This window comes from Cupressus sempervirens, chromosome 9 (genome assembly GCF_028749045.1).
Source record: "Cupressus sempervirens isolate cs-2001-9-10 chromosome 9, ASM2874904v1, whole genome shotgun sequence".
In the NCBI taxonomy this organism is placed as follows: Eukaryota; Viridiplantae; Streptophyta; class Pinopsida; order Cupressales; family Cupressaceae; genus Cupressus; species Cupressus sempervirens.
Genome location: NC_143126.1, coordinates 536,898,502 through 536,970,590, shown reverse-complemented (window position 1 = coordinate 536,970,590; position 72,089 = coordinate 536,898,502).

Here is a 72,089-nt window from a genome sequence, read left to right as displayed (position 1 = left end):
TTTGTCTTACCTAGCTAAGAGGGAGTGTTAAAGCATGTAGCTTCGGTCTGACAATAACTGTGCTCTGGATCTATATATACATATGTATATCAATATGATAGTACATACGGTTATATATATATATATATATATATATATATATATATAATGGTAGTATATGTAATTTTGCATATGGTCCATAAAGTTGAAACTGATGAACATATATATATTATCTGAGATCACACCTTGGACATGATCGAAACTTATTATGATTCCTTTGATTAGAGATCATTATCGATCTATATATTGGGCTGCATATGAATCGAGTTCATTATGATCAGTTAAACATGTTTAAGACTTGTGTTAAGTCTAATTAAAATCGGATATGATAAACAAACAGTGGATCGATTTTATGGTGAATGGTCATGTCTCCATTCGGAGACATGCCCATTCACCCTTGCACCTCTCCGTTTTATATGTATATTCAATCTGCCCGACATAACAAGGCATCGAAATCAATTAATGCAAGCAAATCAAAGGATTGATTAACATTTCAAGTTCAAGAACATTTTATTATCTCTGTTATTTCTGTACTAACATATACAGATTCTGGAGCAAATCTATTCTTTGACATCAGTGTTCATACCTGCAATCAAAAGTTGTGCATCAGTCAGCCTCATATTTGAAATCTGGTAAGAAATTTTATAGTTTTAACTTACAATTTTTCTTTCTTTGTTCAATACAAACATATTCTGAGTATTGGCATATTTCTTGATTATAAACTGGGTAACAATAGTTGACTGAAGTTATCCATTTCTGCTCCAAATGATCATCCATGAGCTTCCTCAATGAAAACATGGGTTTGATCACCTGTTACATCTCTTAAGAAATGACAGATTATGCTGAATTTCCAATCATGTGCATCATAACTGTCATTTCTTCCATAGTGAATATTTGTAACCAAGGGCCCACACATGATCCAATAATACTCGGTAATTGTACTCTGTTTTCAAACTGATAGCTACCTGGGACTTATTTCTGTAAAAATCTTTGTGTGTAGTGTATGCTGAATGAACTCCCATACTATCCATACATGCATCCCTGATGCTATTGCTACTATTGCTGTTATGAAATGAATCAATTACATGCTTTTCTCTGTTTAATGTTCTACTAGTGGCTCTATTGAGGATTTGATTTATAAAAAGAAGCTACCTCTTGCTGTTTGACTTTCATATGCTGGAAATATTACATGTCAGTAGTCTTTAAATCTGAACTTCATGCTATTCCATTTAATAGTTATTAGTTCACAAAGCACATACACTGATATTCTTGTGTTACAAATCAGTATCTAGTGGATATATCTTTGCTTCAAATCTCCAATGCTCTGTTTGTAGTCTTTTGCTGATTACATTACCACTGCTGTGATATTTTATGACTGCATAAATGAAGAAATCTATTTTGCTGAGTACTTGAGAATTACTGGCTATGTTACTTTCTCTGCATATTTCTTATGTAACTTAATTTGAAACTAAAACCTTAAATGATAATATGAACATGCTGAAGCTTTATGCACAACTGTAATCCCTTATTCATGCTGAATCTACTTATGCTTGAAATCTGAAATCCTTCTCAACTTTCCTGTTAGAGTTTTGAATTATATGTTACCATTCACTGCATACAGGGAGAAATGCTAGCTTCTTCATGTATTGATCCGCGTCCGATGGATTCTTTTTTCACTGAATAGAAATGCATCAAGATGGAATTTGTTCATTCTTTTAGAAAAACATTGTTTCTCCTTGTGTTGCAGAGAATGATGAAACAGAATTATTTAGTTCCAATGGGACTTTTAGAAAAAAGTTTTCTATGCCACCATTAAGGAAACTTTTCAGACTTACCGCCATTGTTAATACACAATTTTATTTCTGTTTTCAAGCAAGTTGCATTGGCACACTCACTCATAGTTGCCCGAGTTCACGAAATATAGCTTGAATCAAAATAGACTGTATTACTATTCATAATGGCAGCAAGTCTGGAAGTCCTTAAGATCATTAAATACCTTCTTGTTTGAAATCTGCAACCTGTATGCAAGAAAGATTTCACAACGAAAGTTGTGTCCTTTCAACAGCCTCATGTTTCATGTGTCCATGATTTGATTGAAAGGTTTCATAACTGTAATGAATGCATGTCCCTTTAACAATCTTCTCAAACCTTCAATCTTTGCCCCTTCCTGATTTGACCAGACGATTCCACACTTGCAATTTATGTATGCCCCTTCTATGATCTTCTCAGTTTCTTCAATCAGCTACTTTGGTTCAACCAAAGGGTCTCATACTTGTAACTCATGCATGCCCCCTCAATAGTCTCCCTAGAATCTTCATACCTGTATCTACACATGAAATGAACCCATTAGTATTAAACTTGTTTTATTTTTTGTATCTTTCCTTTCTGCATATGATTGATGCACATTGTTTTTTGTTCTTTTATAAACAATTGATAACATTGATTGGTAGGTCTCCTGTTTCCCGAGTTCAATCGTTTCTTATGACTAATATATTTCTTCTTCTTCTCTACAAGTCTGGCAGCAAGGATGCAGGAACTCAAGGACTCCATCAAGTTCAACATGGCTGCCTCCATAAGAGGCAATGACATCACCATTGATCTCTTTCAATGTTCTCTATTCTTTATTGAATGATCAATGCACATTGTTCATATGTAGACTTTGAATTTTCATAAGAATGTTTTCAAAAGGATTTTAGGGTTTAAACAAAACTTGTTTGTTTTTTAATAGTTACCATGGCTCCTATGGACTTAATACTATGTAGTTTCCTTTTATGTAATAAAATATCTTTTGTACACGTATTTTCCTGATTTTTCTGCAATCTTTAAAACTTTTGAATATTTGAAACCATGTTCAAAGTTTCAAAGTAACAAGAATCGGAATCCAATCGGAGTCAGCAAGGTCGAATCAAATCGTGAATCGGCCATGAATCAGGATCGAATTGTCCAGGAATCGGCAAATTTAAAAAACCCTTGAAATTTAGGGAGCAACTTGTTTCGTAAACCCTTTATCGCTGATTCAATTCACTGATTAACAAAAAATCGTTTGGCTTGAACCGAATCGTGTGAATCTCATGAATCGCCGTAATTCTTAGAACTATGGTTCAAACACAACTTAATGATTCAACTCAGCTTGCAACCATGTTATTTCATAATCTGTTATGCTTAACCAGCAATGAATGTGTACTCAACTGAACTTATTTTCACATAGGCAATAAGATTAGGCAATGAAAAATTGTCATCTTACCTTGTTTTCAGTTGTCCACAAGCTTTTGCCTAGCCTTTGCAAGTACCTTTATCACAAAAATGAATTTTAAAACATGGAATGCATGTCAAAAGCTTTTTTGCTATCCTCATTGTATATGCATTATTTTTGGCTACTGGGTTCAGTTTCTTGTATTGTGGGTGCGGGTTTATTTTCAATATGTTGTTTCTATCATTTACTTCAATACAACATATATCTTTCAAAACCAAAACACCTTCTCTAAAACAATGGTCAAGATTTCTTCTTGTCTAGCTCCTCTAAACCCACATAACTATCACACATGAGCAGTTGCCATGACACGGTTACGTTGTTCCAAGGGTTTGTGGTCTTGTTTGGATGAGGATCATCCTCTATTTCACAGTGCATTTTAGACATATTAGCATAGAAATAAGATGGATGAAGCCATGGGTCTTATCTCCCTCAGTATTGCAGACAGCTTACAGTTTCATCTTGATGAGTGTACTACTCCTCAAGAAATGTGGCTCAAGTTCAAAAACTTGTTTGGTACAATCAATGAGTTCAAAGCACTTCAGCTTGAGGCCGAGCTCACATCAGTTGTACTTGATTCTTTCCCCACCATTGAGGACTTTCTAATGAAGTTCAAGCAATAGAGATCGTTGTTACAGGGTTGTGGCAAGAAAAAGACAGATAATGAATGCATTTTCTTGATATTGTCAAGCTTTGGGGAAATTTTCAGATTTTCTCCTCTACTTTTCACTCCACTATGGATGCCTTGGGTACTAATTTCACCATGCCCACATTTGAGGAATTTTGTGATCGTTTGACTAGAATCTTTCCCAATTGGATTCTCTATCAGGATCAAAGACCACTTCATTGGTTGCACAATCATCTACTATGAAGAAGTAGACATTGAAGCCCAAGAGAGATTTAGTTGGCCATGAGCGTTCCTCCAAGCCATCTACACAGTCTCCTTCCAAACCACAAGCCAACCCTAAGAAGGGTAATTCTTCTAAGTTTGGAGAGTCTTCCTCCAAGACTAAGAAGTCCACAGGTGATCCTTGCAGTTTTTGTGGCAAGGAAGGACATCCAATTTCTAGGTGTTGGAAACAATTAAAGGCTTTAGAGAAATCCATGCAACAGCATCACATCTCCTCTCCTCATCCATCTTCCTTGTCTACGGGGAAGGGTCATGCTCTTCATGTTGTCGCCAGCAAGCTAGGGACCACCCGTCACCCACCACAGCATCATCCGGCCCCATCGCCACCGACCACTGTCCAACAGTGTCGATGTCGCCACTCAATGGTCCCACCATCACCAGTAATAAAGTTGCCTGTGTCCACCAGATCTTTTTCAATCGAGCGGCTCTGCCCCTTGTGGCCACCTAACCTCTACAGACACGTGGCCCATATTTGTAGCTGACACATGGCACCCGTGTGTTAGGCCTCTACCACGTTAGCTCAGCCACATGGCCTCTGTCTACCACATCAGCGTGACACGTGGCAATGACATCCATGCCACATCAGCAGGTCTTTTACTATTCTAGGACTGCCAAACAGCCATCAAATTTGATGGCGTGAAGTGCTTACATCAGCACTGCATCAGCACTTTGGATGTCCTTCTAGGCCATTAGGGAAAATGTTCAATTTTTGGCTTATAACTTAAGCATCCTAACTCCGTTTTTGAAAAACGAAGTATCATTAGAAAGTTGGTTCCAAGCTCGTCACGATGGTACAAGTTTCATCAGATTTGTATGCATTTTAGGTGCTTGTTTGCACTATCAAAGGCCGAACTTTTTTTCACTCTAGGTGCCATATTTTTTGCCTCTGAGTTCCATTTTTGGCTAACGAAAAAGCATTGGAAAGCTTATGCAATGCTCTATTTAGATCTACTATCTTCTTCATCAAAATCTTTCAAAGGTACATAAGTCGCTCATCCAAAACTTTTTTGAAATCCTCATTGTATACACATTATTTTTAGCTATTGGGTTTGGTTTCTTGTATTGTGGGGGGTGTTTTCAATACGTTGTTTGTATCATTTACTTTAGTACAACATATATCTTTCAAAACCAAAACACCTTCTCTAAAACAATGGTCGAGATCTCTTCTTCTCTAGCTCCTCCAAACCCACATAACTATCACACATGGACAGTTGCCATGACATGGTTACTTATTTCCAAGGGTTTGTGGTCTTGTTTGGATGAGGATTTCCCTCTATTTCAGAGTCCATTTCAGACCTATCAGCACATAAATAAGATGGATGAAGTCATGGGTCTTATCTCCCTCAGTATTGCAGACAGCTTACAGTTTCATCTTGATGAGTGTACTACTCCTCAAGAAATGTGGCTCAAGTTCAAAAACTTGTTTGGTACAGTCAATGAGTTAAGAGCACTTTAGCTTGAGGTTGATCTCACATCACTTGTACTTGATTCTTTCCCCACCATTAAGGACTTTCTGATGAAGTTCAAGCAACAGAGATCGTTGTTACAAGGTTGTGGCAAGACAAAGATAGATAAAGAATGCATTTTCTTGATATTGTCAAAGCTTCGGGGAAATTTTCAAATTTTCTTCTCTACTTTCCACTCCACTATGGATGTCTTGGGTACTAATTTCACCATGCCCACATTTGAGGATTTTTGTGATCGTTTGACTAGAGAACAAGCCAAGCTTTCCTAGTTGGATTTTCTATTAGGACCATAGACCACGACATTGGTTGCATAATCATCTACTACGAAGAAGAAGTAGACACCAAGCCCAAGAGAGGTTCAATTGGCCATGAGCATCCCTCCAAGCCATCTACACAGTCTCCTTCCAAACCACAATCCAACCCTAAGAAGGGTAATTCTTCTAAGTTTGGAGAGTCTTCCTCCAAGACTAAGAAGTCCATAGGTGATCCTTGCAATTTTTGTGGCAAGGAAGGACATCCAATTTCCAGGCATTGGAAACGGTTGGAGGCTTTAGAGGAAGCCATACAACAGCATCACATCTCCTCTCCTCAACCATCTTCCTCATCTACAGGGAAGGGTCATGCTCTTCATGCATGAGCCTTGTCTTCAAGATCATCTTGGATCATTCGTTTTGTTGCTTCGCACCATATGACTCAGTCACAGGATTTAGTCACCACACTTGTTCATAGTGCCACTTCACATATTGCAGTTGGTGACTCTACACAGCTCCTAGTTCTTAGTTCAGGTTCAGTTTTGTGAGGCCTCACCCTGACCCTTCGTAGCCTTAGATGTTACCTTATCATTTTGTTACTCATGACTTGAGATGTCGAGACATTATCAGATATTTGAACATATCATATTATTTCATGTTGTGTGATGTTATTTTCAGATATTTGATGTTTGTCATTTAATGTTTTATGTGTACGTATGTTGATGAATTAAGTAAAATGTAGGATTAACACATTAATTTTGGAATCTTTATGATGAAGGATAGAAGTAGGATGCAAGAAACCCTGATTTATGTATATTTCAATTTATGTGAATTTCTGATACGTATATATGTGCATGTGATTTTCGGGACTACTAATGTGTGCAATGAGTGTGCAGATAATTTTAGCCGAGGAAATCGACGAAAGAACAGAACTGATCTCTATGTGTTAATTTTGAAAACCTTGTTGTTCGTAATTCAAGTATTGTATTGAGAGATGTATGTATGTATCTCTCTATGTTCAATAAATGTTAATGTTTGTAACTATGTTCTTTTAGTGTCGCTTGACACTTGTGAATTGTTTGTGCTCTTTAAAGTGTTGATTAGGGTTAGTTGTGTACCCTTTGGACCTTAGTTAGTTTAAGTGAGTGTTAGTTTGCTAATTTGATTCTTAATCGAGTTTGGTCATCCCTAATCCAAATTAGTGCTTAATCTGCATTGTTAGAGTTGTTAGATGATCTTATTTTATTCCTAAATTTTGTTTGGCTCTAAACCTTTTTCCTAAGGCTTAAAACATGAAATTATTATACCCAAAAGGTATGGGTATGAGTTAGGGGTCTTTTCCAACCCCTAAGCCCCTTTTATTGACTTTTGAGGCCACTCAAAAAGTCTCATTTTTCCTTTGTGCAAAAATTGCAAGTGGTTATCTTGAGTCACCTCACTTTACCTCCACTTAGTGTTTAACCATAGTGTGGGTTGAGTTAGGAGTTTCTAGAATTGTTAGTGGGTGGTAGTAGTTATTGCTCCTTTTGGTGGTTGAGTTTGAGACTTATTTAAAGGCCCTTCTTGGAATTGTGGAGGTTGTTACCCAATCTCTACATTTAGAGAGGAGTTCTTGAAGATTGAAGCAAGGAAAGGGAAGCTCTACCCAAACTTGTTCATTGTCATTACCTCCTTGTGAAGGTTGGAATTCTCATCTCCCTTGTTCAAATTTTATTCTTGTTTCATGCTTATGCTACCTTGTTGTTGTTTCAATGTTTGTATGTTTGTGGGTATGTTGGGAAGCTTTGAAAACCATGTTATTTTTTGATGATCTCCTTTCATGTTTATGTTCGCAATTTTGAGATTTTTCTTGCATGGGTGTTTTGGTATTACTCACCCTTGGAGAGGGCAGAAGTGACCAATTTTGGAAAAGGTTTGTTTAGTCGGACTCCAACCAGTGTAGAGTCTCTTCTTAGGATGAGAAGAGGGAGAAAGGGTAGGGTGTTATGGGCCCGTACCTGTCAGCACAAACCTTGTATGATTATGGTATGTTGAAATGGAAGAACGGAAGTTCTTGGTTTATAGCTCCGGTTGGGCATCTGTTGGTGTTGTGCTTGACTTCTCCTGGTTGGAAGAATCCACCTTTCCCTAGTGTTGATTCATTGTGAATCATATTGTGTAAACCATGTATGAATACGCATGTTTGGTTGTCTCTTGGTTATGCTTGGTTGTCACCCAATCAGATTTTTGTTCTCTCCATGGTTCTAGAAATGTGTTGCAGAATTGGATATAGAACCCTTGTTGAGGATCATGAAAGAAATTTCATTTAAGTGTTGTAATTCAGGATTGAAATTCGATGTAATTTGTATCTCAAAACTTTGTTGGATTGGCAACGAAGCCGGGTTTTCTTCCTGATTCTTTCCCGACTGAGCCTTTGAATCAGGTTGGCCAATAAAATTGGTGTTGAGTATATTTTCTTGTCATGTGATTTAATCGTAAATTTTAAATTGGATGGATGCACATCAAAATAGGATGGAAATAATGTCGATTTAACTAAGCAAATTTCAAGTTTACTTCTATGTTGGAAACGAAAATTATATCATGGATGTAGATTCAGTTGATTGAGCAAATTGTTAAGTTTTTCCTTATATGAAAAATATGAAAATTTATGTTAAGGAAAGAAAGATGATTATAGTTAATAGTTCTTTTCAGGATGTTTAGGAGATAAAATTTAATCATGTATTCACAAGACATTAAATATTGTATCAATGTTTAAAGCTATTCAAAAAAAAAAAAAACATATACCTTAAAAAATATATATATACATGATTTTGAAATCTATACTTAGAAATTTTTGTAAAAAAAATAAATAAATGCTCGAAGAGAGTAAAAACTCTCTGGTTTTTGTATGAGAACAAATTTTATTTTTTTCCTTTGGTGACAGAGAATCTTTTGAGATTCTTTTATATTTTAAATATCATCAAAGAATTATTATCATTCAAAATTTATATATTTATAATTTAATCATTATATAAAATACTATATAGCCTAAAATGCTAAATATCCCAAAGCTACCTATATAACTTTATGTAGTTAATGTTATTTCCTTTTCACTTTTTTTTTGGGCGCAACTCTTTGTTTGGGGCTTGATAAGACTTTTGTTTTAAAATAATAATAATATATAAATGTCAAAGGTAATCATGTTGGGTGATGTCACACTGTCACCATTTCAGCCTTGTGCAAGGAGAAGCTTTCTTGGAAAGCGATGGTATTTGTGTTTGGTTTTGCAATTAAGTTTTCAAACATCTTTTCTTCCTTTCCCTCCATTTCTTTTTCTCTTGACTGCCACCTTAGGATAAGTCTGCACATGTTGGACAGAGCGTTGTCCTTGATGGCAGCACTTGGGAAGCGCAGATGGGGGAATGAGGGGGTCAATTTGACAAGGAAGGGAGTTAGGAACCGCACCAAGCTTGGTTGGGAGGAGAGTTGTGGGGGGGGGTCATGTCAGCATGGCTAGTGGTCTAGTGGGGGTGGTTAGGTATGTTGTTGGGTTAGAAATAAGTTAAGGGAGTAGGGTAGGATGTGAGGGAGAGTTAGTATAGGTTAGATGTTAGGTGTTAGTAAGGGTAGTTAGTATAGGGGTTAGTGTTAGTAGTTAGTTTAAAACTTATTTAAATAGTTAATTAGTTTAGGATATGAAAGTTTTTTTAGCTTTTCTATTGTTGGTTTTGTAAGTATAGTTTATATTAGTTTAAAGAATTAAAGTTTTTAAGTTAGTCTAATTCAAGTTAAATTAATTTCTTAATTTCTTTTTTTTAGTTAGTCTTAACTTTTGCAAAGTCTTTTGTTTAAGTTTTAATATATATATTTAATTTAGTAATATTCATTTTAGTATTAGTTATTAAAGTTAGTTGTTATTTTAATCTAGTTTTGTTTAACTTTGTAAAGGTAAATTTAGTTATTTTATATCAAATTAAGTTAGTATCAAATTAATATTAAATGTAATATAGTTTAGGTTTTAATTAGTTAGTATTTTTAAATAGATATATATTTTATTATAGTTTAGTAGCAATTATAGTTTTAATTTGGCGTTAATAGAATGGTGATCTTATTAGAATTAAAAGGATAAGTTTAATTTTGTTATAAATTATGTATCGTGCTAAATTATAGGTTCTATCATCATTTAACTTGTGGAACTATAGTTCTCTTCTAATGTTTTTTTTTTAACTAGTTTTAATTATTATTGATTTATATTTAGTTAGTATGTATTAGATTTAGTTAGTTGTTAGTAAATGAAATTTAAATTTAGTAAGATTAGATGGTTAATTTTTATGTTAAGATAGTTGAAATGTTTAAAGTTAATAAATTTTAGATATATATATTCAGTTTCAGTTTTAGTTAATTGTTTTTCTTAAAAGTGACCTTACAATATCGGTTAGATTATCAGTCAATATTTGTCAAAGAGATTTATAGTTTTTTTTTTTTTAGATATCTTTCAATTAATCTAAATTTCGAATACATTTATATTCTCATTTAAATATTGTTTCATATTGTTGTAAGCTAATAAAATAACGTATCTTATGATCGATATCAATCTTAACGATGTATTCTTCCACTAGAGTTTTAAACTTAAGATGAATTGTAGTGAACCTTTACTTCTCTTGCAGGAATCAGATTAAAACTTTGAGCACTCTAATTATTATAATTTTAAAAAAAAAAAAGAAATTGTGTGTGTTTTTGCCCTCGTAGTTTGGGCATGACAAGTTTCATTGGATGGTGGTTCTCTTCGAGATGTTCTTCTAGTTCCTAACATTTCTATGAACCTTCTTTCAGTTTATCATATTTGCCTTTCTAGCTTTGGTAAGATAGTTAAGTTTTCACCATATGATGTGGTTATTTAAGATCTCCTTGATTGTGATTTAATTTTTGCTACTGGCAGTGTGGATCCCCAGTCTCACTTATACCAATTTGATGGCTTTGAGAGTTCAAAAAGTGTGGGTTCTTCTCTTGTTGCACATGCAATCTCTGTGAGCAAGCTTTGGCATGAGCATTTTGAACATGTCAACTATTGCTATTTATAGCAGATGAGTACACAGGAACTTATTTATGGGCTACCACAGATCTCTTGCACTAATGGTGTTTGTCGTGGATGTGTTCTCATTGAGATCCCTTTCCTTCAGGAATAGCCACTCGTGCTAAGGCACCCTTGGAGTTGGTCCACAATGATCTTATGTACTTGGATATTGAGCATACGAAAAAAGAAAAATTATGAATTTTCCATAGATCATAGTTATAATGATTCTAACGACATGTCATTCATCATTTTTATTTCAACTATTGCTCAAGCTAGATGATCAAAATTGGCATGTCTGGTTCTTTCGGGGGATAGATTCATTCATAAAAATCTTTGTTCTTGTTAATTGAATTGATTACTTTCCTTATTCTATAAAAAAAGGAGCCATATGAGGTGAAATTCTCATGTATGGTTTTGAAGCAAAGATCATGCTCGCTACGTGCTCACATTCATTGATGACTTCTCCAAATGCACATGCGTGTACTTTCTTAAGTACAAATCTGATGTCTTTGATTCCTTTCGAATCTTTAAGACTTCTGGAGAAGCAATCTTGTTTTTCCCTCAGACGGATATGCACAAATAATGGAAGGAGTATATGAATCGGGCATTCAAAGATTTTTGCACTAAGCATAGTTTACAACATCATCTTTTAGTTCCACACACCCCTCAACAAAATGGTGTTGCTGAGAGAAAGAAGAAAACCTTACGGGAGATGGAAAATTGCATGATTCAGTCACGGGATATGCAATCTTCATTTTGGGCTAAAGCAATCAATTGTGCCAACTACATTCAGAATTGGATGCCCTACAAGGCATTATGACAGATGACTCCTAAGTGTTTATCGTACAAGGTAAAGAACCTTAACACATTTAGTATAACACGATTCAATGCATAACAGATGCTTTATTCATATATGCACTTAATGATTACAATCTAAATACAATGACTGCAATGATCACAATAATCACTCCAAAGTCCATCTTGGACGTGTACATATATGTTTCCGAAGGGGTGACTCAAGCATCACGCGCCCATTCGGATACTACTCTACCGGTCAACTACACTATACATTTTACCGACAACATCATCCCCCCCAAAAGAAAAGTTGTCTCTAGACGGCAATACAACAAAACTCAAAATAAACAAAATACATCTGTGCATAAATACTAGACAAAGGGATGCGTCCTTGGCGTAGTGGTTGTCTGCACCCTTAACTCATTCAGCTCTGCTTGTAGCTTGTAGACTTGTTCTTTTCTAATCTTCAGTTCTGCTTCTACTTCCATCTGAAGCTCTAGGGATGACTACATCATCTCTCCAAATTCTCCCAACTCCTTCTCCTTCTCTGCTGCCAACTGTTCTTTTTTTTCTACTAATTGTTCTTTTTCTACTGCCAACTGACTGTCTAGCTAACAGGGTTGTCCTCTCGGATTACCAAGCCTCCCTCTTAAATTCCCAGGCTACCCTCTCTAAAGCTAACCTGGCAACTAACTCCTCCCAAGCTCTTTCAGATGCTACCTGATCCACCTGACTCCTCCAAAGAGTGTAATACACCTCCCTATGTAACTTCACTATCTCATGAGTCAGAGCCTCTACCTGGCTCTCCATACCAGGATCTCTCATCGTGGCCCAATCCCGCTGCATCTCTGCAGTCTCCACATCTGGCCATCCCCTCTCCTCAAAACAAACTGTAAAGGCAGCTAGACATCCCAACCTCATGAAAGATATGACTCCCTCCAGCTCCTTCACGTTGACTCCAACGCTTGAGTTTCTGTCGAATCTAATACCTAGCAAGCCCAAGACGCTAAAGACATTAGAGCTGCTACATCTGCCAGAAATGTCTCTCTCATCCCTCTCTCCCGCACTACTAGGTGTTCCTACTGTGCACCCATAGCCCTCTCCACTACCTCCACTATACGCTCAATAGCGCTATGTGGTACTCCCTCACTCTGTGTCTGCCCAAACTCCTGCAATGGGTTCTTCGGGATTGCTTCCCGTGTGAGTGTCGATAGGTATGTCACTCGAGGTGCTGGGGTTCGGTGGAACAATATACTCAAGAAAGCACTCACCTTCTAGGTTCGGCTCTCTCTATCTTGCTTAGGTGATGCCAGCAGTGTCGTATCTACTGTAACCACCACATCAAAACCTACTACATCCAGTCGGACACCTAACTCCTCGCCTGTCGATACCTCCATCACCCCTGTCTCTATGTCCATCTCCATTCTCTCCTATATCTAGTAGAGTCTCACCTCCTATATCTAATAGAGTCTCACGAGCCGGCTCTGTCGGTATCTCCAGGGCTGCTATCTCCATCGGTGATGGATGAAGACGACACTGAGGAGGCTTGGTCTCATGCCAAGCCTAATGTTTCCACATTTTAAGTTTTTGGCAGTAAGGCATGGGTTTTATTCCTGATGCTTAGAGAAAATCTATGGAGAAGAAGAGTCAACTACTCATCTTAGTTGGCTACTATGAGGATGTGAAGGCATACAAGTTGTTTGATCCTGAGTCTTGAGAGGTCTTGATTCAATGAGATGTCCAGTTTGATGAGCGCTTTCCCCATCCATATTCTGCCTCCTTGGATTCCTCCTCATTGCCTACTCCTTCCTCTTCATCTATTGAGGATGTTCCATCTTCTAATGATGATGTAGATGATGATCCATCTCTTCCGCCACCACCAGTTGCTCCACCTTTTCCCATGTGGGCCTGTGTTATAGTTGAGTCAGTTGGTCCTTTTGGCAGGAGATCCTACAAATAGTCGTCGTACTCGAGCTCAAACATCTGGTTCTAGTCTTCTGAGTCATGCTATTTCCACAAATCCACAAAGATTTTCAAAGGCAATCGGACATCAAGAATGGTACTTGGCTATGGATGAGGAGTATTCTTCTTTGATGACGAATCACACGTGGGATCTTTGTACTCTTCTGAAGGGAAGAAAGTTGGTTCAATGCAAGTGGTTGTATTGTACCAAGTATGTTGTAGATGGCTCCATTGATAAGTACAAGGCACTTCTTGTTGCAAAGCGATTCTCACAGGTTGAGGGTATTGATTACTCTGAGACTTTTTCCCATGTCGCCAAGATGAATTCTATTCACTTTGTACTTTCACTAGCAGCTTCACAAGGATGGCCAGTCTTTTAGATGGATGTGAAGAGTGTGTTATTGCATGGTGATCTTCATAAGGAGATCTATATGGAGCAGCCACAAGGCTTTATGCCAGACTCTTCATTAGTTTGCAGACTTCAACATTCATTGTATAGTCTCAAACAAGCCCCTTAGGCTTGGTATGAGAAAATGCACTCATTCCTGCTTTCTACAAACTTCACACGTTGTCATTTTGATCATACAATGTAAATTCAATGTCAAGGGGATGATATTGTGATACTTTTTCTCTATGTTGATGATCTCATCATTACCGGTAGCTCATCCTCCATGATTCAAAGTATTCAGAGAGCATTGATGGAGTAGTTTGAGATGACAAATCTCGGCCTTTTGCATTATTTTTTGGGCCTACATGTTACTCAGACTTTTGATGGTATTTTCATCTGTCAGCAAAAGTATTCTCTTGATATGCTTCGATGCTTCAACATGCTTGATTGCAAGCCTTCCCCTACACCATTTCAGTCAGGTATTGTCTTGTCTACCACTTTTCCTATGGCTTCAATGGATCCCACTTTATACTAACAATTGGTTGGTAGTTTATTGTACCTGACACATACCCGTCCTGATCTCTCCTTTGTGGTTGGTCTTTTTTCTCGATTTTCCCATGACCCTCATGAGAGTTATTAGCAAGTTGTCAAACGTATCTTAAGCTACATTTAGGGCACTACACATTTTGGCATTGACTACACTACAAGATCCCCACACATTGTTGGCTTTACTGACTCTGATTGGGTCGGTGACACTGATGATAGGAAGTCTACTTCTGGCTTTGTTTTTTGTATTGGATCTGGTCCTATAATGTGGTCTTGTAAGAAGTGGTCTACTATTGCATTATCATCTACAAAGGTCGAGTACTGAGCAATGGTATTATCTAGTCAAGAGATTTTATGGCTTCGATAGTTGATGACTGAGTTTGGGTTTCCTCCTGATAGTCCCAGTATGCTTTTTGTGTGACAATCAAAGTGCCATACATATTTCTCTCAACCTCGTGGAGCATCAACATACTAAGCATATCGAGATCCATGTGCACTTCATCCGACATTTGATTTAGGATAGTGTTCTCCTCTTGGAGTACATTCCTATAGAAGCACAGGTTGTTGTCATCTTCACTAAATCCTTTGCATCACTGTGCTATCTTTAGTTGCGCACCATGCTTGGGGTGAAAGAAGTTGTCGTTGGGGGGTCTTAGTGAGGCCTTCCTTCCTTTCACATTTTTCAGCATATTTTCTCATCTCTTTTTTGAGTAGAGTTTTCCCCCATGTGGTTTTCTCTAGTTCTCCGCTTTATAGAGATTTGGTTGTGATTGGACGCCTAATCAGGCCTTGTTGTCAAGTCCCAAGTTTCCTTATGCATTGTAGTTTCCTTGCTTTTGTGATGCAGAGCATTTTACAAATCAACCAATCAAATACATGCTGATCCCTTCAAAATACATGAAATAAATTTCATTGTTAGACATCTCATGAAGCAAAACAAAACTCTTTCCAACACTAGTTTATAATACTTCACCATTCACATGGTCTAATTTCTATAGCCAAGTAAATTACTCATAACTTTCAATCCTGAACTTTTCCTACCAAACCCTTTTATGAAATAGTTCCAAATTTGGAACAATAAAACATATCCCAAGCTAAGATAAAAACAATAAATCCATTACAAGTTATAGCCTTTGTACTTAAACTCATTTTCTCTGTCATAAATCAAAAGTAAAACCAATAACCCTACTTAGGGCATCCCATATCTTAAACAAAATGAATCCAAATGATACCAAACCAATTACATGTAAAAACGTTATGAATCTAGTTTAAGAATATGTAATCCATTTATCTTTCCCAATCATAAATAATTTTTCAAGCACAAATCATTGCCCGCAACTCCAACGAAGATCTTTAAAAACCAATGTCCACTAAAATATGCATAACCTTCACAAATCTACATAAAACTGTCTCAAACCAAAAGGAAATGAAAGATAATTAACATAGCTTTCTAATGAATATTATTAGAGATCCTGAGTCTCCAAAATGTGTCTGTACTACATGCTGCAACATGACTGTATTGATGGGGACACAACCCAAGAATAGAAGGAACACAACAGAAAAGGGAAATTGTATTAACTGAGAAAATAAGCTAGTACAAACAATACAGAGAAAATAAACTTCAAAACATGCCCTAAGGGCTTACAATAGCATAAATTTGGAGATAATTTCTCCTTTCAGTACCTCCTCTCAAACTCCACTCCAAACTGACTTTTACAATGCCAAAAATCTCTTTAAATAGACCTCGGAGGGTTAAGGACTAGGAGTACATTCTAGAAAGTGCTAGTAGGCATCCACCGACCAAATAGAAGGTTCCAAAAGCTGCGTTAGAAGTTGTTGCAAATCTAGAAGAATCCAGAAACGGTAACCAAACTTTCGGGAGGCATAACTTTTGAACCGTAGCTCCGATTGACGAACCGTTTACATTTTCAAAAAGCTCTCGAAGTGCTCTATAGCCCTATGCACAAGCTTTGCTCATCCCCCATTTTTTGGCCCTTTTTGAGGTCATTTAATGCCCCTAACCTAACTTTGAAGCATTCTTAGGAGGTCTCCAAAACTCGAAAAACTGCAATAACTTTCAAACCATGGGGCCTTTTGACCTGATTCTTTTTTTGGAATGCTCTAAATCACAATTACATTCATCTGGCCAATTCACACCTTTTAGGTCACCAAAATGGTGGCCAAATTGCACACTGATAGTTGAACTGTGAGAGTTGGAACCTTTATTTGACCCAAATGGGTGTCCAAAAATGAAAACACATGAAACAGAAACTAAGTCTAAGTACATTTTTTTTGGGTGACACAGGATTGCCCTTATACCTCTGGATGCTCCTGCATCAGACACCCAGGGTAGATTGAAAAGTGACCTTGTCACTTTATGAATGGTAGAGGAAATTCCAAATGAGAAACCTCAGCTGCTGAAATCCAAGTTGAGTCCTCGATCGGTCATCCTTTCCATTTGACCAAATACTCTTCATACTGCCTGTTTTTGGTACTCCTACCCACACGATGATCTAGAATGTCTTCTATCTCCTCCTTCTTAGAAGCAGGAATTGGACATGGCTCTAACACCAGCTCCTCATTTGCACCATCATCATGATACTCTGTTAAATCTGCAATGTTGAAAATGGGAGAAATGTGAATACCATCTGGTAGATCCACTTCATATGCATTTCCTAAGTCATGTTTCTTCAAAATTTTGCAGGGGCCAAATTTCTTCATTTTCAGCTTGTTGTAAGTACCGACTGGAAATTTTTCTTTTCGTAAGTGCACCATGACTAGATCTCCTACTTGGAATTCCTTGTCTTCTCCTTTGATCAGCCCTAGCTTTATACTCTTGATTCATCTTGGTAATGTGTGCCTGAACCTCCTCATGTAGACGCTTGATATGTTCAACAAATTCTTCTGCTTCAACACTTGTCCTCTCCCCTTGCTCTATCTTCCTCAATTCTGGTGCAGTCCTTGGGCTATTCCCATATACAATTTGGAATGGTGATTTCTTAGTACTCCTATTTATAGAGTTATTGTAAGCAAACTCTGCTTGTGGTAGAATCAAATCTCATCCCTTGGGCTTATCCCCAACTCAACATCTCAGCAAATTGCCTAGACTTCTGTTTGGCCGTCAGTTTGTGGGTGATGCGTGGAACTGAATTTCAAGTCTGTTCTCAATTTTTTCCACAATGTCCTCCAGAAATACCCCACAAATTTAGTATCTCTGTCAGAAACTATGCTCCTTGGAAGACCATGTAGTCTTACCACCTCTTTGAAAAACAAGTCTGCAATATGGACAGCATCATGAGTTTTGTGGCATGGAATGAAATGTGCCATTTTGGAGAACCTATTAACCACCACAAATACTGAGTCATTACCCCTTTGTGTCCTTGGCAATCCAAGAACAAAATCCATACTTATGTCCTCCCATGGCCTTGATGGAACAAGCAATGGCTGATATAGGCCAGTATTGTGACTAAACCCCTTAGCAACTTGACAAACCTGGCAACTCTGTACAAACTTCTTCACATCTTGTGAAATTTGAGGCCAAAAATAATGTTCTCTAAGAATGGCAATGGTCTTATCTCGACCAAAATGTCTTGCCATCCCTCCACTGTGTTTCTCCTTAATCAAATTTTCCCTCATGGAACTCCTTGGATGCACAATTGACTACCCTTGAACAACATGCCATCCTGAATCAGATAGTCTAACCACTTGGTTCTATCTACAGAAACAGGTTCTTTACAAGCTTTCCATGCTTCAGCAAAATCAGGATCCTCAGGGTACAAATTCTTGAGTTCATCAAACCCAACTACTTCAACCTGCATTACTGTAAGCAACAACTGTCTCCTACTTAGTGCATCTGCAACCTTGTTAGATTTTCCACTTCTATGCTTCAACACAAATGTATAACTCTGCAAGAATTCTACCCACTTCATATGCCTCTGATTCAATTTACCTTGGCTATTTAGGTACTGTAATGCCTGATGATCAGTATACAAAACAAATTCCTTTGGAAATAAATAATGCCTCCATTTCTTTAAGGCCTGAACTATTGCATAGAACTCTTGATCATAAACTGAATACTTCTTCTTTGCATCATTCAATTTTTCACTAAAATATGCAATAGGCTTAGCTTCTTGGCTTAATACAGCCCCAATAGCACTGCCACTAGCATCACAATCTACTTGGAAAACCTTTCTAAAATCTGGAAGTGCCAACACAGGTTGTTCTGTTACCTTCTTCTTCAACAATTCAAAACTTCTCGCAGCTACTGCAATCCATTTGAACTCTTTTCTATCCCCTCTTATTGTATCAGTTAGGGGTGCACATATGCCACTGAAATTCCTAATAAACTTCCTGTAAAAACTAACCAGACCATGAAATGATCTTACCTCAGTGGCAGACCTTGGAGTAGGCCATTCCAAGATGGCTTTTACCTTCTCTGGATCCATTTTGAGACCTTCAGGTGATATAACAAACCCCAAATAGACTAACTCCCTTTTTGCAAAGTTACACTTCTTCAGATTAATTAACAGTTTCTCTTCCCTTAGCCTTTTAAGGACACTACGAATATGCAATAAATGTTCTTCCAAAGTCTTGCTGAAAATTAAAATATCATCCAAATAAACAATAACAAATTTTCCCAAAAACTTCTTAAGTACCTCATTCATGAGCCGCATGAAGGTGCTTGGGGCATTCGTCAATCCAAAGGGCATGACTAACCACTCATAAAGACCCTCCTTGGTCTTGAAGGCTATTTTCCACTCATCTCCTTCTCGAATCCGTATCTGGTGATAACCACTCTTCAGATCTATCTTTGTGAAGTACTGAGCTCCACTCAAGCAGTCCATAATATCATCCATCCTTGGCAAGGAAAATCGGTACTTGATGGTGATCCTATTTATAGCTCGAGAATCTGTACACATCCTCCACTCTCCATCCTTCTTTGGTGCGAGTACTACAGGTACTGCACATGGACTCAGGCTCTCTTGAATCAAGCCCTTCCTCAACAACTCCTGAACTTGTCTATTTAGCTCCTCTGTTTCAGTAGGAGTCGTCCTGTGAGCAGCCTTGTTAGGCAAACTAGCTCCTGGAATCAAATCTATCTGATGACTGATTTGCCTTACTGGTGGCAATCCATCTGGAACATTATCAGAGATAATATCTCCAAACTCCCCTAGTAAATCTGAAACTTCAAATGGTATTTCACTACTACCTTCTTTATCTTTCCTAGGAATCAAAGCATAACACATATGATGATGTTTCATGCCATCTAAAAACTTCCTTCCATCAACAAGACAAATCCTAGCACTACTACATACCTTTTCCCCTTCCTTTTTCATGGGCTTCAATTTGTGGCGAACTCCATCCTTTGTCAGAGAGTATGTGTTTGCATGTCCATCATGTACTGCATGTCTATCAAACTGCCATGGTCTACCCAACAATAGATGGCAAACATCCATCGAAATAACATCACAGAGAACTTCATCATGGTAACTCCCAATTTTGAATTTTACTAAACATTGTTCACTTACTAGGACCTTATGATCATCTTTTACCCAAGCAATCCGATAGGGCTGGGGATGTTTCTCCCTCTTGAGCTTCAGCTTAGAGACCATCTCTTCTGATACCAAGTTATCAGTGCTACCACCATCAATGATCACGTCACAACATTTATCCTCACACTTGCATCTGGTACGAAACAAACTCCTCCATTGTCCTGGTTCAATCTCACCACTTAGTAGGACTCTTTCATTTACCAAGGTCTCTCCTCTTTCTGCATCATCTGAATGTGATGATTGTGCATCCTCATCCACATGAGCAACCCTAGCTTGGCCCTCAGCTCTCCTATCTGTCCTTCCTTGTCGTTGAGGGCATTCAAATGCATGATGACCTTCTTCATTGCAATGGAAACAGGTACCACGGAAGCCTCCTCTTCCTTGTCCACGTCCTCTACCTCTTCCTCTCTAATTTCCAAAGTCTTGATCATGGGAGCGATTGAAACCCTCATTCCTCTGGTTCCTGCTAATACCCACATCTTCATTTTTCTTTTGAGTTTCATTGCGGCCTCCAGATGATCTACCACTTCCCCTTCCTCCTTCACCACGCCCTCTTTGTCTTCCTTCAAACCTTTTATTCAGCTTCTCTTCAACTCGTAGGGCAAACTGGTATGCCTCTTCAACGCTGGTCATTCTTACCAGACTTAATTCCTCCTGGATGCTAGGTCGCAACCCACTGATATAACGAGCAACCTTCTCCTTATTTGCTTCTACATGTCCCGCTCTAATCAAGAGTCGGTAAAATTCCTCTGTATATTCTTGGATTGATCTTCATGCTTGCTTTAACCCATGCATCTTCTTAAACAAATCAAGCTCATAGTCCACAGGAATAAACTGCTTCTTCAATTTGTCCACCATGCGATCCCATCTTGTGATCTTCTCCTTTCCTCTTCTATTTCTTTCCAATTGAACCTCTTGCCACTAGATTTTGGTATGGCCTTTCAGTTTGGCCTTTGCAAACTTAACCCTATCTGGGTCCCTGATATCCTCATACTCAAAGTATTCTTCCAGTTCATTTATCCAATCGATCAACTCATCTGGTTTCAGATTTCCTAAAAATACACCCACTTCAGTTGTGGGTCTTTTCCCAAACTTAGTAATGACCCTAAAAAGCCTTTCCTTTGCATGATTTGAAACTTCCTCGTCAAATTTCTCTTCTGGTCCCATTACTTCTTCTTCATTGTCATCCTCACTGTCGTCACCTACGGCAACATTTGCTCCTCTACGGAGCTCCTCTTGCAATGCCTGGACCTGCCTCTGGAAGGCTCTAACCTCCTCAAGATTAATAGCTCTGGCCCTTCTCCCACGCTCTCTTCATGGAGGCATCTTCTAACTCGAACCCACAACCACACAGTCCTGGTGCAAACTGCCTCACAGTCGGCGCTTTGTCTACACACTCAGGAAAACCAGCTCTGATACCACTTGATGGGGACACAACCCAAGAACAGAAGGGACACAATAGAAAACGAAAATTGTATTAACTGAGAAAATAAGCTAGTACAAACAGTACAGAGAAAATAAACTTCAGAACATGCCCTAAGGGCTTACAATAGCATAAATCTGGAGATAATTTCTCCTTTTAGTACCTCCTCTCAAACTCCACTCCGAACTGACTTTTACAATGCCAAAAACCTCCTTAAATAGACCCCGGAGGGTTAAGGACTAGGAGTACATTCTAGAAAGTGCTAGTAGGCATCCACTGACCAAATAGAAGGTTCTAGAAGCTGCGTTAGAAGTCGGTGCAAATCTAGAAGAATCCAGAAACGGTAACTGAACTTTCGGGAGGCATAACTTTTGAACCATAGCTCCGATTGACGAACCGTTTACATTTTCGGAAAGCTCTCGAAGCGCTCTATAGCCCTATGGACCAGCTTTGCTTGCCTCCCATTTTTCGACCCTTTTTGAGGTCATTTAATGCCCCTAACCTGACTTTGAAGCATTCTTAGGAGGTCTCCAAAACTCGAAAAACTACAATAACTTTCAAACCGTGGGGCCTTTTGACCTGATTCTTTTTCTGGAATGCTCTAAATCACAATTACAATTAAGGAAAGTGAGGTAATTATAAGATGTTATTGTAGTTAATTAATTCTTATCCATCATCAATATAATTTATTTCTAATTGGTCTATTTATTTTATGCAGTTTCTTGTGAGTGGGATGCACTTCATCTGTATATGGCAAATAATTTTGATTGGATGATAGTATAGATTGAACGATCTCAACAAAATGGTCACTCATTAACATGGGAAGGTGTTAATTGGTTAAAGAAACTCATCATAATGGAGATCCCAATGTTATGCCAATGGTAGTTGATCTAATAAATGGTTTAAGAGGTGGAAAGGTATGTATAAGTTAATCTACCATGACCCATTTGTTTAATATCAACTCATGGATAGATGCATAATTTTGACATGATTGAAAATTAACAGGTCAAGCACCACAAAGCTATGTACTACAATGGCTATAAATTTTGCATTAAAAAAGTAGACAACACTAAGAGAACTTGTGATTCTAGGATAACTACAGTTTTGAGGTCACCAATATTTGATGTAGAAAAGACATACATCCTCAACAATTTAAAAATAGATACTATGGTGTTTTGGACAATATAATTGAGTGTGACTTTAATTCCTTCAAACTAGTTATGTTCGTTGTCAAATGGTTCATGCTACGACTAAATCAAAATGATCCTGATAGAACTGTTATTGAACATGATAATGGATTTACAATTATTAATAAAAGCTCATTTGAGTCAGTTGGAAATGATCCCTATATTCATCGAAGCTAATGTGAGAAAGTATTTTACTTTGGTATTCCACATAAACTGGGTTGGTCATTTGTCATTACACACGATCCGAGAGGAAGATCGATAAAGTATAATGTGATTGAAGAAGATACCGAAAAAGTGGAAGACGGAGTAGATGATGATGATGGTGAAGATGAAGAAGGAGATGATGATGATGATGATGATGATGATGTTCATGATGATGGTGATGGCACTAATGATGGTGGTAGTGGTGGTGGTGATGATGATGATGATGTTGATGGTGGTGGTGGTGGTGGTGGTGGTGATGGTGATGGTGATGGTGATGACAATGATAATGATGGTCATAATGATGATCATGATGATGATGGTGATAATTATGATGTTCATGATGATGAGATGGACGAAGAAGATGATCAATGACATGATTAATGGAAATGTATTAGGTGTTGATTAGGTGTAAATATTTTTTATGATGCTCAGTTCTTGGTGTTGATTACTTATAATATGTTTTTTATAGAGGTAACAAATTAAAAAATATACAATGATTATGATGTATGCATATTGTTCATGTTATGTACTATGTAATTTGTAGCATAAGTATCATGTAATTTATAACTAACTTAAGACAAATGATTTATATATGCAAGAAACTATACCCCTTTGACGAGGATCATACACAGTGACATGGATCAAGAGGTATAAGTTTATTACATGCTTGCTGCTCTTTACCTTCAACATTAACTTTAGGCAAACTTCATCAATATTAGCCTCATTTTATAGCAAAATATTTCACTCCTTCAACTATATCTCTCATTTGATGGGCTACAGGTACCACCAAATAGGTATTTATCAAAATTTGTCTTCCTCAAGTGAGGGAAATGAGAGAATAGAAGAGGATAGTGAGACATGTAGTAGGTCTATGAAAGAGAGACAAACTAGAGGTCAAAAGATTAGAAGAAAATTTAATAAACACATGCTATTTTTCCTTGCTCAAGGGGGGTCATGTTTTAATGATGATGAGACAATGGGGAACATTAAGGTTCGCTTGAGGTACACACATCTTCAGAAAGAATGGGTACTCAAGGAATTACCTCCTATTAACACTAATTTTTGTGTTAATGCGAGGATATATCGCATACTCCATCATCATTACATGGTTTGGGCCTATTTTCTATGGATGGCATAAAGGTCAGTTATAACAAAGTTGTTGAATTGATGGAGTATGTAGAACCTTGTTACAATTACAATAATTGGATGCCGATAGTTCAATATTTAAAAAGTAAGCGTAGGTATGCACTATCAGCAAATTATCTACAATGGAAAGAAAATGATCAAAGTAAAAGACTTGTTGTGTACATTGATGGAAGGCCAAAAGCAATAGGAAACATTGTAGGTTTTATAAATAGTATACGTCTTGGGCCAACTAATAAGCGACACAATTGCATTTTTGAAGCGCATAAGAGAAATCATGTTTTTGTATGTGCGATAAAATTAATAAGTTCAAGGGAAGAGTTGTTAATATATTACAATTTGAATTGCATAGATACAAAAAAAGTTACTATAATGGGACTTGTTAGTACTATATATGTAATATTTAAACTAATTACTTCCAATTAGAACTCCAATATACAATATACCATTTTATTAATAATTATTTTTGCTAAGTTGACTATTCCTTTCATTATGCTGATGTTTTTATATATATTCTTTGTCACGGGACAACATGGCCGATCCATTGGATGACAGAGGCAGGGATGTTGCTCCCACCCTTTCTCTAGCGCAAGTAAACCTTTTGTATAAAAATTTGTGTAATTGTAATTTTACAAAATTTCATATTATTATGTTATTTTTTATAAGGTTTTGGGCTTGTTTTGATTGTTTTACTGATGTTTTTGTCACAATTTAATGCTTAGAGAAAGGGAAAAGAACATATTACACGAGCAATTAGTTGTTGATGGCATCCATAGTATTTTGTGATGATGACATTGCATATACTAGTGACCTTATAACCATGTGTAGAAAGAGCCTCAAAAGCATCAATCTACAAATTCTTTCGCTTGTGATGGATCTAAATCCAACTGAACAGAAAGAGGTGACAAGAAATGAATTATGTCGAAGAGCACGTTGTCTAGAAGTGAGCAACAATGAATCTTTTGCTAGGACAATAGTTCAATAAAGATTTATGTTTTCTACTAATTTATGGATCATGAACCAAAATATGTATGTGTTGTTACAACAATTTTTGAGACCTTACTGAGTTATTCCACCTAACGAGTGTACCAGTGTAGCTCCTATAGGTATGTGATTTTAATTTTCAATCATCAAAAGGGACATTATTTTCTTCATGATTATTATTGACAGTTTTATATTACTATTGTCATGTTTTTGCAGTTTATATTTTAAAAATACAATACTATACACACACACACACACACACACACATGATTTTGTTCAAGTCTTGATGATGTGCATACACCTCCTTCCACGAGGCCAACCAACACTTTGAGATTGCTAACTACAGGATCAGCAACAAGGAGCATACAAACATCCACACCTGCTACAACTAGAACTAGTAAATTCTTGTTTTGCTACAATTTTTTATGGGTTAAATATAATTTGATTTGTACTTTCTTGTTCATTTTATCATTGTATGACATTGATTAACTTTTTGCACTGATAGGTATAGCTTCTCATAATGATAGAATAGATACCAGAACTGGTGATAAATTACCAGCCTTTCCTAGAGCAGTTTGTGTTACTTCTACTAGATCAATGGAGGCATCAATGTTTATGGCTGAGAAAGATATGATTCCCTTAAAATTTCCTAAGCTTTTGGGTACTTTCAAATTGTAATTATTTAGAGTGTAATTGTAGTTTACTTATTCATAACTCATTAACGACTAATGATCCTGTCATGATTTTATAGGAAACGATCTTTTTTATGAAACTTTTTATGATTTAACATTGAAGATATTTGGGCTCACATTACGTAAAAGGTACATAGCTTCATATAATTGGTTGCTACATTTTTCCATTCATCCATTTTTTGTAATATATTTAAGGTACGTAGCTTGAACTAATTTTTTCAGCTAACAATTTTGTTTTTTGTTAAAAGGTAGAATGACCAAGGCCTTGAATTAAAAGATCATCTCATAAAATCTATAGAGGAGCTCTTTGGTCAAAATATTTTGAACAAAGTCCAAATTCTTAAAAAATCTTCCAAAAATCTAAAGACTGTGAGAGACCAATACAGAAGGGCTCTAAAGCTCAACCCAAAGTACGAGCATCCTCCTATGGTTCCAAAGCTAGAGTGGAATGAAATCATTGAAGATGCAAAAGAGATAAAGGAATTAACCCACCACCCAAAAAAAATAGGTATGTAGTAGTATTAATGTAATTATGCACAAATTAGTGATCTTTATATTTATATAATCTAAAATATTTCTAACATATTTCATAGTTTACATATATATAGGTTGTAGGACACATCAAAGGCTACACAAGCTAGGAAAGAGAAGGTTGGTCAACACTATCTTGGCTCTAGTGGATTTATGAAAATTCACTCACAACTTGTAAGTAGCACTAAATGAAATTTCATATCAATCTTTTTATATAAATTTACAAATAAGAAATACATTCAATATTGACGATATTATGCAAAAATGTAGGGCATTGAATTTAATCTAGCACCCACAGAATAGGACAAACAAGTTGGCTTCAAGAAAGGTTTAAAGCAGTGGTCGTCGCCATCACACAGATTCCAGTGACCAAAGAGATGTAGAAGATTATGGTGCACTAGTTCACACACAAGTAAATAGGTGTAATGAATAATAACAAAAAATTAAGAACTTCGTGAGAAATAATCTATTTGATGTTAATTTCTAACAATGAAAACAATGTGCATGACATTTATGTTGACAATTGGCTAATGGAGATATGTAATTTTTGTCATTTATGGTAACACGTGATGTACATGCTTACAGGAAACCTTGGAAATAAAGATACATGCTTTTGACAATCAAAAAATTGTCTAAGTATGGATTTTGGTATACAATAGTGTATTGTTTTGTTTATAACTTATTACTGATATCATATTATGACTAGCGAAGTTAAATGGAGATTGTATACATGTTGATGATGAGGTGTATAACCTCGAAAGTTAGTAAAAATTGTACGAAATAGAGATATTCGTGTTTTGATGAAACAAGACAGCAGAATTGAAGGAAATGATTATTTTGTTTACAAAATAATTACTTGTCCAATTAGGGCTGACATCCTAGATGTTTACTCTAAGTTGAAAAAGTTTATTATGGTTTTAGTCGACCTAGCAGCAATTTGAATAAAGGCATGGCATTTATGCAAAGGACATCTTGCAAATTCATATGTGTTATTGTACTATCACAAGGAAGTTATGTTGAGCAATTGTATGCGAACTTTTGTAAAAATGATATATGTGAAGTTTGTGAAGCTATTTCAAGATTTGAGATCAAACTAAGAAAGTTTCTATATTCGAAAAGTTTGATTACTTGTTTGGGCAGTGAGTTATTCTTGTAATTGGAAGTGCATGTTTGGGTAGTGGGCTCATCTTGCATCTACTGTACCACAACTCTTAAGAAGGTTAGGATCTCCTAATAGGGATTCAAAGTCTCCTAACAGGGACTCCTTATATTGAATTTTCTCATTGACTCCTAACAAGGTCCATCCTCTAACAAGGAACTAATATATCAATATATCATCTAGTGGGTATCATCCCCACTAGGTTTTCCCTTGGCCAATGTTGCCCTAGTTAACAAAATATGGTGTTATGAGTTTTCTTTGTGCATGGTTACTGTTATTGTTCAACATTACTTTATTAGTTGGTTTATGTATGGTTTAAAGTAAGTAATAATATTCAGTTGGTAACTAAAGTTTGTAAATTATTGATTCACACCACCCCCCCCCCCCACACCCCCCCCCCCTCTCAATAATTCCTATTTCTAACAATTTCACTATAGCCTTCTACTCCCAACACATATCCTACTCATGATGACGAAGGCACAAATCCTACAGATGACGAAGGCCTTGATGTGCATCACGATGATACGAATACATATTCAATTTTTATTAGATATTAATTATATAATTATTAATAAAATTTAACATCTTAAATTGCAATTGGGGTAACCTTTATGTGATAATTTTTTAGTATGCAGAATGTCATGTTGATGGAGTCGAGCGTAATGTTAGTGTTGAGCATGTTAAGGTTGGGGTTGAACAAAATGTGATAGTAGATGATGTGGCACTATCAGGTAAAGAAAAATCCCTATCCTTGAAAAAAGAAGAGGAAGCCTCATGTCATAAGATCAAAACCACAAGAGCCACAGGAGAATGCCAAAGATAGTCACGATGTGCCCATTAGCCTTTATCTTCGACAAAAATAAAAACAAAAGAAGAAATGAATGTTAAAACCCTTGTTTGATGATTATTTTGTTGATGATTTTTTATGAATGTTGTTTTTTAATGAATTTTATGTCATGTTATTGAATATTGTTATGTGATTATAATGATTGACGTGTTCACAAATTATTGATGAATGTTTTGTACGTATTAATGAATTATGTTATATTAATGAATGTTATGTGAATATAATGATTGATGTGTTCACGAATTATTGATGAATATTGATACATATTAATTAATTGGGTGTCGTGTTAATGAACGTTATGTGATTATAATGATTCAATGATATAGTTCTGAAATGAATGAATGAAATATTTACTTAGTTGTTAATGGGGAATTTAGAGTGATTATAGAGGGGGGAGAGGTCAAATAAGCTTCCACCTTCATATGGTTGGCTTTGTTAAGTAGAAAATTTGAAAGAATTCTTAAAACCAAGTGAAGCTCAAACTAAACCTATCAAAACTAAATGCCAATCTATAGTCTCATCATCGAGTGCTTGGAGAACTTCACCATAGTCACTAACGACTTTCATTTCTTCCATGATGATGTAGACATGTCTAATTGACTCCTGTGGTCATCACCAAACTCCACCTAACACACTTTTCTCAACTTTATAATGAGGCCCTTTACAACACCCAAAAATTGCCTTCTTTTCCTAGCATGGTTTCTCTATCCTAAATTGCTTGAACTTGCTCCTTTCTGTTCAAGGTCTTAGAGGAAGTTCAATAAGGTCTAAACAACTTGGTTTTGATCTAGAATGAACAATAAAAATGACCCCAAACTCCCTATCTCTATCAATTTCTAAACTGGTTGGTTACTTCCTAGTAGCCCTTTCATGCAAGTGTTTTATGGGAAACAAGGGTTTGTTGTTTATTAAAAAATAGCCAATCTCACTGCTTGAAGATAATATTCTATTGTGAGATTGTACACATGCAAAGGCATTTTAGGGAGAAGATGGCTCAGTGGATATGGCATGTGTTTGATCATATGTTGTGATTTTCATTAAGTTTGAGGAGAATAGTCTAACGTAGTTGTGAATGAGGATGTAAGAGCTTTCTATTTGGACTCCTAGTGAAGGATTAAAAATTTGATGTTTTATTAAAACTTTCATTCCAATGTTTTATGAAAACCTACTCTTTGACCCTTAAATAGTATTCAATTCTTCCCAAATGTCTTACTAACTTGACACTCAAATAAACCTTTACTAAATCATCATAACACCTAAATAGGATCAGATGGATCAAACTCATTTTTTTATTACAAAAGCTTTATGAAAAAACTCCCAATGGAAGCTTCACCATTTCCATCACACAAACTTGAAGGGATATTTGGATCTCTAATTCACCATGCCCTCCATGAATACAATCAAAATGCCCAATCCCACAAACATTTAAACTCACTTCACTTCCACTCATGAAGCACCCAATGGAATTAGATCCTTCAAACAAACTGTCAACTCCTATCCCATTCACTAATCACATTAACAATAAGGCCTATTAGGCAGTTCATGTCAATGTTACTCTACCCACCTAATGCTCAACCCTTGAATCAAATTGATAACTTTCAATATGGATTTAGATTTTCTACCTGCACCCTTTCAAACGTGACAGATGAATGCACAAACTTTGTTGGAACCAAAGGCTCTTTCTTTTCACAATCTGATTTGAATGTCATATTGTGACTATGACATAATAGTGACACCTGAAAGGTGTTAACCCTTATTTTCACTAGGCTTAATGTCCAAATTTTTGTTGTGAAAGTGTTCTTTGTTGAGAAGTTAGGGTTATTTGCAACCTTTTTTCATCCTTTGGCGAAAGCCTCATTTTGATAAAATTTTCACCTAGGGTTTTCCTAAACTTTTCATGAAAATCATTTACCCTAACTAGCCCTTGTTTCTTACGCACACACTCTTCAAAATTTTGAATTTTCAAAATACCTCTAAGGTTAGTGCCTTATGTTAACCTTTTTTGTTTCTAATGAGAGCTCATGGGATCTTAAGTGTGTGACCAGGTGACTACGATTTGTCCCAGGGTCGAGGTCCTTAATCAAACCACAGCATCAAATGGCGTGACCCAACAAAGAAGTCTTTCCTTCGGTCACTAAGTCATGGTAGATAAGCAGCTAAGTTCTTCTTTGACGACGACTAAGCGAAGCAATTGAGATGGCTTTGATCTCATGATCGCCTAAGTAAGATTGTTATGACAAGTTTTGGCAACAATCAGGGAATTGCCTTGGTCGCATGGTCGAGCACTTAGATAAAAAAAGGTCTATGGTTGACTATGACTTGACAAAAAGGCTTAAAATCTTATTAATAATTTTCAGTCATGGGTTCGCATGAAGTTAAAACTAATTACCTTGTATTTGAATCGTGAAATAGAAAAATGTTATGGGTCGCAGGATCGTTGGAGTTAAATGGAAACCATAGGTTAAGGTTACAGAGGTGCGACATGTTGCCATGTGGATTGAACCTAATGATCTCACAGTTCAGTATCAAAGTGATGTGCAAAAAAGGTAGTTTTTGATTGGCCAAGGGTACTGGTATGGATAGCAAGTTGAAACTTTTTAGGATTGTCATTATGTCGTTATGAGGAATTGCATGATTTTTACCTAAGGCGACATAACGACAGAAGAACATGTGGCAGTTGGGGCCTATTTTCAAAGGGATTATTTGTTCGTATGGTTGCAAGGTATGGATAAGTCATCAATTCTTTGACCATGACCATGCAAAAGGGTTAAAGTATTATTAAATCGTGTAGTCACGATGTTAACTGGGCAGTCATAGAAGTGAGTTGTGACTCGGCGATCATCGTTATGAAAATGCATAAAAACTTTGTTCACCTAGTTGCATCGTTAAAAGGATAAGAGTTGTTAAGTCAGCAACTTGGCAAGAATGGTTAAGAAGGCTTGATCACTTGGTCACAGGGTTAGTAAGTATAAAAAGAAAATCAAGCCACGATCATGTGATGTAGTTAAACTTAAAGTTAAATGTGATGATCGCTCAGTCGCAAGAATAAAGGCTTAAAGTGCATAACTGTGTGTGAGGCTACAAATTCATGAAGTAAGGGTGATCATGGGGTTGTTAATGTTAAGTGTAATTGTTAACATGAGGCTCTGACCATGCAATTGAAGATAAGGGTCAGAACCTGTGATCATTGGGTCGCACAGTTAGTCGCCAAAAATGAAGGATAGACTGCGAAGCAATGGAAAGAAGGAAATGTTGTGGTCGCCCGGTCGCAAGGATGAAATGTTAAGCAAGAAATGATTGTTGGAGGCATCATTATGACTTTAAAGGTTATGTCCTGTCAAAAGTGTACAAAAATTGAAAGAGTTGGTTGTACATGTCATTTCTTTGCACTTTTTCAGATTTTGAGATTTCTTACACACATTGACATTAAGAGACATAAATGCCCCTTTTTTGCATTCCCTCCATTAATAAGTTGATATAATGGATTCCTGAGTTACAGTATTTTGCATAAGTTCAGAGATAAGAGTTTGAACACCAAGAATTTGCAGAGTTTTCAGTATGCTCAAAGCCATTACTAACAGAGATTGTTCTAAAAAATTTAGTTCTAGAGGTCATGGCATAGGAAGAAGGAAAGATGATAGCTCAAATTAATGTGCAATAATCCTCACAAACCATAGAGCAAGCAAAGCCAAAATTGGCAACTTTGTATGTAGAAGAGTGGGTGTATTTTCTCCCAAGGTCTTCTCACATTCAAATTTTAAATGACCATGTCTTCAAAGATGTATACTCTTTCTGTAGGGATGACATTGTACCTAAGACCAACAAGAATGAATTATTTTGGTATTTTGATCAGAATAGGTATGCGAAATCACCAATCTATAACCCTTGGATCAAAAACATGGAAAATTTGATAATGCCAGAGGTAATAGTTTATGTTGACCTGGTGAAGACATTAATCAAATCTTACAATCCAACAACCAAGGTCGTCCACAAAAAGGATATGAGTATCCTGTTTAGATTGGATAGGGAGACTTTTTTCGAAGTCTTTGACCTAGGTGGACCTCTGACAAAGAAAATTGAGAAAGAAAAAATGAACAAAACCTTCAAGAACTCCAAGAGTTTCCTCGCTAGAACTAACATGAGGAGGCACATTCCCAAATCAAGGAAGGAAAAGGGTGAATTGCCTAAGAAGGTAGGGGAACTAATGCCACTTAAGTTTTTCTACAAATATTTCAGATACACCATTCATGGGATTGAAAAGGTGGTGGGAGTTGATGGCACCATGAATGCCCTAAGCTATATATTATGGCATTGGATATCCAAGCTCCAAATCACAATGTTTGTTATGACTTTATGGAACACATCATTGAAATGATGCAAGAGGAGATTGAGACGACCCAGAAGGGAGAAATGGAAAACTTCAAGGTTTCCATTATTCATTGTTGATGCACATTATCCTCTTCAAGAATATAGGACACATCAGTCCAAAATTTATCATGGCCATTGAGGAGAATGCAGAAACCTTATCTGTGCAATTGTGGACTCGCTTCTGGTAGAGGTTTTATCCCTATGCTAGTATTGTTTCTTTTTATAATGATTTTGTTTTTCCAATCATGAATATGTTAATGGATATAAATGAGAGAATACCTAGGGGAGTAAGGATGTTAATTAGACCATCTACTTGCCCAAATGAGGATAGGGTACTTAGCCATGATTGGGCTAGCTTTTTTTTATTTGAGAATTTTTCAATTATAAGAGTTTTTGGGTGTCCCCAGCCTGCCCATGTACTACCTAAATATGTCCCTGAGAGATTAGGCCAACTAGAATTTTTCTAGAAATTACTAATGATGAATAAAGAGTATTTAGGCCACTATCAAGAAAGACTCTTTTGTAGCCAAAAATACCAAGATAGGTGATTTTCTGATAGGGAAGGATGCCATTGAAGAAATAGATCAATGTTTGGCCGAATTTAAACTTCCCTCTACCCTAGCTAGAACTTATGATCTAAATGATTTGGTGAGCAATCCTCTGAGACAAATGAGGAAGTACACTCTTCCTAGTAGCAAGCCAATTTGGGAAGAAGATTGCATCATGAACTACCTGGAATAGAGGTGTATAGGGAGAGGACTCAGAATTGGAGAAAGATAATGAGGATAGAAGAGGCCATGAGGGCAGTAGACCCATCATTCAAGGGTTTTGACACCATGATGCACAATACCTTCATAGGTACAATAAATGCCTAGACAATTTTGAGGAATTAATGACACAAGTGCCTACAGAGTTTAGAGATAGAGTAGAAGCCCAATCACCTCGGTGGGAGGTTGTTATAACTATAGAGGTTGAGGATGATCAACTAGAGAGATCTTCATGGGATAAAGGCAAGAAGAAACAAAATATGATTCCATTCCCTGACAAGGTCAGAGGAAAGGCATTCCAAATTATGCCTTAGGGATCTAAATTCTTTGGTACCATTAGGCACATTTTTTTGATCAAACAAGCAAGAAAGCATGAAAGGCTCCCTAACATGACTGAATTGTAGATTTGATGGATGAAAGAATCATTCAGGAAAAGGCATTCACAAAGGATGACCAATTTGTAAATTCTAATGAATTTAAGTTATTTTTTTAGAAGGTGAAACAAAATGAACTCTCCCTACAATTGTAACTTGGAGATTCACCTGAGAAAATTGCAAAATTCATGCAAAGGTTGCAGGAGTATGATCCAGAAAGTGAGAATCTCATAGTTGAGGAAGCAAGAGCATTAGCAATGAGAAGTGGAATGTTATTTTTTCCTGAGTGGGAACTTAGTTCCTCTTTCATGTTGGACCTAATCAGGAAGCAAGAAAGGTCAGTCTCTTTTGGAGAGACTAATATCATTGGTGAGTTGCAAGGCTCTGGATTTAATATAGATAGCAAAACAATGGCAGTATGAAGTATAGCTCTAGATGATAATAAACCAACTCTCATGGAGATAAAGGATTCCCCCCAGGGAGATGTAATTTTTTGGAATGTTTATATTGTATCCAATGACCAAATCCACAATTTGGTGAATATGGCACAACTAATGGGGAAGAGCAAGATGGATACATTGCAAGAGCAACTGTACACAACTTATAGCATATCCATTGATGCTAGACATAAATATGAAGAGGGGTTGAAGAGGACTTATGTCCTAGAAATGAAGATAGTTGACATGGAGGAAGAAATAAGGAGCTTAAGGGTTGTAACTAGACTTGTTATAGAGGTGAAGGACCATGAAGCTCAGACTGGAGTTGACATTATAGTTGTGGGAGAAGCCCAACACATGGATATTGATGAGTGGGATGGTGCTAAGGAAGTAGAGATTAAGACAATTCAGAAATTCCTTATGCACAAAATTGGTGCCAACAGATTGTTTCACAAATTATGTACAGCAGTTATATTGGCCTTCAAGGAGTTGAATACAAATGCTTAGAGGCGTTAGACCTTTTATCCCCTATGCTCACAACTTAGGGACCTTATGCCCATTTTTTTGATAATTTGGTTCGCGTGTTACCCCAGAAAGGATTTCCCCAAGCTGGTAATCATTAATACTAGAAAAATGATAAATAGGGTAAGGGAGTTATATGGTTTTTTCATAAGAAAATTGCAATTGATCCAAGGAAAAATGAAAACAATTGTTGTGGGAATCCCAAATTTCATTTCTGGTATTATAGATAATGATGGAAGTTTTAAGGAATGGCAGGAATGGTCTTTTTCATTTGAAGATATTTTGAGACATCCAAGTTTTTTGGCCTACTGTAATAATGAGATAGATGTAAGTGTTGTCTATGATTTGATTGATTTTCTCTTTAGGATAGAATAAGATTTGAGTAAAGTCTCAAGAGAAGTAAAGGTTATTACTGATTCCAGATGGAATAAATGTATAGAGGAATTAAATGTAGTTGGGGATGCTACTTGGCCCAAGATAGACATAGATGTGGTCATATGGGAATTGATAGCAGACATTAAAGCTCTACCATCCTAGGAAGATGATTAGACAAAGACAACAAGAGGCTGCTATGAGAAGATAGAAGGAGATGGAAGAGGACAAAAGAGTTAAAGTAAAGATTTCTACCATAAATTTCATCTACTTTTTGCACCTTCTTTCTTGTCTACTTTTCAACTACAAAGAAATCTATTAATGTAATCTTTCAAAGGCTATGCCCTTTGTTTTTGACCGAATAGTTTTGACACCTGCCCTCCGATCTGAAGCTTGTTGCAATCCTCTAAATAAGGATTCCCAAGATTTGGAGTGGTGGTCAGTAATTTGTAGAATTTTCTCATGTTATGTCTTTTTACAGGCTGTCCAAGTTTTTTGTAGATATATGAATGTAATCAATTTTGTATACTGGAGAATACAATGAAATACTAAGTATCAGTTGCCAAGTTCTGAGTTATACTTTGATTTTTTATCAGTATTGTATTCATTTTCCAAAGAAATCGTTACAAAAGAAGAAATCTTGCATATCTATGTCTTCAAATTTTGTCTCCTTCCTTATATATCTGTGATCTTGAGATTGAAGTGAACAATGTTCTTTTAGTTGAATGCAATTTAGATAAATTGTATGTCTCTAGTAGATTGCTATTAATTTGAAGAATTAAGTAATTATCTTTCTACAAGTGATAGGGTTTAGGGTTTATGAGAAGGATATGTTAAGAATGAAATTATGAGCTCACTGTTGACAAATTTAATTACAAGTTAATTGAATAGGTCCAGGTTGTTGTTTTTTGACACTATATAACAATGGATAAGACACAGGTCATTTCATTTTAGTTGCAAGGTTATGATTCATATAGTTGCAGAATACACAAAAATTAAACAATCAATTTACCATTTTATGTAATGAAGAACTAAAATTGTTGGTCGTTACTTTACTGCAATATCTTCTTATGTGTTATAGTTAGCTATTGTGCTCAGGAAGTTATTGGCAGATCATAGAGAAACATTGACCACCTTCTGCTATAAGGGATAGTTTTGAAAAGAAGAATAAGAGTGAATGAGTGAGTTTTGAAGGAGAATAATTATAACCAATCATTATCCCTAAGGTGTGCCCACCTTGTCCCTATAGAGCCTAAAGTGAATGGAATCCTAGTGATTTTGTTGAAGTTGGCCCAAAGCTAAGATTTAACCCTGTTGAATATAGGATTTAGTTGATTCTTAGGCTTGTTCCTATCTTATGCTTCTTGGTATTAAGTCTAAATCAACTTTAGTATGTTCCTTACCAAAAGAATCAATTTACCATTTTATGTAATGAAGAACTAAAATTGTTGGTCATTACTTTACTGCAATATCTTCTTATGTGTTATAGTTAGCTACTGTGCTCAAGAAGTTATTGGTAGATCATAAAGAAACATCGACCACCTTTTTCTATAAGGGATAGTTTTGAAAAGAAGAATATGAGTGAATGAGTGAGTTTTGAAGGAGAATAACTATAACCAATCATTATCCCTAAGGTGTGCCCACCTTGTCCCTATAGAGCCTAAAGTGAATGGAATCCTAGTGATTCTGTTGAAGTTGGCCCAAAGCTAAGATTTAACCCTATTGAATATAGGATTTAGTTGATTCTTAGGCTTGTCCCTATCTTATGCTTCTTGGTATTAAGTCTAAATTGGCTTTAGTATGTTCCTTACCAAAAGAAACTCCAACAAAAGGATCCAGACCTTCCTAATGCACACTTCAAACCAAATAAATAACCTCAATGCACTTCAAGGTCAGTCACAATGTTTTGTTCCCAACCATACATATGTGACCTTTACTGAATCAATATATTACTATGACTATCATTGTCATGATTAAGACAATATGATATTGTCTTTTCTACACAAGGACTCGAAAAATAATTAAAAGTCATTTCCATCCAATGTGAGGGTTCATATTATTAAACTTCATGGAATAATAGGAGACCCAATCATAATGGTGACTTATAAAATTTTGAAATAACAGTCACAGTTTAGAAAACAATTGGACATATTAGGGGAAATGGCATCCTCAAAATACTTGAGATTCTTGCCATGCTACTTAAATTGATCCTTTATATTTAACACAACCTTATTTGAATCCTTTGAACATTTGGAGACTTCTACGATGTTTGGTCTCAACTACTTTCATATTGCAGAAGAGACACGTCATTTTTCCACTTTTCTTTTGGTAACAACTATTGTTTATCATTTAATATTTTCTCCTATAAATGTTTTTTCCTAATGATCATCTGTGAGATTAAATTCTTTGACATATTAATTTGTTTCATCTATTTTGGTTTGACCATATGATACTCCTAAATTATTATTTTTACAAAATTATTTATTTCTTCATTGCTAATCGAAAACTCTTGAATGTTAACATCCTTTTTTTAATCCTCTTTTTGGTTTGCTTCATCCATGTGCTCTTTCTCCTATCTAGTCTTTCCACTTTGACTAACTTAGGCCAACTACTTTCTTCCATATGTTGGGTTTTCTTTAGGTATCTCAATAGTTGGGTCATTATTGAAGCTTCTAATGGGAAGGTACTTTTTTTTTCCAATAAGATCTCCTAAATAAATATTGTTTTAATTTTGTGGTTGATGATGATGAGATGCTTAATTGAGAAACCCTTATTCCATATCTATGACCCAAAATTGAGTCTTGCAAGCCAAAACTAGGGTGTACGTGCACCATTCTCCCCCACAAAGAAAGCAATTATCATAGGACAACAGGGGTAAGTAGTTGAGGATTGATTCCTCTCTTCTTGAAGTCAGTTTCAAGGCCCTTTATACATTGTTAAATCTGCCACATTGAATGTAACCAAAATCTATGATGACTTTACATACCTTGTTAAGAATCCTACAATTAATATTGATAATTTAATTGTCTTCTATTTCTATTCTGTAGCTATTTAAAGTAATTGAAGCAACACTTACACTCTTCATTGCATTTGCATTAGGTACTTTGTTTCTATTTGTGAGTTGATCCTGTTAGTGAACATATTCAAGAGAAATTGGCAATTAATATGTTGGATAAACTTTACTATTTATGTTTCAAAGAAAAATTAAAATATTATGCTTGAGTGGACCAAATTAATGGAGATAGTATTAGATATTAATCGTGTCAATCTCTTAGTTTTAGGCAATGTAAAAAGAGGCCCTAGTTCAATATGCAATCTCAGTTGATATGCATATGACATCAAGTGGAGCTGAAAAATGTAACATGCTTGCACTTTTTATACAAGTCATTAATGTAAACATCGTGCATTTTTTCAATTCCACCTATTGTCCATGCATATGGAATTTTGATGTACGTGCATTCTCGATTCAAAGTGGTTGAATCTTATTTTGGATGGGAGGGAGAGAAACCAAAGATATATGGATGCTTAAGTGGCTACAAACAATGATTCTTCACTATTTACATTTTAGTTCTACTTGCTAGGTTCCTTATTTTGATTATTGTTACATTCTACATTTTGATGTTATTAAAAGTAATAATTTGTTTCCTATGTTGAAATGTGTCATGCCTTCATTCACTAAAATTGATCTCTGCTAATTGCAACCATATTGGTAACATGTTGATCTTAGTCTTCTTAAAGTTTTTATAACACTATAGATCCTAACATTCATATAGCACACTCACCAATGCAACAAAACTGGAACATATCTTAAAGCTTTTCAACATCTTTTGTAACACTAATTGATCATGATTTCATTGTATTTGGTTTCAATGTATTGAGCAACATAATTGAATGAGAAATTGAGGTTGTAGGATAAAGAAAGTATCTCTCCATTATTTGAGGGTGTTTCTAGGTAAGGATTGAATCTATTTATGGTTTGAATCTAGACGGAAAGTATTGATGACAATATTTTTTTAAGATTCCTGCATAATGTTGTTTTGTTATATGTTTGGTGTTGAATGAGGGACATCAATCAATGATCTTCTCCTTCTTATTCCAATTGGATAGAATTTTATTAAGGCTACTCTAATTTTAGTAATATGTAAAGGATAATATTGTAATATAAAAATATCTGGCTGACCCCCCCTTGAAAAGAGTTTGAATCTCATCTTATATCTTGCAAGAATGTGAAGAGACACACCCCTTCAAGCATAGATTGGTTGGTTATAAGTGGGCGTTACACACAATATTTAAATAAGGATAATTTCTCAACTATTTGTAAGATACAACTTCTCACATCATCTGCCCTTACCAATGTCATTGCTCAAAACTCAACTCCTTAAATATCAAGCACTCAAACTTTGATTAGTCCATCAACTATTGATCATATTGCAAGGTCCAACTTATCTCAATCACAGTTTTTTATCACACTCTCATCATGAGGCATCTTGTCCTTCCCTATGTCCACACCCTTGGGCTGCTCAAACACACTATTTTCCATCCTTAATTCCCATTAACAACTACCATCACTATTAGCATGTAGACAATAAAATGTAACTTTCCCTCTCTCCCAACCAACCCACATTACATATTTTCATTTATCCAATCCTTGGATCAACCCTTGAGCCTTCAATCCTTGACTCTCTTTAGGCCTAAGGATGTTATTTGTGACATGATAACATCCTTAACTTTGTCAAACTTATGACAAACAACTAAGCATGTGGACCATCACTCACCTATCAAACTAGAAAATGTATTCCCCACTCTTAAATCAATAGGGACATTTACTCCCCATAGACCAACAATTGCCTTACCTTGGATCACCAAACAAATAGGATTCTTACACTCCTAATGCTTCCAACATGACAATCACTAATTACCTTGGATCACCAAACAAATAGGATCCGTATGAATGTTTTTTTTTTAAAACTAGGGTTGTTATCAATTTTTTGATGACCATTAGTTGATCTATCGATGGTTGTTGTTTTCAATGACAAGGAAATGTCATCAAAATCTCATAGGATTCTGACAATATTTCGTTGAGGCCTGTTGTTGATGACATCATAGGCTTGTTGATAACAATCTCCTAATTGTTGAAGTTTCGAGGAGGCATGTCGTCAATGGCATGGCAAGCACGTCAACACTAATCTCCTAATCGTCGAATTTTTGACATTTTCTAGTAATGGTCTGACACTGCCTTGAGATAGAGAATGGGACCATTTTTTACAGAGTTTTCCATCAATATATCAACAACCCAAAATTTCATTAAAATTTTGATGAAATTATAGCGATGCAATTTTTTGACCATTGTCCATCAAAATATCGACCAACCCTCTTTGAAAAATGCGTCCAGATTTACTAGTGAGATTAACATTTGAAAATGTTGACAATGCTCTATGCCAATTAAGACAAAATCCATGGTTTATTCAAGGTCTTATAGAGACCTTTATTCTATGGACATGAAAACTATAATAGTTTGGGTGGTGGACAAAAGAGGAAGGATTTCAACCAAAGATACAATTGATGATATAATGGTGGTGGTTGGAGGCGCATGCATTTTCTCAATCTTGTGCAAAAGAACTTAGTGACCAGGAGATTCGAACTCAATTTTTTCTCCACTGCACACTTTGTCTTTCAAAATATCTCAATCAAAGTGAGTTTAAAAGAAGTGCAACCTTTCTATTTTTAGATATGTGTCATGTATATCAAAACTTATTTATTAACTAAAATTTAAGTTGTCTTGTCTGGGCTTGGGGATATGATGGAGTTCCAACATGCTCCATGAAATTTGTGCAAAAGTTTATGATATGGCTTGCAAAATGCTAGAATAAAATGAGTTGGCATTGAATAGCTAGGTGTAAAACTAGGTTTTGCAAACTTTGACAACATTCTCCCAGTTTGTGCAAAAATGAGAGCTTTGGAACAATGCATAGAAATCCATCACAATACAAATAATAAGAAAATTTTGGACCTAATGTTTTGGTCGCAATTGTATGGTAGGCATGTATGCAATATGTGTACTCATAGACAATGTATGTTCTATTTGACAATTACATAATACAAAGATGTGTGCTAATTGATTGGGGTGAATCTAGCTTCTTGTTTTGACTACCAATTGTCATCCACCTATCACTAAAATCTGATAACATATCACAAGTATATTTGATTTTGTTACATGCCCATTGCCCATTGGGTTTATTGAAGCCAATGGAAATAGTATAAATACCATCAAGCTAAGACCACTTCCTAAGTTATATTAGATAAGATTTGTGGGATCCATTAGGAACATGGGAAGAAAGGGTATTATTAGGTGTTATGGCTTTTGTATAGCATATCACATAAGTAGACAAAACAAATTAAGATACAAGAAAAATTACATCTCTAACTAAAATGGAAGAGGCCTAACCATAGTTCCCTTACATGAGTGTGAAATTTTTAACTTATTCAAAATGTTTCATGAAACATCTATGTGTTATGAACAATGTCATTTTAATAGGAATGCTTCGATAAAGAAGTGAAAACATTATCTTCCTAATGTACAAATGCATCATTCAATCACATGATAAACCAAACAAAATTATATGTGTATCATCATCTATTATTACGTTAACAACTCAAGATACACTATATATAAATATCTATCAGCATACATTAGCAAGATTAAGCTAATATTTAATGAATGTATGTTGCAAATCTTCTTTTTTCTTACACATCTTACAACCATTTAGTCAAATGGCGTACAAACAAAATGAATTTTTTGTTGAATTCTAATGCTATTTTTTAAAATTTTGATGAGGGAATTAATTTAATTGTAAAATCAGGTGGAACTTATGAGAGGTGAGATAAATGGTTTGTGTAATTTTGATTTGTCAAAATAGAGCTTGCTCCTTAAGCATGTAATCAACTTTAGACTATTTATATCTATACAAGATCTTTGTAGTCATAATTTTAAGGAAATTCATTTTCCTTTGAGAAAAAAAATGCCCACTGAAAAATTTGACTAACTAGAATAGAGTTATATAGGATGTATGTGGTTGTAATCAATTGTACTTTGCAATAAATTAGTAGATTAATCATTTTGGAACTATTATTTGGGATGGAATATGTTATAGGGTTCTCTCACATATCTTCTAATTACATGATCAACATTACCTTAGAACATATTTAAACTCTTATGCCTTAATAGATAATGTAACACAATATTCCAACACAACGATAGATGAAAAGGCTCCATCATTTTTTTAGATATCAATACAAAAATATGTATTCTTAAGACCATTTTGGTACTAAGAAAATATTATTATTATTATTCATGTCACTAAGTTCCTGAATTCTATATGAAAGGTGCCCTATAATAAGAGGTCTCGACAATGAACTAGTTGATGGTGCATCTAGAGCTTAGAAGCTTTGATGGCAACTATAAAGCACATTTTTTTATATTTCTTTTTTAATGTCTTCATATGTTATAACTTTAATCCAATATGACCCTAATATGTAATGCTATCAACCAATTAAGCATTTTTTTTTTTATAATAATATATATGTAGCTTCATGAGTACACATTATATTAGATCACTTTTTTTGCAAATGCTCGATGCATCACTTTGAGGAAAAAAATCAATCAATTCTCATGGGTTGCAAGAGCATGCAACATGGTAATTTAATATAATCATTGCTATCATAAACCATAGGATCAAGAGAATATTAGAGATTATTGAGTTTATATTGAGCTACTAATCTACACTAATAATGACTAAACTTATGTAGGTTGTTCAATCAAAACAAGATTAGTGACTACCATTCTCTTTATTAAGCCTACATTGGAGAAAACCCCAAATAAGACCTTATAAAATATTAAATACCATCTTAGGGGCATAACAAAAAAAATTTACGTTAAATGACGTCTTTGATTAAATATTCAAGGGATTTTATCTAAATTAATTAGTGTTCTCTAAGAAAATGAGTTATACAATTTAGAATTTAATACTATCAGGTGATAGGCAAGAACCTACAACACAATACTAACTTGTGGATCTTGAGTTTGAGTTTACTCAAGCTTAACACAAAACTAAATAACTACAACAAATAATAACAACAATTAATCTAGAGTTCAGCCTATTACCTATCAAAAATAAAAATAAAAATAATATAAGAGATTAATAAACCTTTTTTGAAATATTTAAGGGATCTACCTTATTCTGAAAAATAATCTTTTGAAGATCTTTAAGCCTAAAGATGACTTAGGCATTGGCCCTTAACAATTAGGCTTTGATGAGTACCTAAACTTTTAATCGACACATTAATGATTGGTATATTACTTGAGTCTTAAATAAGTAAATAATATCAAGGATCTAAATTATTTGTATTTGGAATTACAAATTACACATTAAGTGGACAATGTGACATTGGAATCCTAGAGCTCTATTAATAAATATTCTTCTTTATTAGTCAACAACTAGCATTATGTAATCTTAATAAAATAAAATAAATTAATCTTTGTTGATTCTTGGAAGGCATGACAAAACACAATTTAATTTCAAATTTCTAAATTATCTAAATATTAAATTAAAATTTAATCAAAATTGGTTGGCTTGAACTCCTAAATTGTATTATTGTGATTGTGCCTTCTCTTGGAATTGGGTTAGTCTACTAAAAAAATGATTTGAATTTATTCTAAGTGATTTTGGAATTAAAATCTCAATTAAATCATTCTTACCCCAAACCACTCATGATATAAGATATTGTTATAAAATGTGTGTTCGAATATTAATCTTTCCTTGGTTGTATTCAATTTGAGATATTCCTTTACAATTCCTACATGTAATTCGTCCTCTAGTACATGTGTCAGGAAGTGTCATTTCTTTATTTTCCTTTATAAAGGAGTACTAGTTTATCCTCCTTAAAAGGATGTTGACACATTGCATACACATTACGAATGATGATATTTGGAGGTTTCAAAGTTATTTTGTAATTCCTCTACTTGTCTTTGTTTACGAGATGCTTATCCTCTCATTTCTTCTTGGAAATGTTATTGTAATGAGCCCCTATGTATGTCTTTCCCTTCATTCATAAGACACAAGGGGTTTTTTCCTTTTATTTTCTCCTTCCAAATGATCTTGTGTCTCTTCTTCAAATTTTGTGCAATAGCTCTAAAGTTATTTTTTCTTTTGATAATACTAGTTCAATCAAAATACTTGAGGGTGAACGCAAGAAGTTGGGTTGCAATTTCACGAAAGTCAAATTTGCGAAATTGTACTTCTTAGAAACAAGTACCCATTTTTTTCTAAAATCAGGTACCCATTTCTAAAATCAAGCTTCGGGCACCCAAGTCAAAATTCAAAAATTGGGTACTCGATATTTAAAAGCAGATCGGGTGCCCGAGGCGCTCAAATATCAGGCGCCTGATTGCTTTTAGAATCGGGTGCCCGATTTGAAAGACTTTATTAAACCCCTTTTTTTGGCATTTTTGAAGTCATTTTCATGACCTCAAAAATGGGAGCCCGATTAGAGACACATACAGGAGCCTGATTTTCAGCCGTACCGACCACCCCCCTGCTACTAGTTTTTGATATACCAGGTATTTTAATATGTTTTGTACTATTTTACTCTCTCTTTTTTCAATTTTACATTTTATATATATGTTAATTTATTATTTTTTTTTAGTTTTATTATACGTAAAATTGTAAATTTACATTGTTAATGAGTAGATGTTTAAATTTTTGTATCTGTTAATTAAAATATAATTTCGTAAATGTTTATGTAAAAAATATTATTTTAGATGTTTTGAAATGTATTTAATTGATTTATTTATTTCAATGTTGAATGATTAGATTAGATGTAAATTCATTGTTTAAACATGTAATTACAAATAAATATAACCTCGACCTAGAACCATATAACCTCAACCTAAATTCATTGTTTAAACTATAATCTCGACCTAACCATATAGTTATGTACAATAAAACCCTAAACATATATAACTAAGTACTTAATCACATAACAGCCCGCCAAGGGATCCAAACAAAAAACTTAGTAATTAAAATGATTTTACTTAAATTGTATTGTACTTTGTTTCATGGATCGAAAATGGATGATGTAAACTATTTTATAAATGTATATTCTTTCAGCCTTTCATACCCTGTGACATGTACAATTGATGATTGTGCATTCTGAATTAATTTGCCAAGTGGCATTTGGAACAAATGCATATATTATTTAAATGGATTGAACCTAAGTAGTTAATATTCTTTCATGTGGATGTGTTATTTATTTTACTTTTAGTACTTATTATTATTTAAAAATGAAATGTAAATGTGCTCATTAAGGAATGCAATCTCTTATGTTTTTTATAAATGTAAATTATTGTATGTATGTTATTGCTTTCTTAGTAAAACTTTTGATTAGTTCTTTGGATCCCTTAGCTGGGCATCATTTAGGATTAACTATAATGTCAATTTGTATTGAATTTAACTCTAATCATAACCCTTATTATCATCTTAACCTTAATCTTAATTTGCTAAAACCTACACCAGGTAATATATAAATAATTAAATAACTTTCCTATCTTACCTTGAGTACTAATTTTATAAATGTCAAACCCTAAAATTGTAACCTTATTTATGATAAACTAAATTATCCTAGAGGAGCATCATATGTACATCTACATGTCATGTACATGTGAATCTAAAAACATTTGTACATATCTAATTACATCATTTATTGCATAGGAAGGATTTAAAATTTTCATTATATATATTATCCATGCATATCATATCAAAAGAATCATATAGAGATATGTCATTTATGACATGTCCATCATAGATAATCAACAAGGGTACTTAGGTAAATTTATATATATAACACTATATATTATAAGAAAAGAAAAACACCATATATAGGAGCATCTCATGTACATAAACTAAAAAAATTACCATGACATATGTAATGAGATCAAATAATATTTCTAAGATTCATCGCATATAAGTTATCAATGCATAGGGGTGATATAATCAAAATATCAAAAAATGAGTGATATCAAAGCATTATATCTTAATATTTAACACTAAAATAAACTAACCCCTGGGTAACCCTAAACCAAATTGAATATATCAAACTAGATTGAAAGGTAACCCTAGCCCTTAACTAATTAATATTATGCTTATAAACCAAATTGAATTAAACCATGATCATAAACCTAATTATATATCCTAACTTAACAGTACAAACCTTGAATTTAACCTTGAATCCTTTCCCCAACCATTAACCAAATTGAACCATTACCCTAAGATTGAACCAAGTTAAACGTTGACCTTAAGACTAAACCAAATCACCCTAAACTAGAATTCAATAATATATTCAACACTTTAAAATAAAATTCAAACCTAACTTGTTTGAATTAATGTTGGTTTTTAATCTAAAAGCTCTAACTATAATTATATATCTAAAACCAAATTTAGCACTTTAAAACTTAATTCAATTTATTAACTCTTGTCCTAATTGAAACTTAAGCATGTAAACCTAATCAAACAGTACAAACCAAATTGAACCCTAATCCTAAAACTAATTAAATATTGATATCAAGGTCTCAAAATGATACATCATAAAAAAAAATTAGAAGAGACTTGAACGAATTAGGCATCTAATTAAGTAACCCTCCCTCACCATCAAGAGGTGGAGGTGGAACATCAGTGCAAGTAGGAGCTCGGACTACACCCTTGGATGCCTAAGAATATATCTAAAGAAGTGAATAACTTGTCTTTCCACTGGATGCCTAAACCTTTATATCCTAAGTGATTATTCATCATGTAATATCTAATTAGGAGGGTATTGAAGCACTCTAACACCCCAATCCCTAACTAGATAATTATGTTAGGGTGGACTAATTTCTATTTATCTTGGGTTGGAATTACCTAAAAGTTTTTTTTTGGAGATTGGAGATTCCCCTATTTGTTTCCTATTTTCCTATATGGGTAGCCTAAATGTTTATTGTCTTTGCAGAATGGAAGGCCACATAACAAAATATTGCCTTATTCTCTAAAAAGAAATACGCACCCCCTAGTGATATATAGTAAGATCTTTTTCCTAATTTTACTACCAATTTTTTTGGTTAGAAGATGATGATAGTTCAAAATGATTTAGAAGATAGGGATAAAATGAGAACCATAATTCCTAATGAAGATGCATTATTCCTTGATAAACCCGTTTCTATCATAAATCAGCTCCTCCATCCAAAAAATTAGTAATGAGAAATCCCTGTGTCAATAATCAATGGAGGGTTCAAAAAATTTATCAAGTGATCAATGGAGAGCTCATAAAATCCTTAGGTCAAGTAATCAATGGAGGGCTCATAAAATTGATCCCCAAGGGGAGATAAGAATCTCATTAAAAATTAGAGACAGGGCACTCCTAAATACATATCATACAAATTCTTGCCAAGGTCTTAGCCTCTAGACTAGAAGATATCCTACCCAAGATCATTAACCCTACACAAAAGTGTTTTGTTAAGGATATTTATACATATTGGAGAACTTGATAACCTATTGGAAGACTTTGGATTGGGAAACATTTCCAGGATAGAGTGTAGGCATGCTCAAGTAATTGACTATGAAAATGTCTACAAAAGGGTGGAATGGAGTTTCACTATGATGATGTTGCAAGCCCAGGATTCCATCCAATATTATGTCAAATGGTGTCCTCTCTTATGATTGGTGTCAGGGTTTTAGTAAAGAAATTAATGGGGTTAGATCATAATTTTTAGGACTCTCTAGATTAATTATGAAAGGGTGTCCTCTTGCATCCTCTTTATTTTTTATTGTTGTTGACTCGTTACATTATCTCCTTAGAGATAACCAGTTGTCTCTAAAAGTTAGAGGATCTACTCTCCAAATAATTAATAAGTATCTAACGTATAGTTTGTTGATAATATTTGTATTCTTTTAAGCTAGAAGAGTGCAACACGATTCATTTAATGATCAAATTAGACCTATTTTCTTTGTATCAGGTAGTAAGATTTATGTCTCTACATCTAACTTATTGGGGCCAAATATTGAGTGTAGTAAATATGGTATTGGATGGAGATGTCATAATTAAGTGGTTAGGTACCTAGGGATTCCATTTGTAGTAAACCCTAACATATAAATGAAATGTGTCTTTATATCAACAAGAAAATCTTTGGAAAACTCAACAACTAGAACTCTAATTATCTCACTTTGGTTGGTAGAATTCAAGTATGTTAAAAGATTCTCTCCTCATATTGGGTGTACTTCTCTTCTTCCTGCTTATTTTATTTAAATCAGTTTGGTCTTCTATATAAATCTATTAGGAACATTTTGTGGTCATATGGAAAAGGAAATATGAAGAATCGTGCTACCAGGAGTAGTTCACATAAAGAAAGGAGATTAGTAAGTTGGAATGAAAACTTTAAGAAAGTTCAAGGGATTACTCTAGCAATAAAATGGATAGCCAAAGCTTCATAAGGTAATGATTTATGGATTATGATTAGAATTAGGATTATTATATGGTTAGGGATAGGGTTCACATGTATTAGTTCATTACCTTACATGATCTACACTTATAGTTTACATTAAAAAGTGGATAATATTTAGGATTCAAACTACAATCATAAATATTTTTTAATCAAATCATAATTCTATCTCTAATCTTTCATTCTAATTGTAACCTTAACTCTCATCCTAAGGCCATCTATTATATATCCTATAAACGATAGGACCATAATAAATATCCAAAACCTAAATATAATTCTAACTAAAACCATAATCCTAGGTAAGTTCCCTAACATTAAAGGACCATAATCATTATAATAATCTTAAGCTTAGCCATCATGAAAACCGTTAACATAACAAAATTGTAAAACCATAACATTGCCATAATCTTAACTTTGTTTCATCCTAAGATGAACATATAATCCATAATGAGTTCATGCAATCCCCCAGTGTCACAAAATAAGTGTACATGAAAGCAAAATTAGCTTGGTGGCTCCTATTTTAAGAAAAGAAACCTTGAACTAACCTAGATATAGTTTTTTGGAGTATTATTTTATGATTAGACTTGAAAATTCAGTATTTAATGTTTAATTTGACTTAAGTGTTTAACTTTATTTATTTAATTGATATGATTTTAATAAAGATATGCGCATTTATATAGATCTAGTTGATAAATTTTAGATTTAAATTTTATTAAATATTAATTTTGTCGTGTTTTATGTTGTGATGTATTTTTGTCATGTTTTATGTTTTATGTTGTTTAAACATATATGTGGATTATATTTGATGGACCCACCACCACCCCCTCCCCCTCCCATACCCCTGCCTCCACCCCCTCCATCTCCACCTCCACCTCCACCTCCACCTCCACCCACACCTCCACCACCCACTGCAGATGAGCTTCGCGAGACCATGAGGCGTAACCTCAACAACCTCACGCGTGATATAAAGGCTATCCGATGTGAGAGGCACCCCCCCTTCACCTACTATGTCTTGCAAATAGCATGCAAGGCGTGATTGACTCCATCCATCATTTTGATTCAAACATTGATTCATTTAGATCGTGGAGGGAAAGCATGCGTGCCTTCTACTCTGACGGCTTATCATACAGACAGGTGTATAACTTGCATATAGGTAAAGGAAATTTTGAACATTATTTTGTAAACCCTAATACGGGTGAAGAAATTAATGATAAGAAGCCTTGCATTTACATTAGGTGGTGTACACATCCACGTATAGCAGCACATTTTTGGGAGCGGTGGTGGATGGTATTTGACCATCCACCACACGCTAACCATGAGGTGCCCATGTACTTCCTTAAGAATTTATGGGCTAAGTTTGAGTTGGGTTTGAAACCCAACTATTTTGATATGAAAGAATTTAAGGGGGTTGGTAGAGGGATGCCTCAGGATAGGCCTGGGGCAAAGTTGAGTGATAGAATGAGAAACCATAGGCGAGTTGAGCCCCTTGTACCTCTTCATACACTTGTTGTGCCTGCTCCTCACCATCATCGAGCAGTTTCATCTGCTTTTACCCATTTGAGTTCCCTTTCAAGCAATTTAGTACCGCAGTGGACGCAGGCGGTACATGCTCCTCCACTTGGACATGTTTGTACTAGCTATGGAGGCATATGCACAGGCCCTGAGAGCGATCTTGATGCAGCACATGATGGCCATTATGTTGAGGGTGCAGATTTCGATGATGATGTATACGCTGCCCATGGTGATGGTAGTGACAAGATAGACGTGTCATCATTTGTTGACCTCATGCAGCAGGGAGAGCCTGGAGAGAGTCAAGAGCAGCAAGTAAAATTTTAATTTTAATATAAATATAAAGTACACATAATTATTTACTTTCTACATACATGTGTAATTGTATTAACCATATTAATTTGTACTTTTAAAATAACAAAGGATGGATGATATTGTTCCTCCTAGGAGGCATTATACTCTTTTTCTGAGACCTACAGACATTGGCGTCCCTTATACAATATGCACTTTGAATTACACTCTAAAAATGTACATTCGAACTTGAATCTAATAACATGTGCTCATATGTTCTTTTTATCTGATTTTGTAGGTATTGTCTGCATCTACACATATTGATGTTAGTATAGATCCTACTCTAATTACCATTGAGGCACAGCCTCAAATACATGTGGTATGAACTTTTGACTGAAGACAAATAATTTGTATTATTTTAATGTATGTACATTATTATTAACTTATAATCTGAATAATTTTGACTCACATGTATATATATTTTATTTGTTTTGATTTTACGAACAGGAGTCATATCATACTCATCCATACAGGCCTCGGTATAGTCTATTTTTGACTCCATCTTATGATTATCATGCTAGCATACCTATAGGCACATCTGTGACATTGGCTACCACTCAGGTATATATATATATATATATATATATATATACATGTTAAATTTATAGTGTATAAAAAATGTAGTGTACAAATAATGTATTTTGTAATTATTCATGTATATTTAATTTTGACTAAACGTTTATGTATCCATAATTTTAGGACTATGTTACCATGAGTGTTGCTAAGAGCACAGGACTTAGCCAGATGGAGGTACCTATTGTTACCAATTTAACATGCCTTTTAAATTGTTATGATTTACGCTAAACTGATTATGTTTTATATGCTGATAAGTGTGTTTAGCTGTTGAGAAATGACAGTAAAGAATTGAAATAATGTAGTAAGCAAAGTACAAGTCATACAAGTACTAAAATAATATTTTATTCAAGTATTCAAAAATATTTTTACAAAGTGTTCATGTTTACACAGTACTTGAATACAATACATTCAGGTATTACTAGTGCTCTTAGCTCCTAACATAAATATCTAAATTAAACACATTGTACAAACAGAAAAGTACTAAAAAAGAGATAGAAAGGAAAGGCATCCATTGCCTGAATGGAAAGTTGTTGCATTGAATGCTGAAGGGCTGATCCCACATCTCCATCTAGGAGTAAAACCTACAAAAAATGAATAAAGAAATGGATCAGTTCATACGAACTAAGCAATGGAAAACTTTCCTATCATCTATACTCTGCTATTTATACAACATGGTTATCCAGATAACTATGCTAAAAGGCAAGGCGGCAAGAAAATTTGAAGAAAATAAAGCATGTTTTTATTAATGAGTTTTTTCCATGTGCAGATAAAGGTATGAAGACTTCAGGCTATAGAAGGATCATGTGTAAGTTGCATTGCATGAATCCTTTTGGTTGAGTTTGTTCAGGCAAAGATAGAAGATATTGGGGAGGCTGTTGAGGGGGCATACATAAGTTACAAGTATGGGACCTTCCGGTTAAACCAATGTAGCTGATTGAAGACATTGAGGAGATCATAGAAAGGACGTGCATAAGTTACAAGCACAAAACTTTCTGGTCAAATCAAGGAGGGGTGAAGACAAAAAGATTAGAGGAGATCATGGAAGGGACACGCATACATTACAATCGTGGAACCTTTTGGTTGAATCATGTAGCGACAAAGGATGAGAGGAGACCGTTAAGGGGGCATACATAAGTTTCAAGTATGGGACCTTCCAGTCAAATCATGGAGGATATGTAGAGTTTCAAAGTTTGAAGTTAAAGGAATCACAAGTATTTTTTCAGCATGTATCAATAAAGTACAGATACAATCAGTCATAAGGTCGATCAGAATTACCTATCAGTGCCAAATCAATAGGAAAGGAAAGGAAATCTACTACAGAAAAATATAATACAGATAAACAAGAGTATTAGCATTCATGCTACATTTTCTTTGTTAATATATGATATATCAAAACTGCTATGATCAAAACACAGAGACAAGGATTCATGGTATTCATCTTACTCGTATTCTGCATGATCGTCAAGTAATAATCAGATTTGAAGGAACAGAGCAATAACTAATATTCAGCTGTGATAGTCAAGAAATTAGGGTTTGAATGTAAGAAAAGATAGCATTTAATGCAAATGGCATATTCAGGCACAATAGCATACAGGAAGAGAGCCACTTTCAGATATGCTACAATAGTACATATAATGAAGCAAAGAGTATCAACAAATTGAATTTCACATAAGAAGATGATCTCTAAAGATCACTTGTATATAAATACGAATCCCAGCAAAAAGGAAAAGAGGACTAAGAACTATGAGGATTAAATGATTTACATATGAATCATACATGTTTGAGAATACATATTCAGACAAAACTTCACGTTTGATATATATTGCTACAGTCATAAGCTTGTGAACGACTTGTTCTACTAGGAAGTAGATGCCAAAGAAGGGAATACTTTCATAGTGTAATCCATTTGAGGTTCAAAAAGACAATGCAATAGAGAAGCTCATAACACATCTAAATATTTTTCTAGTGGAGGAAAGATGGAACAAGCCTTCTATAGGCAAGTATCAGTGGGGTTCAAGTTCTCAACCATGGTAATATCTGTCAATATCAGCTCTAGTTAGGCACTATAACAGTACATAAATCTTCCATAAATGTACAAAAATGAGGAGGTGGGGGCTAAGTATTCAACAAATGAAGGTAAAGTATCACAGTTGTATAAAATAGCTCGCCAAGAGACCATTGAAACAAGTACATGAAAATGAAAGAATGCGGTCTTCACAGCCAAAGTATAACAGTAAAAATAAAATAAGAAGGATCATATACAACATGCTGAATGTGAAGAGAGATTCCATTTATTTTTTTACAATCTTTTGCAAATATCCATTACAAGAATCCAATTATTTTTAGTTTAACCAACATTTAGTGTTATTCATAACATCAAATTGGAGAAAGACATCAGCAGTATCATTTTTATTACCAATTTCATATGCAGATTTAATGGCGCTATTTTTTGGGTTATCAAATGCATAAAATGAATTTGTAAGAAATCTGCTATATACTCACAGCGTGCCACATGCAGAAGAAACCCTTTACATAATGAGAAGAAGTATTACTCAGACATACAAATCGAAAATGGAAGCTCAGAAAAAGCTTAACCCATACAGCTCAAAGCCATGAAACAGTGTCCAACAAGGTAACAACAGCATCCAAAGGACTCCACAAAAATAAAATAGCTCATGCCCAGATCTGCGAGTTGAAAGCCACTCATGGGACCCAGATTTATGAATTGAAATTGGAAGTACAGCAAGAGACTAACCCGTATAGAGTGTTCAACTCACGCATGGAGAAAGCCCAGAGAAAAGGAGTTATTCAAGACTGGAATATTGGCGTCCATGAGTTCATATCTAAACTCAATATGCTAAGAGACAAATTCCCAAGAAAGAAATCCGCATTACGTTCACTTAGGAGAATATTATAAGCAAAGAAACTGGCATCAAGAGAAGCACATAAACCTGCAGCATATATTAAAAAAAAAAAATTATACAGATGCAAAGAAATCATAGCCAAGAATAGAGTCTTTACCATGAAGAAACTCGAGGAAAATCTTGCTCAGGAGGTAAAATTGAAGGCACGTATTGGAAGAAAGCTCAGGGTCTTCATCAAAAAAGATATCAAAATCATGGAGGAGTAACAATATCCGCCCAGCAACAACAGGAAAACCATAGACTGCACACAGCCACGGCTAGGGTTTGGAGAAACCCTTATTCCTTGCTCTCACGCAAAATGAGCAAGTGAGCGAATGAGCAAAACAACAGTGTTTTGCCTTCCTTTATTTTTTTACCTTTCTCACATTTTATAAAAATTTCAAATCCGCAAGTGCGAGTCAGTTTTCATTTTATCACATTGCTATGTGGGATGTAATATTATTGTTGCAAACTCTATTTTTAATTAGTTTTGCATGTATTAAATGAATTATATTTGTAATCATTTAATATATGTGAAACTAATAAAAATAATATTACATTATTTATAGTAATACTAATATGTTTTAAAATTAACAAAAATAGAATGTTAATTATTAAAGCATACTAGTATTAGTATAAATAAAGGAGTTAAGATATAATTTCCATTATAATATTAAATTAATATTAACGTGTTCATTTTAAATGATAAAATATAAGAATGAACACAATAATATTAAATTAATATAATAAATGAGCTTCAATTGTAAAATTAATATGTCAAGTGGTCGTAATTATAAGGCCATTGATTTTATTAATTATTTAATGGAAATTATGAGAGTTTTAGCATTTATTATGCCTAAATGCAAGGAGGTAAAATTGGAAGGCTATATTTAGAGGAGCAAAGAAGACGTTCAGTTAACAGGGGGGTATTTTTTGAGGCCAAGTTCAGTTCTGATTTCACATGCGGATTTATGAGTCATTTGATGATATTTTTAGCAGTCCATGGAGCAGTTATGATCACTTGTGCATGCAGTTCAGATTGAGGGCTTATTTTATGCATATATTGCATAATTTAAAGGAGTTTCACATGCTATTTTTGTGAGTTTCTTAGTACATCTGAGTTTGACCTTTTTGTGCATGATTTTGGAGAGCTAGAGGCAGTTTTGAGTTATCTAGCAGTTGGGCAGGTGGTTAAGTGCAATTTTCAGAGACTCCTTCATTATTTTCATCATTTTTGGTGATTTTTCCTAGGCTTTTTTTTGGGATCCGAATTAGGGTTATTTTTCTATATATTGTACTCTCACCTCATTATGAGGGACCTTCTTTCAGATTCAAATTTTTGCAGATTGCGGATTTTGAGTTGATTGTAAGGGCATTTGTAGTAGAGACTATTCTTCCAGCATTGATTATAGAGATTCAACGGTTCCTTCTCATAGATTCTTGTGCAATTTTGTGAATTTATTACTTTAATGTTGTGTTCGCCTTCATTTTAGTTACGTTCCTAGTTGCATATTTGAATCGTGATACATGTGATTGCAGGTCTATGTTTGTGATTATTGTTTTCTTGCAAAAAATTGATGAAACTTTGGTAGCCCTTTCAAAGCAAGAAGTTCCAATCCTTACATAGAAACACTTTTGTGATTACGTGATTGTCTGAGTATTATGAATCAATTGTCTTTTTGTATTTCGTGCTGAAGTAGTCAAAGTTACATTCAAAACCATTGGTGCATCACCTCATTTGGATTAATTTTCATCATTCATTCATTCATTTCTTACCCTTATCTTGAGTATTTTTTAGGATTAGGTGATCACAATTTAGGAACCGGCCTAGCTTCTAAAGATTCTTCTCTCGTTTTAGGACAACCCACCACCTGAGAGAGTTTCCATTTTTTCACAGAATAGCTTGATTCTACATCTCACTAAAGTCACAAATCTTGATTGACAACAATTTTTCGGCACGCTTGGTGGGACCACGAACTGCTTCACAGTTCACTAAATTACAAGTTTTTACTGCTTTTTTGGTGTGAACAGCAATATTCTAGCATTTTTGAAGGTATTTTATTAACACCTAACGACCCTATTTTAAAGGTTGCAAATTCAGTTGCCATTTTTTGTGATTTTTAATGAGAAGAGCTCCTAGAAGGTCAACAAGAGGAAGAAGAGCACCGACAACTTCAAGAGGAAGGACAGTTTCACCATCAATATTAGATTTTTCAGCGTTTGAACATACTACAAGTGAAGAATAGCTAACAAATTTTGAATAATTTGAGATAGTCATTGAAGATACTAGTTTTTTTGAAGATTTAAGTGTTCATGATCCTTCAGAATCTGAGGTACCCATTTTTGAGCAATTACCAGAGGACCAATTTGTATTTTCAGCATCTACAAGTGGTGCTATAGCTACTGTTACAAGTCTGCAAACATATCAGCGTAAGGCAAATCAGCCTACACAAACTTCAATACCATTTGCAGCACAACAACAAGTACCACCAGTTCATCAAATGGCTCAAAATTTTCCATTTGTAGATTTTAACGTGGGCAACCCCTTACAAATTTCTTTCCATCATGATATTCCACCAACAGCATTGAAAAGTGTGCCATATTTTACTGGTGAAAATCAAGTTTCAGCAATTGAACATATTAAAGATATTGCTACCCTTTGCAATTTACACCAAGTTCAACATGAAGATGTGGCTTTGAAGTTATTAGCAACATCTTTTAGAGGTAAAGCATTGATTGGTTCAGAAGCCTTACAGTAAATTCAATTGCCACATGGGACGCATTGAGGAGCTTGTTGATCAGCAAGTTTGAAGATAAGTCTAATAATCTTTCTTTGGTTGAACAGCTGACTACTATTAAGAGACATCCTAATGAGCATATTTCTGATTTTAATTTTCGTTTTTAGTGAACTTGGGATAGAATTCCAGAAATTGTTAAGCCCTCTAATGATTATGCATTCTTATTTTATTTAAAGGCTTTTAGCAGTGATATTTCAGTTATGATACAATCTATGGGAGGACGTACTTTACTGGATGCATTTGATGTTGCTGTAAGGGCTGAAAATAGCTTAATACAAGCTGGTAAACTACCTCCTAGGCCTCCAATGCCTTATTCTGCAGAAATACAGTAGATTGTACCAGCTATTATACCACCATTAGCTATAATTCTGCCAATGCCAGCATTACCAGCATTTAACGTACAGGTTACAGCAAAAGAGCATGCTGCTACAACTCCTATTAGACAGCTACAAGAGCGAAATCAGGGGTTGATTAAGAAAAGTGATAGTATAATGAAGACATTATAGACTTATGGCAATGAGATAACAAATTTAAAGAGACAACAAGGTCAATATAATAGGCCAAATCAAGCCTCCTATCAAGAAAGTAGGCAATATAACCAAGCTTCCAGTTCAAACCAGCAAAGACAACCTCAAGGACAGCAAAGGAATTATGGTCAAAGAACCAACCAGCCCTACAATTATGCAACTCCTAACAATTCAAAAGAATTGGTAGTTGTTCCTCAAAACAACTATACACATGAAGAAGAATGGTGCAATACTTGTAATGTTGGTCATTATTGGTTAGATTGTGCTTATGCACTGGAGTCAAGAAAGTGAGATCTTTTGAAGGAATAGCAAATTACAAACCAAGGAGAGGTTCATCCTGAACAAGTACAATAGAAAGTACAACAACAAGGTAATTCTAATGATACTTTGATGAATTTTACTGAAGATGAGGCTGTTATAGCAACAAATTTTGATCAAAATTAGACTTGAAAGCCTATATCATTGGGAACAAGGTCAAAAGACCAAGCTACAAATATACAATAGCAAGCTGATAAATCAAAACAGCAACAGGCCAATTCTGGTAACACTCAACCAGGACCATCAAGTGCACAAAAAATGCAGTATGTACCAAAAGGATAGCAAACTCAAGCCCAAAAAGCAATTTTACAACCATCACAATAGCAGAAAGAGCCTACTGTTCCAAAGAACTAGTCAAAGGTCAGTATTCAAAATTTCAATATTGTTGAACAGTTGAAAAAGACTCAGGTTCCTGTCTTTATACGGGATGTTTTATCACTCCTAGGTCAAAAAGACATGTTACAGGAAGCATTACATTCACTCACCCTGTCTGATAATGTTTTGGAACAGCAAACCACTACAGTTCTGATGGTTGCAAATGCTAATAATTCACAACAACAAGTCAAGGTAGTGAAGCCACTACCTTTTTATGTCACGATTATAGTAGGTAAATACCTTGTTCATAATTGCATGATAGATTCAGGGGCCACTAGCTCTGTTATGCCAAAAAAGATAGTAGACCAGCTAGGCCTCAAATTTGAACCAATTGAAAAGGGGGTAGTACAACTAGATGGGACAGCCATTGAAACAATTGGAGTTATAAGGAATATGGATTTGACCTTACACGCTTGTCCTAGTTTCTTGGTTCCCATGGATATATACATCATTGACCTACCTCCTTATTTTTCCATATGTCTATCATGTGATTTTACAGCCAAGATAGGAGGTTATGTATCAATTGATTGGTCTCATATGCTTTGTCACACTAGGTACGGTACTAAGGTGACAATTCCATCTAAACCTATTGCCAAAGATTTCCTCAAACTTAATGTTGTTGCTGCTAAAAATAATACATCATTTGTTTTATTCGATCAAGAGGAAATTAATGTTGTTTATGAGTCTAAAATGCCCATAGATAATATTCCTAATGTATTGTTAGATGAATGGGCTGCTGAAAATGCTAAAATTTCAGAATCACAAGTTGAAGAACCAAGTTTGGGAAATTATGTCATTCATGAATCTACTGATTTTCTGCCAAATGTCATAAAAAAATATAGATTTAAATGCAGGACAATAGGGTAATGAGGTATGGAAATTATTTTTTGATGGTTCACGCAGTAAGACAGGTGTTGGAGGAGGTTGCATGCTGATTTCACCAGCCAATGAAAGCTATTATGTGTCTTTCAGGTTTACTTTCAACTATACCAACAATGTTGTTGAATATGAAGCATTGGTAAATGGATTAAAATGGGCTATCAAAAGAGGTATCAGCTGCTTACAGGTTTATGGTGATTCTGAACTGATTGTTAATCAAGTTAGAAATGTTCATGCTACAAAAAATGATTTATTGAAAAGTTACAAACATATTGTATGCGATTTAATTGAAGGATTTGAAGCTTTTAACCTACAATCTGTCCCTAGAAATCAGAATAAGCATGTCGATAGACTTGCTTCAATTGGTGCACAATATGATATCCCTATTGAAATCAGCAAGAACAAAGGAGGTAATCATGTAAAAGTGGTTGTTAGACCTGTTGTACCAAACAATGCTAAAAGTTGGCAAGTTTTTGAGTCTAATCAACACATTGTTAATTTTTTGAGAGAAGAAGCTAAGTTTTCTCAGCCTAACCAGCAGAAATTGCAGGAACAATATGAGGATCAGATTATCCAGTTAAGAACAAACAAGATGCCAAACAGTTTGGTAACCTTAGAATCTATTTTTAATACTGATGATTGGTTCAAAAAAGATAAATCTAGCTTGCAGATTAAGGAAGAGCACTATGAAGAAGTAGAAATCGCAAAAGGTAAGAAGCTCAAACTTGACAAGGTATCTACACTTGAAGAACATCAAACTTTTGTGAATTTATGCAATGAATTTCAGGATATTATTGCATGGAGTTATTCAAATTTAAAAGGGTTTGATCCTAACATTGCTCAACATACCATTGAGTTAGAGCCGAGTGCAAAATCGGTTAGATAAAAATAGAGACCAATTAATCCCAAGCTAGAACCTCTTATGATTAAGGAGCTAAATAAGTTAATAGAAAGCAGTATTATTTTTCCTATTAAGCATACCTCTTGGGTTTCTAATCTGGTTCCTATCAGGAAGAAAAATGGAGAAATCAGATTATGTGTTGATTTCTGTGATTTAAATAGGGTTTTGTTGAAGGTTAGACATCCTTTGCCTTCAGTGGAGCAAATCTTGCAAGTTTTTTTAGGTTCATAACGCTTCTCATTGCTGGATGGTTTTTCTGGTTACAACCAAATTTTAGTCAAAGAAGAAGACAGATTTAAAATAGCCTTTACCACCAAATGGGGCACTATGGCTTATCAAAAGATGCCATTTGTTTTATCAAACGTTGGTGCAACTTTTCAAAAAGCAATGGATAAAGCTTTTTTGAATTTAATGTACAGGTTTGTGTTGGTTTATCTGGATGATATTACTATTTTTTCAAAGAATGCAGTAGATCACTTTCAACACTTAAAGGTAATATTCGAGAGATGCAAGGAGTATGGTATATCTTTGAATCCTAAGAAAAGCATTTTTTCTGTTCATGAAGGTAAATTATTAGGATTTATTGTGTCAAAGGAAGGTATTACCATAGAACCGGAAAGAGTAAGTGCAATTCTCACTCTACCACTTCCAGCACATAAGAAGGGATTGCAAAGTTTCCTAGGAAGAATAAATTTTATAAGAAGATTTATTCCAAATGTTGCTAAATTATTGATCCCATTAACAGCTATGCTTAAGAAAGGTATCATTTTCAACTAGACTAAGGAAGGTAAACACAATTTTGAACTGATAAAAGAAGCATTTGCAGCTGCTCCTACATTGTTAAATTCAGATTTCTCTAAGGACTTTATATTATATGCTTATGGTAACATTGATTCTATTGCTACTATGTTAGTACAACAGAATGATGAAGGTTTTGAACAACCATTAGCATTTTTTAGCCAAGGGCTTAAAGATTATGAGTTACATTATTCTTTTGTGGAAAAGCATGTTCTTGCTATTATTAGAAGTTTGAAAAAATTTAGGCATATGCTTTCCAATAATAAGATCAAAATAATGGTAGCTCATCATTTTATTAAAAATTTCTTGCTCAATAAAGATTTGAATACTAAAAGAGCAGGTTGGATTACTAAAGCCTTGGAATACGATATTGAAATCAATGTAACCAAGCTGGTTAGAGGTAAGGGATTATGCGAATAGGTAGCTGGAAATGGAATTAATAATTTGAATAATGATAATGATGCTGTCTTGACCATGTTAGATAAGGAACAGCCTGTTGTACATAATATTCAAACTGATTGGGTAGAAGATATGATAATATTCTTGCAAACAGGATGTTGCCCTGAAGGTTTGGAGAGATCAAAATGAAGGTATTACAGATTACAAGCTATTCCTTACTGTCTAATGAATGGTATTTTGTTTTAAAAGGATCTACAGGGTGTATTGCTGAGATGTATAAAACCAAATCAAATTGAGCATATTTTGCATCAATTTCATGAAGGACCAGCTGGAGGTCACTTCTCACCAAGAGCTACAGCTCTTAAGGTGATGAAGGCAGGCTACTATTGGCCAAGCGTATTCAAAGATGCACATATTTGGGTAAGAAGATGCAAACAATGTGCAATTTTTGTAGGTAAAGAGAAGTTATCAGCGATGCCTTTGAAACCTATTCAAGTGGACTAGTCATTCATGAAATGGGGTCTAGATTTCAATAGCATTAGTAAGCCACCTTCAAGTGCAGATCATAAATGGGTATTGACAGCCACAAATTATTTTACAAAATGGACTAAAGCAGGAGCCATTAAAGATGCAAATGAGACTGTTGTTTTAAATTTTTACGAGGATTTAATTTGTAGATTTGGTGTACCAGATTCAATTATTTCAGATAACGCACTTGCTTTCACAAGAAATAAGATTGCTAAATGGGTTGTTAAGAATGGTGTGTATTTGAATACTTCATCAAATTATTACCCACAGGGTAATGGACAAGCTGAATCCACTAACAAAAACCTGATTCGCATTATAAAGAGAACATTAGAAGGAAACCAGCATTCTTGGCATGAGAAGTTGAAATCAGCACTGTGGGCTAATCGAATAACTTCCAAAAGATCAACTGGTATGTCTCCTTAAACGTTGGTTTGTGGTAAAGAAGCAAGACTGCCAATTTCAGTTGAGTTTCCAGCATTGGATTTTATGCATCAGTTAGATATGATTGATGAAGAGCCTATGATGGTAAGGTTGGCTCAACTTAATGAACTAGAAGAAAAGAGAAAAGATGCTTTACAAACCATTGACCATCATCAAGGTTAGATGAAGAAGACATTTGACAAAAAGGCATCTCCAAAAGATTTTTGTTGGGAGACTTAGTACTAAAATGGGATGAATTGAAAAGTAGGCCTGGAAAGCATTCAAAATTTGATGCCATGTGGGCTGGTCCGTACATCATAACCGAAACCACACAAAATAATGCTTTCCATTTGTCTACACTTGACAGAGAAGAGTTGAAAATCTCGATTAATGGGATTCACCTCAAGCGATGCTTTTGAGATATTTTTTCAGATTATAATAAGTGCTTTGGCATAGTAGAGTAGAAGTACATTTTTTATTTCAGATTTCAATAAGTGTTGTTCCAGCACATCTAGATTCAAGTTTCAGCATGTTAGTTATTAGTAATAAAGCTAGAAACTACACCACATTATTATCAATCTTCCATCAGCACATGAGATACATATCACACAAAGCATGGAATGAATTCCAATGCTCTGAATCATACATGCCTCACGGGTTCATGACAGGCTCATGATAACATGATGTAATTTCCAGCCATTCAGCTATAAAGAAATCAGAAAGCATTCAAGCATATTGCTAGCACAGGTCTTTTTGCGATATGGATAACGTACCTAACAATGTATCATAAGTGATCTTAATGTGTTGTTTGGTAATGTAAGATATAATCAATACAATGAATAATGATCTAACATATAATGAATACAATGAGTAATGATCTTTAAATTATCAGGTACAAGTGACTTGTTTTTAATATTACAATCAATAGTAATTTGAAACTTCAAACAAACATTAATTTAAACATGCTTGAATGTAAAAGTAATGGAACAAAATAGGAGGTTATTACTTAAATTGACAATTAATTTATAATTTATCAAGTGCATACCTTTAAATTTCAAATAGAAGTAAACTCTCATTTTTGAATTAGTTTGTACAACATATTTCACAATATATGTAAGACAATGTCAATGATATATTTATAGTTCAGTGAACTCAAAACATAAAATTGGTTCAACACATCTCTTCAAATGAAGTCCTATAAATAAAATTGTAAAACAAAAAAACATGTTAATAAATGCATAAATTAATATTCAAAGTATCTGAACTATGTAAATATATTTTTAATTTGTATGTTCTTACTATGTGAAATTGCACAAGATGTTGATGTTCGATCCACTTTAACATTTAAATTTGCATAAATTGTAATTGAGACCTGAATAAGAGTTATATAAGTTATCTAAATTGGTATTGACAACACAAACATACATATAATTAAATTATATAAGTACATGTGTGTGTGTGTGTGTGTGTCTATATATATATATATATATATATATATATATATATATATATATATATATATATAATACAATAATGAAAAAACTTACATGTGTTTGATTTAAATGTAGTCATTCCACTGTACCATCTGCATCCACTCTCTTTTGCAATGCATCTATGATTGTCTCGTGCTCGTCCATTGAAATTGTCCATAATACCTTATTGGCAGGTCTCCCTATGTATCTTTCTAATTTGATATTTGTTGCCACAACCAAATGAAAATAGTGTAAAATCTTCTTTTCAGTTTGATAGTCTTCAAATGTTGGCAAACCATTTCTTCTTATTAGGTATCTACGTAGCTAGGTGCTAGCTACAATGACAAACCCAATTGGATACTCAAAACCATCATCATCTACTTGATGACATGTCAATTTTTTCTTAAGTTCCACACATCTAGTTAGCCAATACTCAGTCTGTTCATCATTATCACTAGGTGCAATAACAGCATAAACATGTCCTACAAGATAAGATAAAGTATAGAAACACTTTAATCACATGAGTGTACATATGCAAATTATATAAATTGAAGCATGAGATCACTAAAAAATCTAATTAAATTGTGCATACTAGGTTCTATGAGGTCTGAAATACGATCATAGTCTTCTGATGCAAAAGTAACATTCTCGCCTTCATTTACTATATCATCTTCAAAATGGGTGTTAGTAGGTGCTAATGATCTTTGTTGCTAATCTTCAACCCATTCTGTATTCTCACATTCTTCCCATTCACGTGCAAGACAAAATTGACAAAAACAAGCAAGCTCCCTAGTCCATATAGTCCAAGTGTTAGAATCTGAACTCCTAAATTAATGCCATTTAGTTGACCCACTAATTGTGTCATAGTCATATCTTGAAGGGATATTATTTTCTTCAACTAGGTAGAAGAAATGTTTGATTGTAGAGTTCTGACTTGATCTCGTGTATAAATATTTTGTACACCATTCTACAATCTCATGTGCATTTTTGAATTTAGCTTTTTCCTCAAATTTTAATTGCTCTCTACTAAGGTCTCTCTTCACGCATGCACCAGCACCATCATGTTCTCCTTTACCATGTCCAACCTCAAAAAAACTCCAGACATGTTGGATGTTAGTTTGCCTATGTGTCCTACTCAACCAATAGAACATTCTAGCATTCTTGAATTGTCCTATACAATTATCTGACCATATCCAATGTTGTGTCATTTGAATTTGTCTCTCTTTTAAATTATCATAAAAGACCTTGAAACAATATTGGACAAACTCAGATGAATAGAGTTTATTATCACTTATATAAAAATGGTACTCTCTCAATATTTTTCGATCCTCCTCTGTACTATCAGGTGCATGCCTATAAATTATATGAACATAAATTGTTACTTGCACTGAATTGTAATATTGTGGTTGTACCTCTTCTTGCGGTGCAAGCATGTAGTTCTCTGCAAAGTCAACAACTAAAAGTATAGTACCAATTAAAAATATATTCTTACGTATGCGAAATTGTCCATCAAGCCATCTAGAATATTGAGAGTGTTTAACATGTTTTGGTATGATCACACTCTTAAACTCATCCATAAATGCATGACAACTAAATTTATCTGTAACTAGATCACACCTTCTTCAAATCTTCCCATCCTTCAATGGATGTTCAATAGTTTTGAATCTTTTTACCTCAACTAATTGTTGTCCAAAAGTAGTCAAAGCATTTTCATGCAAACATTCATCTAACAAAGAAAGATTGTTGCACATATCACATGTACTAGAAAGACATGCATTGAAAAGAAAGTATTGATCATTAGGTGGCTTACAAAAAAAACTTGATATGAAATCTTTTATAGTTTGAGGTGGTATTTTTATACCACATTCTTGCAACATTTCTTTACTATGCATTGTACCACATATAGATCGAAATACATCATAATGGTAATGAAATTGAATATGATTTTTACAACAACATGTGATTATTTCTTTGTTAATACTTACATACCATGATTTACACTTTTCAAAAGATCTTTGACTAATGGTAATATTTAATACCTTACTATCTACAAATTTTTTAAACAATTCAGTTTGAGTCATGTCCAAAAGGTGTTTAGGATGTGGATCAAGTATTTTTGACCCAATTCTCAATTTAATAACATCTCTTGAATTAGGTGATACTCTTGTATTATCATGCCAAAAAATTTCAATCAAACTTTTGACTTCACTAGTAAGTTTCATATCACATCTCAGGAGTCTACCACTAAAAGTCCATAAAATATTTGTTGGATCACATTCAAAGTTAACCTTTCTCTTTACAGCTCTTTCTAAAGTCTTATGATTCACATTAAGATATCCACTTATGTTGCTAATCAATCTTTTGTCAGATGTTGATTTGTAAACTAAAGCTGTTGTTATTGCTTGTTGTGTTGCATTCTTATCTTTAGACCGACTTCTCTTTTCAATAACATCAAAGGCACTAGCAACAATGGATACAACTTGTTTTAAAAACTCATTTTTATTCTTGAATTTTGCATACATTCCCAACCTTCTCATTACTTTTTGCATTTTAGACATTTTAATTAGTTGCAACATTAGCTGACATTGAAACCCAAATTTCTTATTATAAAAAAAATGCCTATACAATCTATTAGCATGAGTCCTAATTTGTCTCCATCAAACCAATCCCTTAATATTATCTAACACATCATTAGGAATATGAAAATTACGTTTAGACACTTTACTATCAGTCTGACATGTTTGTTCAGTAGTTGGTGTTTCTATGTCTACATTCATACAATTTTTATTTTCAGACACATTACTATTTTTACTGCTATTTGGGATTTAAATATCATTTTCAAATTTTCTTGTTATTTCTTTCGGGGCATGCATTTCAATTGGATTTTTTTGTGCATGATCGTTTGACAAGCTTCTCATGAAGAAAATCTAAATCGTTTAAATCGTAACCTGCTTCTAAACAATCATCAATTTCATTATGAGAGAAAGTTTGAGGGTTTGGAGACACACCTGTATTGAATGCATATTTAGAATGTGCACTTGAATTTTCTTGTATTGGGTTCTCTTCTTTAACCTGTTCATCCATCGTTGTATCCTCAATATCTTTCTCCTTTGAAACATTGTTCAAGTCTCTAATTCTCTGTCTTCTCTCTCGTTGACATCGTGTTTCATTCTTTTTATTTGCTGCAATCTCCTCATTTGTTAGAACTTTTGCTTTTGTCTTTCTTCGTTGTTTTGATCCCATGTTTGCACCAATTTTGAATTTGAATCAATAGCTTGAAAATTGTATAAGAGGACAAGAAAACAGAATAAGCATGACAGAATTCGTTGTTGCAAATCAAAACTGTTATTCAATCATTTTAATCATTGAAACTCGGTTTGTGGCGTAGCTTTTGGGGCCCAACGGGTACATTAGAAACAAGTACCCGATTGCTTAAAAATCGGGTAGCTGATTCTTTAAAAATCAGGTACCCGTTTATAAATCAAGTACCCAATTTCAAAAAGAATCGGGTACCCAATTTTTAATCAATCGGGTACAACGATTGAAAGCAATCGAGCACCCAATTCTTGAGACATGAGCGAGAATTTGGTATGGCTCCCAAATTTTGCATGAGGTTTTTCCTTGGGGAAAGGCATGGCATAGGCTTGGTCCCACCAAGCCATGCCTTTTTTATATATTTTTGTTCTAAGGCATTTAATCGACAATTTATGGTATTGTCGTAATTTTTTTATAGTCGTCCCCATTGAATTTTTTGATGAGACAAAAACCCATTATAGGTCTTACTAATCTAATTCCAAAAATGTAAATTTTATAGTGTTATTAGTTTATTTTCTATTTTTCTATTATTTATTAATCAAAACTATATCCTAAACGTTAAAAAGTGACATTCGCTAAAACTTTAATAACTTTTTTATTTTATAATTTTTCTTAAATTAATTTATATGTCATCAATCTACATACAATTCTTTTGATGTTAAAAAAAAAAATTGAAAAAAGTGAGATTTTGATCAAATTATGTGGTCTATACACGAGAGGTTTTAAAATTTACCTTTATAGTCAATTAATAATTAATAATAATAAAATTATTCAATAAAAAATTAAGAAAAAATATTGTCATTAATCTTAGGTGTATTAGATAACTCCCTTTAAAAGGATTTGTGAAAATTCATTTATTTGTGTCAAATTTTGGTGTCCGTACACGAGCGTGGTATGGTCCTGAAACAGGTATTTTGAAAAAGTGGTTTTTAAAGATCCATACCAAAAAAATAATCTATCATATGGGTACACAAATAAATTAAATATTCAAAAACTAGATTCCGAACACTAAAAATTTTATTTCTAAAGTTTTTTTATATTCAATCTCTAAATACCTCAAATTTTGACATCAATTGACAAAAAATTTCAAAAATAGGAAAAACACTTCCACTTTTTGGCCAAAAGTGAGACCCAACTTCTTGCACTGACCCTTGATTTATTCGTAATTTTTTTTCTTGATTTCTTATTCCTTGAGCCTTTCTTGGCTTCATCTGTTATCTACTCTTAATAGTTTGCAACATCATTAGCCTTGGTTTATTTCCTCTTCTCTTTGTTGTCCCCCTTGTCCCTCATTCTGGTTCCATCCTCTTTTGGGGTGTTCCCTTCTCTCCCTTCCTTTCCTCTAGTGGTACTCACTAATCCCCCTCCTTAGCTTCTCTCTCCTCCCTGCCCATATATATCATTTTTTATCATGTTGTTTTTTCTAATTTTATTATTATATTATCGCTCTCTCTTTTATCATAATTTTTTCCTTGTTTTTATGATTGTGATTTTGCTTTTTGTTTGTTTGTTTTTAGGATTTTTTTTTGTAATTTTTAATCCTTTGATTTATTTTCTTATGTTGTTATTTTAGTTTCATAGGCTTGAATATTTTTATTATTTTGTGTTTTCTTCTCGTAATTTCTTTTTAAGTTTTCACTTTCTTTCTTTTATTTCCCTATTCTTTGTTTTGCTTACTTATTTTGTTTATGAGCTCTCTCTTTTATTTTGTTATATATTTTTTATTTTTTATTTTCAATTTTATTTTTTGCTTACTTGATTTTATTTATATTTTTTTGTGTTTATGGGGGTGTGTGTGTCTACATATATGTACATTGTTGATTTTTTCTTTTTGTTTGCTTTGAAAGAAAGTAATAATTTAATAGAAATTGGGTTATGAATATTCAATCGATCTTATTCTAACTCAATTATTCTTATTATATTTTAATTTTTTAATGATATTTCTTACAACTTTATCTTTTAATAGAAAAATGGAAGTAATCACACCAAACCTCCACTACAATTTTTTTTTTAAAAAATTGAACTCAATTGGAGGCTAACTAACATGAGGCACAAGGCAAGGGGGAATAGGCAAAGAGGCACAATGTGCACAAGGTGTAACAAATAGGAGTCGAAGACCTGATCACCATAAAAACCTAGCTACACACCTTCTCAATTCCATATTGATTAGGATCATTGACATCCTCACTCCCTTCACTGCCTTCAGTGATTGATACCCTAGCCATAGAAATTCTTATCTTTCTCATCACATCATATATACTTTTCAGGTCAACTTTTTATTTGGCATTCTATTTCTTACTTTTTTTTAATAATTACTATTAATAATACATTATGATTTATAAATTTGGATAAGACATTATAATAGTCATTTTGTAGCCATCTTCTTTGAATTAATCATTAGTACGTACTAGGAACAAATAATGTTCTTTTCTTATGAGTAAATATTAATATTTTGATAATCTTCAAGTTATTATAATCTTAGTTAAATTATTATAAATTAACTAAGTTAAAAATCAACACTTTAAAATAATACTTTTATTGGTTGAATCCAATTATCCAAGAGGGGTATTTTCTTTGCTGGTATTTTAAGAGTTTTGTTTCATTTGATAATAATGTCCTTAACTAGACAAACTTAGACACATGATTCAAAATTTTGGTCATACGCACTAACATAATCAAATTATATATGAGGATTATTAATCATAAAAAAATCAGAGAGACATACTTACTAAATTCACTCAATAATGGCCTTAAATATACAACCTTAAACATAATTCAGAAATTTGATTATACATACCAACATATTAAAATTACATATGAGGATTATTAATTAGTATATTATTAGAGAGCCATACTCCACTCGATGCTAGAAAATAAACACATGAAAACCATGGTGGCATCGGTTCAATCTAACTACACTACGTTATCTTTTGTATGCAATTTTTTTCCCAAATTTTTCTTGTGAAATTGAATAAATGGAAATGGTCAAAATAAATCATCTTTAATGGAGTGGCTTCCTATGGCCTACCTAGCTTTTTGAAAACTATTTACTTTTTTTGAAGACAAATGCCCATTTCTTGAAACATTTTCTACAACATAAGATAGGACTCTGTAACAATTTTCAGGTCTACTAAAAAAAATTGGTAGTGAGCCAACATACCTTGCTGGGTTTGTAACATGGCTTAACCACCTCTTTTGGATTCTTTAATTATAGTGGTTTTATTTGGCATTAACATGTTGATCTTTTGGTGCAACAACAACCCTAGCTTGTAACAAGTGGTATCAAAGCCCTGTCATAGGCTCAAATCTTCGTAGGCCATGATGAATAACATTGAGAGGGATATTGTTGGTAGTGGGCTAGCATCCCTCATAGGGTTCATGTCATGGCTTAACTACCTGTTGTGGATTGTATAAGTCTAGTGGTTCTATCAAGCATTAACAAGCCAATATTTTGGTTCAAGGACAACCCTAGCTTGTAACAAATAATACTTTTTTTAATCTTATTCATTGAATTATGCTTATTATAGTTTGTAATTTTTGTTGAAGATGTAAGTGCATTAAATTTGATAATGCTTGTTCTAATCATGAGTGTAGTCAAATTAGCTCCATAGGCATTTTATCTTTTCTTTTCTATGTATACATGCGAGGGAGTTTGACCATACAATATGTCGAGTGCAGTAATGAGGGCTTGTAACCCAAGTGGGAGGACTATGCACCACTTGTGCCTCTCACCCACTCATCCTCCTAGCCTTCTTATCCTCGAACCCCCACCTTTTTCCCTAAATTTCATTGTTATAATGTGACATAGAAATATAAATTAATAGTAATAGTTTATTTTACTCTTTAAATCTACATGTACTTTACAACAATAGAGAGTTTGAATAATACACTAATTGTACTTTGTCTAATCTTTGACTAAATTTTTTCGTGTCAAATATTCTTCCTTTAGATCTAAACTTTTCATGTCAAATACTCCCAATGGTTTTGACTCTGATATTCTAGTGCTCCATTTAATGTTTTTTGTCAAAGCATTCAGCATTTACTTGGACTCTAGGGTTCCTTTTTTTTCGTATTCGAATGCAAGTTGGAACAAATTAAACATTCTTCTATCAATGGGTGGGGATATCTAGTGGTTGTGCCTCATTATTTGGATTTTCTCCTTTTAAAATGTTGAGTTCATGATATTTTATAACTTATTTCTTTTTTATGAAAAAATCAAAATTATTTGGATCGATACTATGTCTAAATCAATATCTTTGAGAAAATGCATTGTAATTAGTACATTCACCTCCTTCCATGGAATCATCTGCATACATATCATAATAATCTTACCCATCTTCATAGTGCTCAATATTAATTTCCTCATAAGGATATTCCTCCTCTTAAATCATTGAGAGTGCATTTTTTGGTCAACTACTAGGTTTATTTGAAGTCAAGTTCACCAAAATGTGGAGAAACAAAACAACAGTATTACTCGACTTCAAAATGCCCAAATGGTTGAATAAGAAATAATAATGGGCCTAAATTAATTAGGGTTGAGATAGGGATGTATTAATGAAGATATTATTTTATGCAATTTAGTATTTTAGCATCATAAAATTGCACCTCTATGTATTTTTTGGTTATCCAGGCCCTATTTTAGCATGTATGGCCTCTCACATCTAGTTCCACTATCCCAACACAATTTTACATGTAATTCCAATTTCCTTTATCCAAATAGGACCTCAAGTCCCAATTTATGGTTATAATGGCTAGAATAATGATACTTGGGTGCCCTACTCCCTGGAACATGCCAATCAAGGTACCACATTCCCTAATGATTAAGCTTAAATTCAACCTACTCAATGTCTACACTATTTTATCGAGGATTTTAAACCCACGTTGGTTGTCATTAATTCGTACACACCAAAGTGTTGTGAGAGGTATAGAAGTGGGCTTATCTCCCTCATTTGACATCCATAATAAATATCTGAAGTGGCCCCCATGGGTTATGTGAGTTGTTCTAAGGTTGTGGGAAGATCCCCATGGTCTCAGGTTTGATTCACCTACTTAGTTGTTATTATGTCATGCCTTCCTGGGGGTAGGTACAGATTGCAACATGATCAAAGGGACTAGTCTCACCCAAGCTCACCCCGTAAAGGGAAACCATTGGGCTTGGGTTGTGGGGATACCCTCTGATAATAATAAAAACTCAAGTGAAATTGGAGTGCTCTATACTATAATTTTACATCTAGGCATCCAAGGAGCAAGTTTTCAACATTCAAGGAATTTCATCC